Source organism: Urocitellus parryii, chromosome 8, assembly GCF_045843805.1.
Source record: "Urocitellus parryii isolate mUroPar1 chromosome 8, mUroPar1.hap1, whole genome shotgun sequence".
Taxonomy (NCBI): domain Eukaryota; kingdom Metazoa; phylum Chordata; class Mammalia; order Rodentia; family Sciuridae; genus Urocitellus; species Urocitellus parryii.
The window spans coordinates 114,922,525-114,981,934 of NC_135538.1; the positions used below are offsets into that span (position 1 = coordinate 114,922,525).

Below are 59,410 nucleotides of genomic sequence, written 5' to 3' on the forward strand. Positions count from 1 at the left end.
AAGATAAACACAGGATCTGGTCCAATATTGTCCTGGTTGGCCGAATTGATCACTGACAAATTACAAATCGGCCCCTTGAACCCAAAGCTCCTGAGTGGGGGGTACTAGGTTTTTAGGCGGCTGGGGGGGGGTGGGTCTCAGAAAACGAGGGAGCTGGGCCTGTGCGGCCTCTGGGCTCGGTGGCCGGGACCGGGGGAGGGGGCCTGGTGGCCGGAGCCCCTCCCACAGGGCGGCAGCGTGAGGTGGGGTGAAGCTGAGCCGGGATTAGCGGGTGGCAGCGGAGGTGCCGCGGCCGGCGCCCAGAGCAGGTGCGGAGGCAGAGCGCCATGCCGCTGCAGGACGACACCCTCCGAGAGGTGTGGGCCTCGGACAGGTGGGAGCCCGCAGCCCGCGCTGACCCCGGGGCCAGTGGAGGGGCGGGGGTGGGAGGAAAGGGACAGGGACGGTCCGATCCCTTTGCCACCCTCAGCGGGCATGAGGAGGACGGCCCAAGCCCCCAGGTGCAGCGGCGCGCCAAGCAGGTATGTCGCCCCCCTAGGACGGGGACCGAGGGAAGCCCCGTCGAGGTACCCCGAGCAGGCTGGGCGGGGCGGTGGGGGGCGCCCTCCGCAGGATGAGGGGGTCCCGATCTGGAGTTCTGCGGGGGGAGAGCGGAGAGTGCTTCGGGGCAGGCGGCGTCGGGGAGGCGCGGGGCCGTGGCCCTGGAAGTGGCCTTGGGGCCTGGACGGCAGCCCCTCGGCACCCAGGAAGGGGCTGCAGTCCCCTCGGGATAATCCGCGGTTATTTCTGGCGGCTCAAGGGATTAGAGGGTGATGGGCGGCCCCGGAGCCCCCCTTTCCCTCCTCGCCGCCTCTTGACCCCCGTTGCACAGCGACCCGCCCCCGGACCCAAGTTAAGGAAGAAGAAGCCCGAGACCCCCGCGTCCCCCGGCGCCCCGGGCTCCAAGCCGCGGAGGCTGGCAGGTGGGCGGGGCCGAGACGCCCTGGGGACGCGAGGGAGACCCGGGGGGACAGGGGACCCGGAGACCAGGGGCAGCGGGAAGCTGCCGCAGGTGGGAATGGCACCCGGAGCCCGCGCTGGGCACCCAGCGCCTCGACTCTGAGCCCGGTGTTTCGGCCCAGCTGGGCGGAGGCGGAGGCCGCGGGAGGAGGCCGCCCCGGAGCCCACGGTCTACGCCAAGTTCCTCAGGGACCCCGAGGCCAAGAAGCGCGACCCCCGGGAAACCTTCCTGGTAGCCCGGGCCCCAAAGTCCGAGGACGGTGAGAGGACTGGAGGGGAGGGTTGGTGAGGGGAGGGCTGGTGAGGGAAGGGGCTGGGCGGGAGCACCCCAGAAAACAAGTGGAAACAGCCTTCTGTGCTCTGGCTTTGACTTTGAGCCCGGGAGGTGCTAAGCACCGACCTCCTGAGGTTGATTCTCTTATTATTTTCCCCATTTTACAGGTGGGGAAACTGAGACCCGCAGAGGTTAAGAGTTTTGCCTTAATTAACAGCTAGGAGCCAGAAGTAGCCCAAATGGCACTGACTGGGGGTTCAGGAAGAGTGGGGACAAGGACAAACAGAAGAGGAGGACCCAGTGAGAAGGGAGCGGAGAAAGGGAAATGGGAAGAGAGAGGAGTGGAAGGGAGTCAGGAAGGACTTGCAGAGAGAGCGGGTTTCCCAGAAGAGCATCCTACAGCCAAAGCCCACCCTCCCGACCTGTAGACCTGGGGATTTGGAGGCCCCCCTCATTCTTCCAGGAGGATGCCAGCGCACCTCCTGTCCCAGACCTCAAGGTGCCCATTCACCCCTTCCCAGCAATCTAGGCTTCCCAGACAAAGGGGGCCCACCGCAGCCCAGCCCCCATTATGAGGAAATTCTATCTACAGATGAGGAAGAGGAGGATGAAGAGGAAGACCAGGAGGAGGAGGAGGAAGAGGAGGAAGAAGGAAAGAAAGAGAGGACCCCTCTGTCTGCTAAGAAACCCCCAAAGAAGGCTTCTGCAGACAGGAAGGAAAGGAAGTCCAAGGCCCAGGGCCCAAGGGGTGGGTACTGAGTGCTGTGGGCAGAGGCAAGCAAAGGTGGGCTAGCCTGAGGGCTGGGGCTCACCCATATGCAGGCTGAACCTCAAATGTGACTAGAAGCTTCACAGGAGGGTTCTTCCTCAGAGTTTCTTCCCCCACAGTCCTTAAGGATATAGATCATTATGTGCTCCCACACACACACCCCTACCCTGTCCTCTGCCCAGGATACTTGTTTAAAAAAAAAAAAAAATTGTAGTTGTAGATGGACACAATGCCTTTATTTTATTTGCGTATTTTTGTGTGGTGCTGAGGCTCCAACCCAGTGCCTAACACATGTTAAGTGAGCTCTCTACCTCTGAGGCACAGCCCCAGCCCTGTTTGTTTTTTTTTCCTTAACTCAATGTGAATGAGGGTTGTAATGTTTTATAAAAGTATCAAAGTGATAGCAGTAAAAAGAAATCAATGACCCAGGCACCTTAGCACATGCATGTGAATCTAGTGGCTCCGAGGTTGAGGCAGGAGGATCGTGAGTTCAAAGCCAGCCTCAGCAACTTAGCAAGGCCCTAAGCAACTCAGTGAGACCCTGTCTCTAAATAAAATACAAAATAGGGCTGGGGATGTGGCTTAGTGATTAAGTGCCCCTGAGTTCAATCCCCCGATGCTCCCCCACCAAAAAAAATCAATCAATAAATGCTGCCATGGCTTCCTGACCTGGGTGCCTCAGCCTGAAGGTGCCTGGAGTCTGACCCACATGGGATCAGGCAGTTAGAACAGTAAGAACCCTGGGCCTCTGGGGAGAATCAGAGGACTAGGGATTCCGGCCTGAGCTGGTTTCCTGGAGGAGAAGGTGGGACAGCAGGATTCAGGAGCTCAGGTAAAGGGCCTGGTGTGTGTGTGTGTGTGTGTGTGTGTGTGTGTATATGCTTTCATCTATTCATGTGGTAACTTCTAGTTAGGCTCCTAGTTTTTGCTTCTTTGAACTGGGGGGTGGGGGACATGGACTAGCAGAGGCTGCAGGCCCCCGTCAGGCCTCAGGAACTGGAGGAAGGAAGAGGAAAGTTCTTCAGCCCCATGAGGCGCCTTCTTTTCCTAGCCCCCATCTTCCGTTTCCAGGGGACCTTGGAAGCCCTGACGCCCCTCGGAAACCTCTTCGCCTTAAGAAGGAAGCCGGGGAGGGGACCAGGACCAGAAAGACAAAGAAGAAAGGTGAGCCCACCCAAGGAGGTGCAGGGGCTGGTGATGTGGTGGGGGTTGTGACCCTTTAGCCTGCTCACTGTGCAGGGTCTGAAGAGGCTGACAAGGACCCCTCAGAGAGTCCAGCCAGAGTGAGGAAGAAGAACCCAGCCGCCATGTTTCTAGTTGGGGGAGATGGCCCAGCGGAGAAAGCTTTGCAGAAGAAAGGTGGGTAGCAGTGGCCTCTGGTGCCATGACATCTTGAGGCGGTCCCAGAGTTGGGCAGCTGGGAACATTTATGTCATGTGGTACAGCACAGGTGACGCGTGTGGGTCTGAGAGTCAGAAAATTTAGGGCGCTTCTTGATCACCCACTTTGAGAGCTGTGTGGTCCCAGGCAGTGCCTCAGGCTTTCTGAGGCTCTGATCATAACATGGGGTGGACCTTCTCATTGTGGGGAGGGTCCAAGTGAGCCCCGGTCTTGGAAGGCCTCAGAGAACCAGGGTAAGGAGTTCACAGCCATTTTCTCTCATGCCCAGGCCTGCCCAAAGGCCCAGCAGAGGAGGGCAAGGAGGAAGAAGAGGAGGAAGAGGTGGCAACCGCAGTACCCAAGAACAGCAATCAGAAGGGCAAGGCCAAAGGAAGAGGCAAGAAGGTTAGAGCCCAGCAAGGGAGGGCCAAGGACCCTTCAGGGAGGAGTGGCAGGTCCTGGGGGACCTAGAGCGTGGGGCCTTGTGGGTTGGGGTCTTGGGTTCACTCGGAGTTGGAATCCTGTCCCCCACCTTGGGACTGGATACAAGGACAAAGGACATCAAGCTTCTGAGACCAGGGGAGGCATTTGTGGGGTCACCAGGCTAGGACTGACCACCCAAAGGCCTTATGTCGTCTGGTGTCTGAGGCCTCCCCTTTGCCAACACACCGACAGAGACGTCTCCATAGGGCCTTGTGAAGAGACACACATTTTTCAGTACAAAGAAGGTGAGCACACAGGCAGAGGGTCACATTGGTACACACCTTCGGGCACATGGAGCAGCTGACAGTTAACTGGCTGTACCAGTTATTTCCACCCCGTTGCTCTGAGTTCCCTCCCCAGGACCTCCCACCATCTAAACAATCCAGCAACTAAAGAGTTAACGCCTGGTTATCCTGGGCCTCCAAGCTTCTCCCCCAAGCTTACCAGGGACTGGGCATTCTCCACAGGCAGAACAGGTTGTTAAATACTTTGGATATTGCCCCTGCTCACAAACAGAACTCAGGTACCAATATATTTCAGCTGGAGTAAAGAGGGAGGTTTAACAACAGCAAAAAAAAAAAAAAAAGTGATGAAAGATGAAAGTCTTTGAGGAACAGGTTTACACAAGTGGAGAGAGCACGGCCCTGGTCTTAGCTTTGTGGGTTTATTAGTTTGTGCGGGAGTGGTCAGGTCTTGTGGGACTGATTCACATTAACCAAGATGGCCAGATGCTGATGTATAAACTGAAAGGCCAATTTATTATCTCCCAGGGGCAGTATAATTGCAGAATAGCCTTCAATGCAGTAGGCCCTTGAAATTCACAGCTGTGGAAGTATTTGAATAAGTTCTGGCTTTCTCCACATCACATACCAAACATAGTCTTGTGTTTCCCAAGTTTCTTCTGAAGCAGGATGGAGTGGAGAGTCGAAGGTTGTTTGCCCTCTGGCTAAGGGCCCACTGCTCCACCACACTCACCTCACACAGGGCAAATCTGCCCTCAGTAGAAATGGCCAGCCATGGCACACCCGGGCTTCTGAGTGGGTTACACACAGCATTTAATCCTCAAGCGCACACACCATGCTGGTAGTCTGTTTTCCCCCTAGATGTTCCATCAAGTTAGGCTTAGAATCTTGGCTCCTCTCCGATAGAACATGAAGACAAAGGGCACCAGGTCTGTGAGAACAGAAGTGACCATTGTGGGGCCACCAGCCCACCTTAGGGCCTTATGTAACCGAATGTTATTGGGAGTTTTCCCAAGAGCAAAGTGAGCATATTCACGCATCATGTATTAGCTAGGTATTGCCATGTAACAAATTGCCCCAAAACTTTGTGTCTTCAAACAAGAAATATTTATTTTCTTATGCAATCTCTGGGAGTTAGAAATATGGGAGGGGGTTGGCAGGGCAGTTCTGGCACAGGGTCTGGCATAAGGTTGCAGTCAAGGTGTCAGCAGGAGCTGTGGTCCTCTAGAGCTGGCCTGGAAGTGGACAGTGTACTTCCACAATGGTTCACTGTCGTGGTGTTGGGTGGAGGCCTCTGTTCCTCTCCACTTGAGCTCTCCCCGGAGCTGCTATTTTCATGATATGGCAGTCGACTTCTCCCAGAGCCCAACAAAAAAAGGCAGGCAGAGGCCAGAATATCTGATGTGACCCAGCTTGCAGGTGACCCACCTTCACTTCTGCCATGTTTTATTAGTCACAAAGACCAACCCTGACACACTGTGGGAGCAGACTAGAGAAGAATATAAATACTAGGAGGCAGGAATCACCGGGGCCATCTGGGAGGTGGGCTACTAGATCCACTGAGTGTTTGCTCTGTGCTACCAATAATGGCAGCAGCTAACCCATGGACAGTGCATGGGGAGGACACGGCTGTGCTTCCATTCAGCCTCGGTTCACCCCTCTGATGCAGTGTCCTCGAGAGGGAAGATCTGTCTAAAGTCTCTGATAACCAGACTTGACGGTGCACACCTGTCAGCTCTTCAGGAGGCCGAGGGCAGGAGGATTGCAAGTTCAAACCCAGCCTCAGCAATTTAGTGAGGCCCTAAGCAACTTAATGAGCCCCTGTCTCAAACTAAAAGTTTTAAAAAGGGGGTTGGGTATGTGGCTCAGTGGTTAGGCACCCATGGGTCCAATCAATCCCCAGTATAAAAATGATAATAATAATAGTAATAATAAATATATATCCCAGATCCTTTGTGGTTCGTGAGGGCGATGACTGGAATTTCACCCCACCGTGTGAGGTCCCTGAAACCTTGGTACTAGTTCCCTGTTACACAGTTAATGTGAAAAAAGGAAAGGAGACTATCAACAGGACAGGCGGTTGGGGGTGACCCAGGATTCGAACCCACGCTGTCCAGCTCCAGGGGCTGGGCTCTGAGCCACAAGCTAAGCCAGATAACAAGGAAGCACGAAGCCCCGGTGCCGCGGTGCGCGGGGCTCAGGGTCAGGGCGGTGGGTCCTGGCTCCCGTCCCGCTGCTCCATCTGACTCTTCTCCCCGCACAGAAAGCGGTGAGTGGTCCCCCCGCCCTGCCCGCGTCCCAGCGCCCGGGAGCTGCTGAGGGGGCGCCGGCCCGGGGCTGAGCCACCCTCTGCCCACCCAGAAGGAGGAGCGGGCGCCGTCCCCGCCGCTGCAGGTGGACGACCCCCAGACCTTCGTGCTGCGGCCCGCGCCCCAGGGCCGGACGGTGCGCTGCCGGCTGACCCGGGACAAGAGGGGCATGGACAAGGGCATGTACCCTTCCTACTTCCTGCACCTGGACGCCGACAGGAAGGTGGGCAGGAGGGAGAGCGGGCCGAGGGAGGGTCGGGCCGGGATCGGATGGGCCTTCTCGCTGTCCCCAGGCGCCCTGTCCTCCCTTCATCCTCGGCCCTCACCCCTCCCAGGTGTTCCTCTTGGCTGGCAGGAAACGCAAGCGGAGCAAGACCGCCAATTACCTCATCTCCAGCGACCCCACCAACCTGTCCAGAGGAGGGGAGAACTTCATTGGGAAACTGAGGTGGGCTGGCTTCCTGGGGCTGGGGCCGTCAGGTCACTAGGGGGCCGTAGGCAGTCACTGTGGCCAGCAGTGGCCCCATGGTTCAGGGCGTTTGGGGTGAGCCCCAGGCACTCCTTTTCTAGTGAGTCCCCAGGTGACGTCCACACCCCTGCTCCTCTCCAGGAGGGCAGGGACCACCGTGTCCTGTTAGTGGTTGAATGTCCAGCACCTGGCCTGCAGTAGCCACTCACCTAGCATCCCTGGGTGAAGGAAAGCGCACAAAGGCCTTAAGCTGCTCATCCACCCTGACCACAAGTGTGGAGGGGGGCACTGGAAAGTGAGGCCTTGTTGCTTGTTTATGCATTTCACAAAAACTTACATAAGGCCTAGGAACGCAGCAGGTATAACCTGAGCACCTTCCCGATATTAAGTCATTTCATCCTTTTATCAACAAAAGGAGGGGAAATATTCATTTATTTACTTTTTTGTGGTACTGGGGATTGAACTAAGGGGCACTTTACTAGTGAGCCACATTCTCAGCCCTTTTAAAAATGTTGGCACAGGCTCTCGTCCCACCTCAGCCTCCTGAGTGGCTGGGATCGTAGCTGTGGGCCCCTGCACCCAGCCAGGGAAATATGGGCATTATGTCCATTTTCTAGATGGAAAAGTTGATGCTTGGAGAGGTTAAGTTGTCTGCCTAAGGTCACACAGCCAGTGTAAAAGAGGAAGCTGGGATCTGAATACTGCTCAGTCTTCCTATAGATTCAGTTTTTGAAAAGACCACCCCCCAGAGGGGGAGGCCTGGGGTAGGGTCATGAATTTCTCAGTCCTAAAAAAAGCCACCCTTGCTCTCCAAACTTGAAGGCTGTGGGGCAGGATGTGGAATGCCTCCAGCCTGGCCTCCAGGTCCACCTTGCTTGCAGGTCCAACCTCCTAGGGAACCGCTTCACCGTCTTTGACAACGGGCAGAACCCACAGCGGGGAGGAAGCAGCACTGACCTGGGGCGCCTTCGGCAGGAGCTGGCAGCTGTGATCTATGTGAGAACTCCTCCTGTCCCCACGCCAGGCTCCTCCTCTTGCAGGGGGCCGGCCTAACGGGCATCTCCCTCCCAGGAAACCAACGTGTTGGGCTTCCGAGGTCCCCGGCGCATGACGGTCATCATTCCTGGCATGAATACAGAAAACGAGAGGGTCCCCATCAGGCCCCGAAATGTGAGCCCAGCATCCCCTGGACCCTGGCCCTGGAAGGTCTTGTTCCCTATGCGGCCCCCCCTCTGGGGAAACAGGGAGGAGGGGACCCAGCACCCAATCCCCTGATACACACACGAACCTCAGCACAAACTCCTTCTGCAACTGTGAAATGAATCCGGGTTCTTTGTAATTGAATTCACTGACAGGACCACACAGAGTGTTCCAAGGTGTTATCAAATCGTCCACTCATATTCACAGAGTTGACAGATAACAAGTAGCATGGAGCATTCTAGGTACCTGGAAGGCATCCGTGGACAAAACGAAGAAGTGCCCCTGGAAGCTGGCATTGTGGTGGAAGGAAGCAGCCACTAGACAATAACTGAGATACATGAGCATGATAGTGGAAAAAAGGGAGATAGCAAGTGTGGGTGTTAAGTTTTCAATATCAAATATGATCGTTGGAGAGGGCCTCATTAAGATGAGATCTAAGCACTCTGGAAGGTGAGGGAGCAAGTCAGCAGATATCTGGGGGAAGGGCATCTAAAGAGCCAGTGCAAAGGCCCTGAGGCACAGGGTGCCTGCTTTGGGGAGTGGCTAGCTGGCTGGAGTGACCTGAGGTCAGAGGTGAGGATGAGGGCAGAGAGGGCCTACAGGGAGAGAGGTGCCTAACTGGTTTTTTGCTGAGAGAAGTAGGAAGGGTTTTGAGCAAAGGCATGACATGGCATATTTTTAAAAGCAGAGGTTGTTTTGTGTGGGGCTGGGGGGAGAGCTGTCCTGGAGATTGCCAATTCTGGGCTCTACTCCTGAACTCTACAAGTTGGTGAGTCCAGGATTTCAGAGTGATTGGCTTGTACCATACTCACAGGATACTGATGTCACTTTACTCATTTACAATGAAAAGTAATACCCCTGTCAGCTGATCCCTCCACATCCTCTCCTGCTCCAGAGCCAGGCCGTAGCCAGCCCAGGCTGAGCTGTGGGGCACGAGCTGTGAGAGGCTCCATCTTGAGGTTCTCAGCACATGGGTCCCACAGCTGCCCTTCTGTGCCTGGGGTCAACACCCACATCTAGTTTGGCCTTGGTAAAAACCAAAGGTGCAGTTTACTCATCCTGCAATCATTTATTAAATGGGTGCTCTGTGCCGGGTACCAGAGATCCAAACGCAACACAGTGGTTTGACTGCTCAGTAAATAATGTATTTATTTAAAACAACACTCTGTGCTCTAACACTCCAAGTGCTGTTAACCTACTGAATCCTCACAAGAGGCCACTGGGAAAGAGAGTGAGGCACCCTGTTCCAACAACAGGGTGTCCAGGTCTGTCTGTTCCAGTGCCGTAGAGGGAGCATAAGAGCAAGAAGCCACAGGGACTCAGGGATGAGGTGCCTAAATTCCAAGTGGGGTTCAGAAGTCTCCTTGTAACAGGTGATCTTGAACCCCGAATAGGTGACAAGGACACTGGGAAAGGACCATCTCACAAGCACTGTCCTACAGAGGCTGCTCCTTCCTTTCAGAAACTCTCCTCCAAGGACATTCTTTTTTTTTTTTTTAATATTTTACTTTTTTTAGTTTTCGGCGGACACAACATCTTTGTTTGTATGTGGTGCTGAGGATCAAACCCAGGCCGCATGCAGGCCAGGCGAGCTCACTACCATTGAGCCACATCCCCAGCCCCAAGGACATTCTTTTTGGCCACTGTCTACCTGTCCATCTTACCAAGCTCAACTGTGCTTTCCTTGAAGGTTCTAGAACATTCGGTTTATCCCCGTAATGGATGGCAGCCTGTGGCCATCTCCAAGGTCCCTCAGGCACCAATGGCACATAACACCTGGGTGCCAGGGGCCCTTTTCCAGTCTCTAGCCCTCTACTTGGGCACCCCCTTAGACATACCCCATTCTCACGGATGTGCACCCTGGCCACTAGGGCCCTGCTGGTGCCAAGCATGCTCTAAAACACCCTGATTGGACATCAATGGCCAGCCTGCACACCTGTGGCCTGCCAGGGGTCAGCACCAAGCTATCCCGGCCAGCTCTAACCATCCTCTCCTTGTTTGCTCTCCCCTACCTCACTCCTGGCTCTCAGGCCAGCGATGGGCTGCTGATACGCTGGCAGAACAAGACCCTGGAGAGTCTCATCGAGCTGCACAACAAGCCACCTGTCTGGAATGAAGACAGTGGCTCTTACACACTCAACTTTCAAGGCCGGGTCACTCAGGCCTCGGTCAAGAACTTCCAGATCATCCATTCTGATGACCGTAAGTATCTGCAGGCCAGGGCAGGCTGTTCCCCAGCATCCCTAGGACCAGGACCCCCGCCCAGGCCTCTCCCTCCACATATTAGCCTGACTCTCACCCTCAAGCCTGTAGCTGAAATATCCAGCACGGTCTCTCTCCTCCACGAGCAGTCACGTTGCACTCCCAGGAACCTCAGATGTTGCACCAGCTGTCTTGAGGTTTACTGTTCCAGGTTCTTGTTCAAGCATTGACCAGAACTCTGGGGTAGGTTCTGGGACATTCTGGGTAAGACTGTGTTGAAGGGAGCATTGAGCTGCTGGAGTTTGAAAACCACCAAGAGCCCAACCCCTTTGTGGTCAAAGAGAGGGCTGAGGCTCAGAGAGGGCAGCCCTTTTCCCAGTCTCTCAGTTCTTCCAGGCAATTAAACTGGCCCTCAAAATTTATTTCACCAAAATGACACAGTGCTTTCTATGTGCCAGACACTGTTCTTGGGATTTTGCAAATATTGCATCATTATATCCTTTCAACCCCATGAGGAAGGTACTATTATTATCTATATTTGGCAGATGAGAAAACTGTGGCACAGAGAAGTTAAGTAACTTGCCCAAGTTCAAACAGCTAGTAAGAGGTAGACCTGGGATTAGAGCCTTCACAGTCTGTCTCCAGTGCCCATGCCCTTAACCCTCTTCAAAATGGTTGCCTTTTTGGAGCAGGGAATATTAAACCAGCATTTCTTAGTGCCCACTGTATGTCTTAATTGAGGTCAAAAGATAACAATTAAGGATTTAAGGTAAACAATTAAGTGAAAATGGCCCTGTTGCAAGCTTGGGGGAAAAGTCTCCACTAGGGTGAGGAAGTTTAGGGATAGGACAGTGTCTCCCAAAGGACTCCAGGTTCACAGGGTTAGGCCAACACTAAGCAACTCCCCATCCCCCACTGCTTCCTGGGGATGTGCCCAGTGTCACCTGTCCCCTGGCCTTGGGACTGCTTTCCAGATCACATTTCTGGTGAAGCCTGGTCTGCCACCAGACCAGGGTTTGGGAGTATTTTTAGCAACTTCCTGTCCCTATGGATGCTGGGGGAGGTGTTGAGACTGGGGCTGGGAACAGGGATCACAAGGGGAGAGTGGGTGAGAGGGGCCACTGGTTAAGGAAGGGAGCCTGGGGTCGAACATGGGACTTGGGGACCAAGGATATGAAGAAGAAATAGGGTCTAAAGACAACAGAGGAATTGGGAAGGAAGGGTTCTGGGCTTGGTTAAGGTTGACAGGGTCCTGCTCTTGATAAAGTGCCTCCTTCAGCATGGCTCTGGGCCGCAGCAGATAAGGCAGGGCCCCTGTCCCTGGGGGCTTACAGTGACAGAGGGTAAAGTACAAGTGGTGCTGGTTGGATGAGATATGGAGAGATGGGTGGAGGTTGGTTGAGGATTGGCGCTCCAAAGGGAAAGAGACTTCTCCCTATGTTAAGAGCATTGTCTGCCAGGATGGGGGGTCCAAGGAGGTCTGGGTCCGCCCCCACCGTCTTGTATCCACAGCCGACTATATCGTGCTGCAATTCGGACGCGTGGCAGAGGACGCCTTCACCCTAGACTACCGGTACCCGCTGTGCGCCCTACAGGCCTTCGCCATCGCCCTCTCCAGTTTCGATGGGAAGCTGGCCTGCGAATGACCCCAGCAGCCCCTCAGGGCTCGCCTGCGTGGGAGAAAGGATTCAGTGGAAGGTGGCAGGGTCCCTCCACCACAACCCCCACGAAAGGCCCCTCCCCTATCCGGGGTTGACCCCTCACTGTCTTTCGGTGACCTCGGTCCGCTCCCCAGCCTGGCACTGGCCGAAGCGGGCGGAGCTCAGACGGCGGCTGGGATGGAGATGAAGAACATCTGGAGTTGGAGCCGCACATCTGGTCGCGGAGCTCGCCTGCGCTGCTTCACCCCCTCCTCCCCGCGCCCCAGTCACTTCCTGTCCGGGAGCAGTAGTCAGTGTTGTTTTAACCCCCTCTGGGACCAAGCTAGGGCTCGGAGGAGCTGGGGCGGGTTCGGAGGAGGGGGCAGTGGCGGGTAACGAGGGCCAGGTACCCACATCTCCAATAAAGTCGCGTGCCAGGCCAAGCGCAGCGGTGGTTCTTCGGCGCGCACGGAGAGTCGGGGGCGGGAGGGTCCGCAGCGCGGGAGAGGTCCGGAGGGCGGGCTGAAAGCCTCCTCCCCGCCCCGCTCCCGCCTCAGCCCCGGGCGCTCCCGCGTCCCCTCCTCCCCGCCGTCGCGGGTCCTACCGAAACTCGGAGGGCGCGCAGTGTCGAGATGCCCCCCGCGGGGGGCCCCCAGGAGCGGGCCGAGAGGGAGGGCCCCGCGGTCCGGGATGAGGGAGAAAGGGAGAAATTCGAGAAACAAGCCACTCGGGGAGAACCAGACAAACCGGGTCCGGGCAGGGCGGGCGCAGTCGCCAGGGCGGAGCCGGGTCTGGGGCCCCGGGAGTGGGGGGCGGGTTCTCGGGAGGGAGGGGGCGCCCGCCTCGGCGGCTCAGGACTCCGGTGGAGGGGTGGGGAGTCCCGAGGCCCGCGCGCTCCGGCTCCGCCGATCTCCTCGTGACGCGGCACCCCAGGCCCCGGACACCGACGGGAGCCCAGCCTCGGAGGCGGGAGCTCCGCCCTCGGCACCGCCCCAGGCCGGAGCCCCAAATTCCGGCGGGGTACTGGGGAAGGGTGAGGCTGGTGTGCGGTGGGAGGTGGGGGGCGCCGCGCCGCCGGGCGAGGAGCAGGGCGCCCAGGCGCGAGAGGCCAGAGCGGCCCCGGGTCCCGCGGGCGCCGAGTGGACAGCGCGAGCGCAGGCGGCGGCTCCACGCGGGCCCGCCCCTCGCGGCCTGTGCCCGCCCCCTGCGCGCCCCGCCCCCTCCTTCCCGCAGCCCCCACCCCCGCCCGGCTCCTCAACACAAACTTTCCGTCCCGCTCGCTCCCTCCTCCACGCCCGGCGCCTCCCGCTCCGGCCCGGCTCATTCCGTACATTCCGGCTAGCCCCCTCCCCAGACCCCCCTTCCCCGACCCCCCTCGCGGCTCCGCGGGCCCGGTGGAGCTGCCCGGCCGGAGCGCCCCCCCGAGCTCGGACCAGGTAAGCCCGGCGGACGCCGGGAGGAGGCCTTGCTTGGGAGAGGTGGTTGGTTGGTTGGTTCTGAATCGGGGGAAACGCTCAAGAGGGGCAGGGTCCCGAGCTATTGTCCACCCTGAGCTGGAGCCCCGGATCTGGGTGCCGGGAAGTTTAGAGGGAAGGGGGAGAAAATCTCTCCGGGAAGCCCCGCCCACCTACCCCCCCGCGACCGGGACGAGTCGGTCCGCGGAGTAGGGAAGCCGGGAGACTGTCCCCCGTGCCTTCGCCTGTCGGTCGGTTCGCGCTTCGGGTGTCCGCACCGGCACCTGAGACCGCACGGTTTGGAGGGCCTGCCACCGGGGACTTGTACCCGGGGCGCCCAGTCCCGGGCCCCGCCGCCCTTTGGACTCCCGGCCCGCGCTCTCCAGGAGCCCGCCGGGCCCCAGCTCCAGGCAGGCCTTGGGCCGGGCCTCCCGGCGCCCGGGCGGGTTCTTGCGCGCGGTGCCCGCGGCTGCACTGGATTGTGGAGGGTGTCAGGGAGCCAAGCTGTGCGCCCCGCCTGTGTGCCCCTCAAAAGGCAGGGGCTCAAGTTCGCTGCAGTTCTGCTGCCCGCGTCAGGATGGAAGTCGGAGTTCCAGCTCTGAGCTCGGAGGGGTGGGATTTGGGCCTTCGCGGCACTTCTTCAGGGCCCTTCTTTAGACAGTAGAGTATTGGAGGGCGGCTGGTGCACCCTTTCCCACCGGGTCCCCTCATTGTGTCATGCCCTATTCCTGCCTGGGGAAAGGGAGGACTGGCGTGCTGGTCTGGGTCTGTTTTCCAGCCCATCCAGGCTCTGGGGCAGTATCATTGAGACCCCACTCTGTCACCTTTCCCACTCTGTCCTGGTTCAGAGCTGAGATTCAGGGAAGGGGGCATGAGGCCCTGGGTGAGGGCTTCCTCTTTCTGTCTTCCCTCTCACCAGGTAGGGGCAGAACCAGGTCAGGCCTGGACTTGTAGTCCAGCACAGAGGAGGGGGATGGGGGCTGGATACAGCTCAGAGGGTCTAGTGCTGGTGGTGGCTCTGTGTATCAGGGTCTCCTGAGGCCTAATTCTGTGAATACATGTTCCATCCCAGAGTTGGGTGCCAGGACATCTCCTTGACCAGGATGCTGCGTGCAACCTGGGGCCAGGAGGGAAAGCAGAATTCCTAAAAGGTTGGAAGCTTGGGGGGATTTCAGACTCCTATAGCCCCTTCCCAAGACCCTCTCCTCTAGAGGTACCCCTCAGAGTACCTGGTTTTGTGCTCTTCTGGGTTCCTGCTCACCCTGTGGGCAGGGGATAAACCGATGTGTGTATCTTCCCAGATTGGTTATCTATCTGGTGAGGGTCACTTCAGGGTCCCTGTATCCCCACTCCTTCTGGAGTGGCTAGGAACCTATAAGCATCTCAGGCTCTTGCTCCCACCCCCATCTCCCAGGAGGTAACAGTAATTAATGCTAATTAGCACATATGTGCTGGGACATGGCTGAGCAGAATGGTCAATGGTTGGCAGGAGAGAGCTTTGAGTGTGTGTGCCTGTGTGTTGACACATGTGCCCCTGCACATGCATGCCCTAAGGCCCATGCAGGCCCTCACGGGTTTGCACACCCTAATATACACTGTTGGAGACAAACTAAATCAAGACGAGGTAGCTCAACAGAGGAGGTCAAGAAATTAGGGATCTGGTCCCAGGTGAACCTTTCACTAACTGTGTCAAGTTGAAGTCTCTTGGGTCTCAGTTTCCCTGCTTGGAATAAATGACTTTCTTGGGTGTCTTTTCTTGGAGCCCTCCCAGAGTCTCTGTATCCCTCCTTTACCTTCCTTCTCCTCCTATCAGTGAGCTTGAACCAGGTGGATGCAAGACAGTTGGGTGGGTTCTCCCAAATGGTGCAGCAAAGAAGGCAAACATTAGAGGGCGGGAGGCAGTGAGGAGTAGCTACACCAGGTAGGCATGGCTGAAAACTTTGCCTGCAGCAGGTGTCAAGGGACAGGGAGGCCCAGTAGAGTTGGGGAAACTTGTCGTCTGGAGTAGGGTATAGCTGGGCTAGATGAAATGGGGTGTTCAGAGACCACCTGGATGGCTGCCCCTCTGTTCCATTCCCAGAGCCCTCTGGGGGCCCACTAGGTCTCACTGTGGAAGAGGCTGGAACAGGAGCTGCCTGTCCTACCCACCTCCTTGCTCAGGGTACAGGGGAGCAGAAGGGGGTTCATAGTGAGAGGGAAGCTGGTGGTGCCAGCTGGAGAGCTTTGAGGGTCTGAATGCTGCCGTCCTCTGTGGAGGTGCCCAGGAGGTCCCGGCCTCTTTTTCCCACACAGGGCAGCAGAAGCGGTGGGGTGTAAAAGGTGGCCTTCAGGATCCAGGTCTCTGAGGACCTCTGGGCAGCCCTGAGGGCATGGCAAGAGCCACGCAAGAGCCTCTCTAGTTAGAGCTGGGAGGTCAGCAGGTCACACTCAGCATTGTCCCCACGGCCTTTCCCTGGAGGTCTGCTTCAGGAGTGGCTGCTGCCCAATTGGAGAGGGCCCTGCTCCTTCCCTTGGACCCACAGGGGGCTGGAGACTGGGGCCCGAGAATTCCATCCCCCTGCAAAACCTCAGCCCTTGGGGTTTCCTAGAGTGCTGATTGCTTCCTGTACTCCCTGCCAGGCCCGATTGGACAGGAAGTGATACAGGGAAAACAGTGCAACTGTGTGTGACGCTGGGTGTGCGAGAGAGGCCGGGAGTGTGACACTGTGTGGATGAGACCGTGTGTCAGGTGAATGTGTGTGGGAGAGGCCCGTGCTCTATACAGTTCCTGGGAGGCTCGATGTGTATGTGAGAGAAACTTTCTGTGACTTTGTGAAATTCATGCATGTGAGAGCCACTGTGACATTTTCTCTGTGTGACTGGCAATATAAGTCCCTGGGAAAATCTGCGAATCTTCACTGCATGCGTATGTGGGAAGCTGTATGTGTGGCCATCACACTGGAGTCTGTGAGGGAGACTGCTTTGGCTGTCTGTGTGTGTGCCTGAGGAGGGTGTGCACAAATGTGAGGCTACATGTGTCAGAGGCAGAACCGGTGACATCCTGGGTGACAGAGGATGCTGCAGCGTGACCAGTTCTGACGTTGTATGTTGTGAAACAGCATGAGGTGGCCTCAGGTGTGACTGGATAGGACACTAGGTATGAATAAAAGGATAGGACCCACTGTGGCCATGCTACGTGACAAGGGCACAGTGGTCACATCTGAGGGTGTACTGTGGCGAGGATCTGAGTGTGAACACCGGGCACAGGGGAAACAGCGATTGCCACTCTGAGTGCGCATGTCTGTGTGAAAGAAACTGTGGGGTGTGACTGAGACCGGCTCTGTGGGTGGTCAGTATCTGAGCTGGTGTGGGTGATGTCCTCAGGGCTGTGCCAGACAGGGCGTGGGATCCTGTGGGTGATGCTTGTGGGGACCTGAGACCCCAATGTATGTGGCATCTATGTGGAAGACCATGAAAAAGATACTGTTCAAAACCATAAGAAGAAATGTCCTTGGTGCCACTCAGTTGTGCACATAAAAATAGTTTCAATGATAAAACTTATGTTTTATGTATATTTTGTCAGAATACAAATTTTAAAAAGGAAGGGGAGAGGCGCAGGTGACAGGGAATGAGCAGGACAGTGGCAGTAAACAGAGCACTAGTAAGAGAGGAAGAGCACAGAGGAAGTCTGAGTGGCTGGTACAGCTCAGTGGGTGACCCAGGGCACCAGGGGCCCAAGATGCAGCCCACTGTTAATTGAGAACCAAGGGGTCCCCACTGATACCTGGGACTCCCTCCTTGGGTATGGGACCAGATGAGGGAAGGACAGTCTCAAAGAGCCGGAGAAGGTCCAGAACTGGTCCCTTCTCTGCAGGAGACTTGAAGACTCTCTCCAGCCCGCCTCCTACACTGACAACCTATGGATGAGCTTTGGAGAAGGGAGCCTGGGGGGACTATCCACCCCACACTGGTCCCAAGAAAACCCCCACCCCAAGTGGCTGGAGGAGGAGGGGTAGAGGCTTGATTCCCAAATTGGAAGCACATTAATGATCTGGGGGAGAGGGGCGGAGGCCCCCATCTCCTCCTAGTGGGCTCTGCAAATTGCTTCCTCCTGCAAAAATCCCCGGATCCTGCTCCAGGGAAGAGGGTCCTCCCTCCGCAGCCTGGCAGGGTGTGGCCACTTGGCAGAGTCCCTCAAGGGTCCTTGAGCTGGAGGTGGGGGATGCAGACACCATCCTTACCCCCTCCCCCCAGCACAGTCTGGTCCTAACCGGAGCGTGGCCACTGCTAGGGTGGGAGTCTTGGCAGCTGGAGAACAGCTGGCCCACTGTGGGGCGGGTGGGTGGGGGTAGGAGGAAAGGCCAAGGCTGGGGAAGCTCTCCAGGCCCCCTGTTGCCTTCCCATGCTCAACCCTGCTGCTCAGCCAAGCCCAGGGTGAGGACAGGGGGCTCGCGCACTTCACCGATCCTCCCACACTTGAATGGAGGGCCAGGGTCTGGGGAGACAGGCTGCGCTGTGGACTGGTGCAGGGTGGCAGGGAGGCGGGATAGGTATGCTCCTGCCAGTCTGCCTTTCCCACCAGGGTACAGTCCTGAGAGAGCTTGTGCTTTGGCCTGGCCCGCCCTCCCCCTGGTGAAGGAGCTGTATAGGGCCCGGTGGGCTAGGGACAGGGACAGGGCCGGGGCCTCTGCAGCAGCTCAGCTCTGGCCTGCATCCCTGGAGCTGTCCAGCCAGTTCTTCCAGCAGGTCTGGCCTCAGGGTGGGGAGTGGGCAGTAAGGTGCCCCTTATCTGCTCCAGGGCCCCAAAGCCTGCTCACCTAGCCTCCTAGCCCCTGTGCTTGCCACCACCACCCAGAGCCACCTTCTGACCCCGGAAGGCTGAGGTCCTGGGAAAGGCGAAGCAGGTGGGGCTGGTCAGGCAGGGTGAGGCTGAGTAGCCCACCTGAGGGCTGCGGCCTGAGCTGGAGGTGGAGGCCGAGCCCTGGGACAGGGCGGGATGGCCTGGATGTGGCTGATTCCACTGTGGCCTTCCCTGTCACTCCTTCTTTTTTGGTCTGCCCTGACCTCTGGGTATCTCTGTCCTTGTCCCTGTCTTTCTCTGCACCCCCGCCCCACCCATGCCTGTCTTATCTGGGTTTATTGGCCTTTCCCCTCCTGTCCCCTTTACTCCCTCTGCTGCATGCCCCCTCCCTGGGTCTTGGTCTCTGTGTGGTGTGACCACTCTTTCTACTCTCCTCCCCCCACCCCAGCTTTTTCCATCTGTCTGTGGCTCTGGCACCCCGTCTCCTCTGGCTCTCTCTCTGGGACTCTTGTCTGTCTGTCCTACCCTGTCCCCTCTGCTCTCAGGCTCCACTCCCAGCCTTCACTGGGTCTCCTGCCCCTCTTGCTGGCACAGCCCAGCAAAGTGGTTTGCCCCAGGGACTGCGTCCCTCCCAACCCCTGCCTGCCCTCCTGCCCCAGTCAGCCCCCTCTGGATTTCGCACAGGAGCCTGTAGCCACTTCTGTCACCAGGCCAGTCCCAGTGGGGCAGGGGCCAGGGGGTGGGCACCTGTGAGTCGCTGTCCTTGCCACAAACAGGGTAGTAATTCTGGGAGACAGCAGCCAGGCGGCTCCTCACGCTGACCCCTCCTGCATGATGAAGTCGCTGGAGACCTCACCAGCCCCCAGCAGCTGCCCGCTGTGACTGTCCACTTGCGCACCTCCTCCTGGGGTAGGAACACAGCAGCAGATCTGCTCACTGGTGCTGCTGGGCAGAGCTCTGTTTTGGGGGTGCCACCTGCAGGCCCCTGTGTGGGCACCTCTGCCCCCAGGGGCTTTCCTGGAAGGTCAGTCCTGCGGGTGCCTAAGAGCCACCATGAGGGACCAGGGTCCCCATTCTCTCCTTGACTCGTCCTTTGGGCCCCCACTGTGCCCCTCCCCCTCCCCAGCTGCCCTAGTCCTGCCACCAGGGGCCACTGCCCTGCCCCCAGTCTGTCCCAGCTCCAGGCAGGCGGGCGCTGCTCTGTTCGCCATATTTGGCCACAGTGCTCCCGAGGGGGCGGGGCGGGGCTGACATCACCCGGGAGGGGAGGGGGGGCACCTCCTGGACAAGGGAGGCCGCAAGCTGCCGCAGAAGTCTGGGGCTGCCAGGGCCCCCATGCACTGGGTCCCATGCTGCTCTGAGGGAGGCCTGGGGAAGGGGTTGAGGACTTCCCCAGGAGGGTGGAAGCCAAGGAACCCCTCTTTCCCTCCCTCTAAGAGCCAATTTGGGGAGAGGCCCAGCTTCCCAACAGCTTCAACCTGGGAGTCCCTGGCCCCTCAGCACCCCTTTGTTCCCTCATTCATATCTAAGCATTGGCCTTGAGGCTGGGGGGTCTGCATACTGCTTCCTGGCGTGAGGGACAGGCTGGGGATGGGGGAATCTGGCCCTTCTGACTCTTCTACCCACTGGCCATGCAAACAATTTCCTAGTGGTCTTGCAGGCCTCACACGAAGGCATACACAGCAGTGTGTGGCGGCGGAGCCGGGGGTGTCTTGAAGTTGCTCCAGCTGCTTGGACTGAGGGGATCCCCTGGCCTGGACCCACTGAGCAGACTCAAGGCAGCTGCTATGAGAGCTGGGCCTGCTTGGTTAAAAGATTCCAGCCAGATACCCTGGGCTCAGAACCCAGCTCTAGCACTTACTTGCTGTGTTTCCTTGAGCCAGTTGTTGAACCTCTCTGTCCTTGGCTTTCTTATCTGTAAAGTAGGAATAATGATGTCTATTCAGTAGGATTATGATGAGGATTAAATGAGTCAACGTGTGTAAAATACCAGAGCCATGCCTGGCAATGGCAGGTGCTGTTATTAGTAGTAAAATTAAGTCTAAATTCAGTGTCTGCCTGATACTCAGATAACCCCATTCCACTAGTGACCCCCTCAGGCTTCTCAAAGCAATCAGGTGGCTCCACAGGGAGAAAGCCCCCCACACCCCTACCCACACCCACCCCTGCTGCCATTCAGCAGGGCCTGTCATATTCCCCTCCCTGGTTCCTGATGGGGTCCCCACTCTGAGGATACCCTGCTCACTGGGTTTTCTGCTGCCCAGAGCAAAGCTCTAGGGTCACAGGCCCTGTGGCCCCTGGACTCTGATATGCATCGATCATGCAGGTTCTGGGTTGAGGGTTTGAGGAGAGGCTGTGCTTTGCGGGGACTGGCTGATGTGCTCTGAATTAATAACCCAGCTTGGCAACTGCCCGGAACTCAGTTTACAGAGCCCTGGCCCATCTGCTCTGTGGGTCAGGACAGGGGAGGCGTGTGGGTGGTTTATGGGCTGCACTGGGGCCCTGGAGGTGAGGGAACAGGAAGTGGGATGGAGGAGCGGGTGGGGTCTGGCTTGGCCGTTGGCGGGGCACCTTCTCAGCCATTCCTGTGCCACCCGTGCCAGCCAGCAGCCATCGTCGCTGTCTTCTTCCAATTCCTGGGGCATTTCCTGCCCTGCGTCTGGGTTCCTCAGCAAGGTCCTCCTTAGTTATCTATTTAGGGAAGGAGCAGCCACTCCTCTCCCAGGTCTGGGACCCTCTTTACCCCACCCGTGTTCCTCAGCAAGGCTGCATTGGTGGGGGAAGAATGAGGGGTAGGGTCCCTGGTTGGGCATCTTCTCTGCTGGGCGAGAGCCACAGTGTCCCTCTGAGAGCAGCAGAAACCCCTTGCCCTGTCCCTGCACCTCCTAGCTGCTCCTCTTGGTGCCTTGGCAGCCGTCTGACTTGAGAGCCTCAGTTTTCTTGACCGCAGTAACGGGCATTGCTCCTGTTATCCCTTCCCTGCTGTGGCTCTGACTGAATGCATAGGCAAGTGCTTTTCCCCCAGGAAGAGCATGTGTATGTACGGGAAAGCAGGTGTAGGGCATTGTCGCTGTTGCTGTTATTGGTCACACTATCTTGAGTGTTCTGACAGCATTGTGGTTGGTACTTTGTCATGATCTGGTTTAAGTTTTTACCCCTACCACCCCCCTAAGGAGGCCCTTTCCTCATTTTACAGGGTGAAGGCTCAGAGAGGTAAAGTAGCTGGTCCACACGGCTCTAAAGAAGCATGACCTCTGGTGACCTCCATCCCACCTGGGAACACCTGGGAGCCCCTGCCCTGGAGTGGGACTGGGGGTGGGGGCAGGGTCCAGAGGTGACTGGGGGATGGGAGATGGCGGTGGGCAGAAGGACCCTGGCCCTCACCCTCCGCCTCTGCCCCCCAGGCTCAGGCCGTCCCGTGGGCTCAGGCCCAGAGCCCAGAGCAACCAGCACCATAGCGTCCAACAGCTGGAATGCCAGCAGCAGCCCCGGGGAGGCCCGGGAGGATGGGCCCGAGGGCCTGGACAAGGGGCTGGACAACGACGCCGAGGGCGTGTGGAGCCCGGACATCGAGCAGAGCTTCCAGGAGGCCCTGGCCATCTACCCGCCCTGCGGCCGGCGCAAGATCATCCTGTCGGACGAGGGCAAGATGTACGGTGCGTGCGGCAGGCACGGGACACGGACCGGCGCCCGGCCCCGCCCCCTGCTCTCTGCCCCTCACCCAACCAGTCGGGGAAGTCCTGGGGCCTGGGCAGGCGGCCGCGAGTCTGGGCGTGCAGCCTGGTGTCTGGGGCCTCCTCAAACCAGCCGGGCGGCCCGCAGCCCACACCTCACCCCGCCTGCTCCGCCTCTCCTCCGCTGCCGGCCTGGAGGTTTCGGGGTGACTCAGTGGGCCCAGGAAACTGGGTCAGTCCAGTGTCCAGGCCTGGGCGAGGGTCCCTGCCTGGGAGGGAGTGGGAAGGAGGCCTGGGGCGAGGCCCGCCAGACAGCTCGGCCCAGCTCCTGCCAGGGTCGGGTGGAAGGTCACGCTGTGACCAGGGCCTGTGCTGGGAGGAGGACGGAGGACCGGGGCCTTTTCAGTTCTTCAGACGCCCCTCTCCCTGCCCGCTCCGGGTTTTCTGGCCCCTTCTGCCCTCTGGCTGCTCCAGAAGGCAGCGGGGGTCCTGCGCAGCACCACCCGAGGGAGCCCCCGAGCTGCCTTCTCTGGAATACCCGACCCTCTGACGCTTCGCCCTGGTCTCTTGCCAGCTCGCAGCCCTCCAACAGCCTGTGGCTGTGGATTCAAGCCCCCAGCCCGGCTCCCAGTGGCAGGACTCTGGCAGAGTGGGGAATGGCAGGCCTGTGCCTCCTCCCGTTCCACCCCCGGTGCCACGCCTGTCCTTAGCACCGAGCCCCCTTTTCCTGCGTAGGCAGATGTTACAGGGCGCCTTCTATAGGGTGGGGGCTTCCTGCCCCCACTGCCACCTCCCAGATGGCCGGGGCAGCCCCACAGGGTATTTTTAGACAGGGTGGAGGGAGTGGGGTGGAGAGGGGCTGGGTGATGGGCGGAGCACGTGGGGATGGCTCTGTCATGGGAGAGGAATTTGGAGAATGTGGCCATTCTGTGGAGGCCAAGGGGTTGGGGGACAGTAGGCTTAGATTTTGGGGTAGAGGATGCTGGCACACACCCAAGCATGTGTCCAGGGGCCCCCTCACAGGGCCAGTTCCCTAGGGTTCCTGGGGGCTGAGCAGGACCCATACCAGGAGGCTCACAGGCAGCTTGGCACTCTTAGGGGTAGGAGACGCAGCAACCTGAAATATGGGACGGCAGGCACAAGGACACCGTGACACGCATAGTGACACCTTTCTCACAGGTTGTCTGTGTAGGAGAGGTGTTCCATACGTCCACTCCTTTTGTCCTGTTTTCCCGGTCTTTCTTCACGGAGGAAGGGAAGGGACTTGTCTAGGGTGCCCCGTGACCAGGACAGAGTGAGGCTGGACGTCAGTCCAGATCTCTCAGGGTGTGAATGGGCATGTGCTGAGGTGCCCACCCCCTGGGTCACAGCTGGCTCACACGTCGGTGAACCCCTCCATACCCAGATATGAACACTCAGCTTCCAAGCTGGTGACCCAGGAGAGAAGCACTGCTCCAGGCTGCAAGTGACAGGGGTGCCACCCAGGCCAGGCCCTCTGGGCCCCCTGTCTGGCTGTCCTACAACACACCTACCCCAGGCATCTGCAGGACACCTCCTCTAAAGCCCCCATCCCCATCTCTCCCGATGAGCAACCCCCAGGTCCCAGCACCTGGGCTCCCCAGCCACCCTTGCCGGCCCACTTGTGCAGCTTGGGGACAGTGAGGAAGGGTCCCTGTGGGTCTCCAGCTCTGCCCTCTTCCCTCACCTCATTTTCTCTCGTACCTCATCTAGGTCGGAATGAGCTGATCGCGCGCTACATTAAATTGAGAACAGGAAAGACGCGGACAAGGAAACAGGTACCGAGACAGGCCACTCCCCTAGACTGCACCCCCCGGGCCTGCTCCGAGCTGCCCCCTCTTCAGAGCGGCCTGCCCAGCCTGCCCTGCACTGCTGCATTGGTGCTCCCCTGTCCCGGGTGCCCTCACGGGCCCACTCGTAGCTCCTGGGGAGGTGGCCCCACCGTCTTCCCTGATTACCTGCCACCCACCCATGGCCTGTACTTCAGGGCCTACAGAAAAGCCACCACCTGAGTGGCCCAGTCACCGTCAGGGAGACAGATAAGTACAGAGCAGGATGGCCTGGCCGAGACAGGGGTGTGCAGGGCACTGATAGACAGGCAGATGAGCATCTAAACCAGACCAGGCCAGGAGGAGGGCGAGGGAGGGCTTCCTGGAGGAGGTGGCACCTGAGCTGCATTTTTAAGAGTTAGTCAGAGAAGAAAAGGAGGACCCTTTCAGGCTGAGCAAGTTGGCTATACAGATTGCAGTGCAGTCACGCACCACGTAATGATGTGTTAGTCACCAGAGGGCCGTGTGTGTGTACCACAGTCTGTACCATGCAGCCCACGTGTGTGGCAGGCTGTACCCCCAGGCTTGTGTAAGTGCCCTCTGATGTTTGCACAGTGCCAAAACAACTTAATGACACACTTCTCAGAACTCTTCCCATCCTTAAGTGACACCTGAGTATAATCATAAAAATCCTAAGTCCCTGCAAAACTCACTTTATACCAATTTATTTAATCCTCTCAGCAACCTTAGGAGGTGGGCACAGTGATTGTCTCCATTTTTCAGATGAGGAAACTGAGGCACAGGGAGGTTAAGTAACTCCTCCATGTCACTGGGCTGGAGTGGGAGGATCCAGGATTCAGCTCACTGGACAGGGCGAGCCACCCAGGGGCAGTGTAGTGTGGAGTGGGAGAGGCTGTGGTTCAGCTAGAAGTGTGGGCGACAGTGTCCCCCAGGGTGGCAGGATTCAAGGCCGGTTTAGAGAGAGTGGAAGGTGGCAGCTGTGGAGGAAGGAGGCCCTGGGTCAGACAGGGCAGTGGATCAGGGAGGACCCGGTGGAGGCAGGGAGGCTGACCGGGAGGCGGAGAGGGCCCTGGACAAGGGTGGCGGTGACGGTGGTGGTTGGAATGGAGAGAGAAACAGTGATGGCTTCTGGTCCAGAGAAAGCCATGGGTGGTGACAGGAAACCTGGAGGGCCGTGGGTTTTGCAGAGTTGCGTTTGGGGTGTCTTGGAGTGAGGCTGGGCTGGAGGCAGGAACCTGGAGGAAGGGAGGCCGTTCCCACCTTCAGCCTCCCACCCTCCCTGTCTGGGGGAGATTTGGACCATGTACCCGCCTCCTTGGATCCCTGTGTATATAGGTGACCAGCCTGGCCTGCCCAAGCCCAGGCCCAGAGGAAGGCTCAGTCGCCCCCGCCCAGTGTGGGGTGGAAATGGCGCCTCCTGTTCCTAACATTGACTAAGCACCTCCCTGCCCCGCCTCCCTGGTACAGCGTGAATTCATTGAGCTCACTCTGAGGTGCCGCACTGCGTAGGCTCCAGGGGACGGCAGGCAGCTGCCCACCAGGTCCCTGGGCCCATGAGGGAGTCGAGCCTGTTGGTTAAGAACAGGGAGTCGGGGCTCAGACCCCAGGTCCAAACCCCAGCTCTGCTGCCAGGGGCTGGGGCGGGAGTCCCCCATCCTCAGTTATTCAGCCGTTAAGGGAGCCAATGGGTGAGGCCTGGAAACCGTGCCCTGTAAGCCTTTGCCACTGTCACCGCTGTTACGGTCACTGTCCTTACTATAAACAGAGCTGTCCTGGGCCAGGAAGGGGGCGCTCTGAGCCCTGCTTCTTGGTGAGCCTGGTGTTTACAAACTGCCGTCCTCATCCTTCTCCAGCTTTATTCTCAGGACTCTGGGTTTTACGTCTAACGTCCCCTTCAAAAAGGGGACCATCCTGTGGTTGTGTGGATGGGGTTTGTCTGTGTGTGTGACAATGACCAACTAGTTGACTGGGGTTTGGGGCAAAGAAATGCAGTTTTAGTTTTTTTTCAGATTAATTGCATGCAGCAGTTAATAGCAGAGGCCATGCCTCCACATTGACCAAACAGCTGAGTATTAAGTTGGGATTGAGTCTCATGTGACTTTCAGCTGTCACAGAGCTGGCCATTTGGAGGTGGTGCCCTGTGCCTACGGGTCTGAGGAGTCCTGGTAGAATAGCTTAGTAGGGAAGCAAGTGGGCTGGGGCATCCGGCAGCCTGGGTTCAAGTCCCAGCTCTTGCACACAGCTGGGTGTCCTAGGAATAATTGCTTAACCCCTCTGTGCTTAGATTTCATCATCTGTCAGAAGTTGGATTAGTGCTGCTACAAAGATCAAATGAATTTGTGCGTGTAAAGTGCTGAATTCGTGTGTGCTTAGTGAACATGGCATCTCGTGGCCTAAAGTGGTCCTTAATCTCGCTGCCCCTGAGCCTGATTCCTGTGTGCAGTGCTGCCTGGGGGAGGCCCCCCAGTCCTAACCCAGTAGCAGAGCCCCGAGCACCACAGACATAGTGACTTTCAGGCTGTGATTAAAAAGGAAAAGAAACTGTGTCTCTGTGGGAATAAAAGCAACTTGCAGAGAAAGCGAAGAGCCAGTGCAGTGGCTGACAGTGGCCCGTGGGTCTCTGGGACTCCGTGTGTTCCTTGAGGACGTCAGGCACACCAGCCCAGGACGTACACACTGAGAGTGGGATTGGCTCAGGGTGGCCCACAGAGGCTGCAGGAAGGAGGTTGCTGGCAGAGCCCGAGGTGCAATTAAGAGCACTTACTGTGTACTTACCCCAGGCCGGCATGTTAGTCCAAGGAGAGGGAAGGCACGTGTGTTAGGAAAGAAGCTGGGTTTATGGGCTAGCAAGCTGCCGTGGTGGACAGGAGGTGGGCAGCAGTAGACGGGGAGATCTTGGCCTTAGTGTATGACCTAATGACTAGCTGGAGCATCCTGGCCATTGCTATCCTCTGTTCACCAGTGAGAAAAAGAGGGGGAAAGACACCCTTCCTCTGAGCTAGGTGCAGCCCTGTACCAGGGCTAGATTTCAACTCTCACTGGTACCCCTGGCCAGGTATTTTTGTGCAGTGAACAAACTACGTAACTGTACGTGGTGGTCCTGGAAGACATGGTGGGCTCTTAATCAATACAAGACCAAGATGAGAGCAGAATTGGCAGTGCCAGGAGGCAACTGCCCACAGTTCCCCCATTTACATTTGGTCCCCCAGAGATGAGGGCTGGGATCACCCTGCCCATGGCCACCCCGCGGCTGTGCCTCCTCACTGTCTGTGTTTTCCTCTCGGCGGGACGCGGGGCGGCCCCTAGGTGTCCAGCCACATACAGGTTCTAGCTCGGAAGAAGGTGCGGGAGTACCAGGTTGGCATCAAGGTACGTTGGGCGCCTGACTGGGGCCTCAGGCCTCCCTGGGCCCCTCCTCACGGTGCCTCTGCCACTCTGCACAGCCCGGGCCGTGCCTCTTCTCTGGCTAAGCTGTGTTCTTGCTCTCTTTCCGTTCTTTTTCTTTCTTTCTTGCTCTCTCTCTACAGGTCTCTAGCCACTTGCAGGTTCTAGCCAGGCGGAAATCTCGGGAGATTCAGTCCAAATTGAAGGTATGGGGCTCCCTCTCACTCGGCCTGGCCCTGCCCAGGAGAGGGCTGAGGGCTGAGCGCTGAGCGGAGGTCTCAGAAGCACAGGTGTGAGCCGGGAGCCGAAGGCCGTGACAGGCTTCTCAGGGCCACAGCCCCTGGAGACTGAGCAGGAGCCTGGGAGTGGGGGGCGGCAGCCCTACAGCGAGAGAGAGAGGGAGACCGACTTGGGGCCACTAAGAGCCATCTCTCCTCTGATTCCTTTTCTCCTTCATTCTGATTGCTGCTTGCTAATCGCATGGGGACTCCAGGTGGGCAGGTCCTGGTGGATGCTGGCTGGCAGGGCTGAGGAGGTGGGCACGCCATTTCCTCATGGTCCTGGCTGCTCTGTGCCTGAGGACCTGGGTCTGGGGTTGAGGAGCTGGACCACGTCAGGCACACAGGTTGCCCGGATGCTCTTTTCCCTGCCCCTAGCTCCCCATCCTATACACAGTTCCAGGGGACAGATGCAGGGTGTGCCAGCTTGTCCCCCCTTCATCCTACCCCTTCCAGGGCACCCCCAGCTGGCAGGCACTCCCTTCAGGGGGTGGGCAGTGCCCACTGCTGCCTCTAAGCTTCCCTGGGCTCCCCGGGAGCTGATAGCCAGGTGGGCACTGGGTGGGGGTAGGTGAAGACATGTCCCCTTGCCCCATGGAGCTGTCACCATGTCTCTTCTAATCTGTCCTCCTCTCCTTCACAGGCCATGAACCTGGTAAGTTGCACCGCCTCCCGGGGGAGGGTCTAGAGCGCCACAGGTGGAGTTTTCAAATTACAGAGTGCAGGGGACTCGGGTGTGGCTTGGTGGTAGAGGCTTGCCTAGCACGTGCCAGGCCCAGGATTCAGTCCTCAGCACCTCAGACAAACAAACAAACAAAAAACAAATTATGGATTATGAAATCAGTTGAACACATTTGCAAGCAGCATTTGTAAAAATGAAATGCAGTTGTTCACAGGCTTCGGTGGGTGGCAGGTCCCCCGGAGAGCTCCTTCAAACAGACCTCTGGGGCTTCCTTTGGGGTTCCTGATCCCTTAGGTCCATGCTGAGGCCTGAAAGGTTAATTTTCTCACCTGCTCCCTGGTGATGCTGGTGCTGTTGGTCCACATATCATACTTGAAGACACCCTGAAGAAATAGAAATTACGAGTGTGTGCGGTGTCCATCAAGGGGAAATATTTTGGTAGATGCTGCTAGGCTTCTGTTTCCATGGGTTCTGAACCTGTGGATTCAACCAGCCCCAGATTTTAAAATATTTGAAAAAGATTGTCTGTACTGAACACATACAGACCTCTTTTCCTTGACATTATTCCCTAAAAATTCTAGTATAAATTTTTTTTTTTTTCCGGGTGCAATGGCACATGTGATCCCAGTAACTCCAGAGGCTGAGGCAGGAAGATGTTCAAGGCCAGCCTCAGCATCTTGGCAAGACCTCTCTGAAAGTAAACTGTTACCCGCACCCATGCTCCCGGCCTCTTGGGGGAGGACAATTTGCATATAATTTGTATTGCGCTAGATTTTAGAAATAATCTGGAGATGATTGAAAGGACACAGAAGAATGTGTAGGTTCTTTAAAATGCAGTGCCAGTTTACATAAGGGACTCCTGAGCATTTGGATCCTGTTCCCCGTGGATCCTGAGGGACGGCCACAGTGGGCTGTGGCATAAAGCAGTGCTGTTCCTCACTGTGGGTTGTGGTCAGGGAGTTGACGTACCCCTAGGCGACTGGGCTCAGAGAAGACACTCAATAGACCTTGTGGCAGAGCTGGGAGTGGAGTCCACACCTGGCCTCCCAAAGCCCTCTGGGCTGGGGGGCCTGGCACAGGTCTCACTTCCACCCTCCCATTCCCAGGACCAGGTCTCCAAGGACAAAGCCCTCCAGAGCATGGCATCCATGTCCTCTGCCCAGATCGTCTCCGCCAGTGTCCTGCAGAACAAGTTCAGCCCGCCCTCCCCTCTGCCGCAGGCCGTCTTCTCCACGTCCTCAAGGGTACTGGGTCCTGGGAGGTGGGGCTGGGGGGTCTGGGCCTTCCGGGATTCATGGATCCTGAAGGGCCTTGGCTTTGTCCCATCTGCAGTTCTGGAGCAGCCCCCCTCTCCTGGGACAGCAGCCTGGACCCTCTCAGGAGTGAGTACTGCAGGTCCCCTCCTGCCAGCCATGGCCCCCCCATCTGGGCCCCGGCCCAGCTGTGCAGAGCTGGAATGCAAAACTATAGGGCCGGAGGCTGCAGCGGGGCTCCCAGCTCTGTGCTCCTGGGCTCGTCACCCGCAGCCCTGCCATCCGCTTATGTTGGCCCTTGGTTTATTTTTCACTGGGTTCACCTGAGTCAGGCAGGTGGTCAAGCTACTGGCCTTCTTACAACACGTATTGAAGTCACACCCGCAGTTTAATGAACAGCTTTCCAGGGTGGGGGTGGGGCTGAAAGGCAACCTTCAATGTGTCCACCAATGGTGAGCTGCAGAGGATTTCTTGAAAGTTAAAATGTGAAAGAAACAGAAAGGTTGCGAGTTAACTTGTCAGCAGACATTCCTGGATTTCAGCAGAAGGGCTGGGTGACTTCCTGTTGGGGTCCCAGATGAGGGACTGGGGCAGGTGAGAGTGCCAAGGAAAACCTCTAACCACACCGTCTTGCCCGCAGCATCAAGCCCTTTGCGCAGCCAGCCTACCCCATCCAGCCACCCCTGCCACCGACGCTCAGCAGTAAGTGCCCCGGCAAGGCTGCCCACCACAGCCCTCCCTTGGCAGTGCCCCTGCAGTATGCACATAGGTGACAGTGTGCATGTGTGTGTGTGTGTGTGTGTGTGTGTGTGTGTGTGCACGCGTGTGTGTGGAACCCTGGTGTACCACACCTACAGGAGATTGGGACTTACAATCTTGCTGTTGCTTCTGGAACTCTGGCAGAAAACGATATGTGGCCAAGGCACAGCTCATTCACATGTGTCGCTGTGTCTGGAAAGCTCCCGTAAACATCCTCCCAAATTGTCTCTCTAGGCGTTGGGGTTCTGGGTAGTTGTTATTTTCTCTTTTTACTTTTTGGCATTTTCTGTTTAGACACATTTTAATAGTGACACAAAGAAGCATGTGTGTCGTGTGCTGTAAGGGCTACCTTCTGTGGGTGTACAGTGTACAGGACACCTCGCAGGAAGTCAGAATCCAGCCGTTTCCTACTCTGAGGGCACCATGGCACCGGGTGCCTATTTGCGCAGAGCCTGGTGCAGGCCACGGCAGCTCTGTGTGTGATAACGCACCTGTGCCCGTGCAGAGGAGGCTCCATCTCACCTCACAGGTTACGAGCCCCTGGCCCCGTTGCCCCCAGCTGCTGCCTCTGTGCCCGTGTGGCAGGACCGCACCATCGCCTCCTCCCGGCTGCGGCTGCTTGAGTATTCGGCCTTTATGGAGGTGCAGCGAGACCCCGACACGGTAATGTGTGTGGGGCGGGGTGATGCTGCGCGGTTCAGGACCCTGTGTCAGGATCATGAGTGTGGGGGTCTGATCTGCCATAGGGAAGTTCTGTCCCTGAGCAGCCCCCCCGTCCAGGCCTGTGTACCCAGTGCCCCTGACCCTGTCTGGGCCCTCCCCACAGTACAGCAAACACCTGTTTGTGCACATCGGCCAGACGAACCCTGCCTTCTCAGACCCACCCCTGGAGGCAGTAGACGTGCGGCAGATCTATGACAAGTTCCCTGAGAAAAAGGGTGGACTGAAGGAGCTTTATGAGAAGGGGCCCCCTAACGCCTTCTTCCTTGTCAAGTTCTGGGTGAGCCACCCTGGTCCCTCCCTGCTCCCAGCGCCCTTCCCCACCCCAGATGGGCAGCACATCCAGCTTCCTAAACTGACCCTAATCCAGCTCTTCTCCTGTGGCCTGTGGGCCGAGTGCCAGAGACAGGTCCTGGGGTGTGACACCACCCACTGGCCTCTGCCAGGAACTGAGACATCCACCCCCCCACCCCCTGCCCTATCCCCAGGCTGACCTCAACAGTACTATCCAGGAGGGCCCAGGAGCCTTCTATGGGGTCAGCTCCCAGTACAGCTCTGCCGACAGCATGACCATCAGCGTGTCCACTAAGGTGTGCTCTTTTGGCAAGCAGGTGGTGGAGAAGGTGGAGGTGAGTGGGGCCGTGGGACAGGGTGGGTGGGCCGGTGTGGGCAGGCTTGGTGATGTCTTCTGGCCCTCCCAGACGGAGTATGCCCGGCTGGAGAATGGCCGCTTTGTGTACCGCATCCACCGCTCGCCCATGTGTGAGTACATGATCAACTTCATCCACAAGCTGAAGCACCTGCCCGAGAAGTACATGATGAACAGCGTCCTGGAGAACTTCACCATCCTGCAGGTGTGTGGGCAGCAGGGCTCACTGGGCGTCCCAGGAGGGCCGCAGGCCGGGGAGTTAAGTGGGGTAGCAAAATGGTGGCTCAGATGAGACTTGAGACCAATGCAGAAGGGCCCATCCAGCTCCCTGCCCCTGGCTGCCCCCCTGTGAACCGCCCTACCTGCCCCCCAGGTGGTCACAAGCCGAGACTCCCAGGAGACCCTGCTCGTCATTGCTTTTGTCTTCGAAGTCTCCACCAGTGAGCATGGGGCCCAGCACCACGTCTACAAGCTTGTCAAAGACTAGGGTGTTCTCTGTGCCTCCTCAAGGTTGCAAGATGAGCATCTTTTCCACACACCTGCCTGGCACCCCCAGGAGTCCAGGTTGAGAACTCTTCCACCTGCCAGGCCTCAGGCCCTGGACCCAAGAGGCCTCCCCGCCCATCCCTGGCACACACACTCCCTGCCACTGTTCTGCGCTTTAATTGTGGGAGAAGAGAGGAGGGCTCCGTAGTGGGGCAGCTTGCCCAGGGCACTGACCACCATCAGCTGGTTCTGTGGGGATGGAGGACCCCCTCAGGCTCCAGTATGTGGCTCCTGGCCTCCAGGGGAATGCGATGGGCAAGGTAGAATGGAGACCCAGGGAGGCAGCCTGCAGAGGGGGAAAGAGCATCAGGTTGGGGGCCTGGTTGAGAGGGGCCCATGTTTCTTTGCATCTCCTGTGTGCCAGGTCTGAAGCCAGGCTCCTTATGTGGCCTGTGCAATCCTGACTCTGCAGCTCCCAGTGGGGGATGGGTAGAGCTAGAGCCCAGGTTTACTTCCTGGGGGCTGGTCAGTGGTGGGTCTGTATGGGAGTGAGGAGTGGAACTGCCAAGGACTGGTGGGTTGGGGGTCTGGATATAGTACCTCCTCCCAGCATTCCCCACTATGGGGAAGTACCTGTTTGGACAAGGCTCCTAGGTACTCCAGTCTGCAGGCCAGCCAGTGGCACCAGAGCCTCCATATACCCTACAGGGTAAGCCCCCTGCTCAGATCTTGCCCTGGGCAGCAGCTTCCTAGTCCTGTTAATCCTTCCCTGTACCCAAGCCTCTGAGAGCTGGTGGACTGTCCCCCAGCCACCTTCACCTCTGGGTATTTATAAGTTTCATATGAAGTACTGTGCCCCTTCCTTACCACCACCCCACCTTGCCCGAGCTTCCTGAAGGTCCTCACAGTTTGCATATTGCTCAGGCCACCTCCAAATCCCACCTAGGTTTTATAATGTTTATTATATATATATATATTTTTGTGTATTTTTTAAATCCAGCTGTGATGGGTTATATTATAAATGTGGTTCTGGGCTGGGGCAAGGCCCTCAAGGCCTAGTTCCTGCTCAAGAAAAAAAAAAAAATTAAAAGTTATTTGTTTGTGGGTCAGTTGTGTTCCAAATCTTACTAATCCTACTCTAGAACTCTAGCCTTTGAGCTCATCTGGTCCAACCTCAGATTTATAGATGGATTCCCAAACTGAGTCAGGTCTACTGAACTAGAAAGACTGCCTGTCACTTGGATGGGAGTGTCCCTGGAACTTCATTTAGAAGGACCCATATGCCTGGCCTAGGGGTCAAAGTCATCCGTGGATGCAAGATCAAAGCTCTTTAAGAAATGGGCCCTAACCTTTTCCTATTCCTTAACTTGATGGGGGGTGACCATCCAACAATACTAGCTAACAGCCAGAAGAGGAAGGAGGCTCTGCCCAATACCTTGCAACTCAAAGCTTCATGCTCATTCCCTTTACACTGTAGTTAGCTATCTTACCAGAAAGCAGGAGTTACAACTTACTCAAAAAATGCAAGGCCAGGGGCTGAGGGTATGGGGCTCAGCTCTATAGCTGAGCACTCAAACTTGCACGCTGGGTTCAATCCTCAGCACCACATTAAGTTTTTGAAAAAATGCAAGGCCTGTAATCCCAGCAGCTCTGGAGGCTGAGGCTGGACTGTTGAGTTCAAAGCCAGCCTCTGCAAAAGTGAGGCACTAAGCAATTCAGTGAGACCCAGTCTCAAAATAACAAAATTAGTGCTAGGATATGGTTCAGTGGTTAAGTGCCATAAGTTCAATACCTGGTATCCCCTCCAAAAAAGCAGAAAATCTTGGGTGAAAACTTCCATTTTTCAGTTCAATGAGAAAACTTGTCTCAACTATAGCGTTATCCTTTGGATTAACCTTTCAGGTCAAGGGCACTGGTGCATGCCTTTACTCCCAGCTACCCAGGAGGAGCCTGAGTTTAAAGCCAGTGTGGGCAACCTAGGGAGACACTGTCTCCTCAAAACCACACACACCCTGCATAAGGATGCACTGATTTTTCTGTTTACCAAAGTTAAATGAAGCAGATCCAAGACAAAGGTTAAACCAGCATAAGCATTTCTGCATCAGCATTGGATGCTGGAGTCAAGTACTGTTAACAGGGAAGGTCTTAAGGCTAGGGAAGTGGTTGAGCTGCCTGGGACAAAGAGCTTGGAAATTTCCACATTCTGACTCCACCCACTGCTTATTCTACAAAGTTATCAACAGAATCCAGCAACTAAAATTCTGTGTTATACTTATTTTCCCAAGATACTAAGGATTCTATAAAGGGGGCCCTGGATTCAATCCTCAGCACCACATAAAAAGTAAAGGTATTTGTTCACCTACAACTAAAATATATATTAAAAAAAAAGCTTCAATCTTGTCAGCAACCCTACTATCACATACTCTAGGTATGAGGGCTCAAGACTACATGACTTTGGTGGCAGGAAGGAGAGTGCAATCCACAGTATGGTGCCCAACTGCCCATCACCAAGGTGACAAACCAGACACAACTAGCTACGAATAATTCTAACACATGCCAACTATCAGTGCTGAAACAGTCCATTTCTAATCACAGGCAGACTAAGGGATGGTAGCACTAGGATTTATTAGGATGTGCCTTAATACAGGCGCTGGGGCTTGCCCATGGTGCTCTTGATGTATAAAGCCCGGACATTCTGCCAATTCTTCTTCAGCAATGACACCAGGAAGTTGACAGCCAGGTGGATGTTATACACAAGCTCATCATCTGTCATCTTCACATGACCAACAGCAACAGCCAGACATAGCACCTGGATGGAGGGAAGAGGGTTAAGTAAGGTTAGTAAGGGATGGCCGACAGCTCATCCCTCCTCCCACAGTGACCCTAAGAGCAATACTTGGATTCTAGACTCCAATGAGTAGAATGAAGCTTTCTGGATAGCTCTAGTCAAAGCTATTCAGAAAGCTTCATTCTACTCAGTTCCCCTGCTATCAAATATCCTGTGTTCAAAGAAATATGAACCAGAGTTCTGATGGGCTCCATTTGGGCTAGATAAAACCTGAAATTTAAAATTCTGCCAACACCCCTCACCCATGGCAACAGACCAGACTGCATTACCTTCTTCATCTGAAACTTGATTGTGGATTTCACCTCATCAACTTTGGCCACCATGTTTTCATTGTGTGTCAGCAGGGAAGGGAATTTGCCAGCCTTATTTAGGCCTGGACCCAGGATTCGTGGAATCTGCTTTATCAAGGACTCTGAGGCCAAAAAGGCATCATACTTCTTGGCTGGAAAAGAGGAAAACTATTGGCTGCTTAGGTCCGAGACAAAGAGACCGCTAAACATGGGTGTTAGGGTCAGAAAAACACCTGAATCAACCACAGAAACGAACTCCAATCCAAGCAGCCCCTGGGACCAAGGCTTTTCAGCTCCATTCTCAGAACTGGTCCTGAAACCTCGCTTAAGACCAGAATGACCCCAAATCCATGGCATAGTGCATGCAAAGCACTCTCTACTCAAGATTGCCAGGGTTCAAATTCTTCCTCCTCTCTTTCTAGCTGATAGATGACAACTGAGGACATCAGTTTCTTAGCTGTAAAACAGATCTAATACCATTGCCTAAACAAATCCCAAATCACAGCACCTGGGCTAGTTGACTTAACTTCACATGACACTGTCTTCCATAATCAGGCCGAGTATGTTTTCATTACAGTAAAATCTCACCTCTTAAAAGCCAAATGGCCACCTTTATAAAATCCTAACCCTGCAAATATTAAAAAAGAAAGTCCACCAAAACTAACTAACCAAGCACAGCAGTCCTTACTTTTGTGATCCTGACTGTGGTCATTAAAAAACCCAAATGGCAGAAAAACCACTCTACCACCGTCAATCCCTCCTAGAACAAAAAATACAAATCCAGGCCGGCTAGCTCACCTAGCTTCTTGACCAACTTCTTATTCTTGTTGAGCTTCTTCAATGCCTCGATGTCCATGTGGGGGATATCCACAGCCTTGGCCTCGTCACAGTGTTGCTGGTCCCCCAGGACGCACACAGAGAACTTAGGGCGGGGAGTGGACTTAAGCCTGCATTTGGGGGGACAGAACAGGTCACGCCCAGCCCTGGGCCCCAGGGGCAGGTGGAGGGGCTGGGACCGAGCACACGCGAGCTTACCCAGAGTCTCCACATTCACCAACAGCCAGCCTGGTTTCTCAGACTAGCCGGCGGGCTCGGCCAAGGCCTCCCCACGCCTCCCCTCATGTTTTACGACCCAGGGTGGGGGTCCGCCCAGCCGCCTGCCCGGGGCAGGGCGCCTGAACTCCCCTGGCACGTCAGTACGCACGGGGCCGCCCGGGCTCGGCGAGAGCCTCAAAGGGAGCAGACGGGCACCGGGCACTGAGGGCCGGGTGGGGTCAGGACGGTGCCAACCTGACGGTGCCCGAGAAGCGCTTGTCCTTCTGGGGATCATAGTTCTTCAAGCTGATCTGCAGCTCCACCGTTTCCAGAAACCTTAGAGGAAGGGACAACGTCACCAGCGGCCCGCTTCCCACACCACCCGGAACCTGGGCTTCCGGGGAGGCCCGCACTTACTTGCGGCGCTTGCGCTGGTTCCCGTGCAGGACTTCCCGCACCGCCTCGTACAGGGTGTCGCGAGAGACTTTGCTGCTGCGGGAGAGAAGCGAGCGCGCTCAGGGCCGGCCCGCCACCCACTAGCGCCCCGGGCGTGCGGCCCGAGACAGGATTCTCCGGCACCGCATCGGGCGACTGGAGCCCAGAACCTGGCGGGAAAACAGGCCCGCAAGCCGACCCGAAGTAAAGATGCCCCATGGTGAAGTCAGCCCGGCACCAAGAAATGCGGATGAACGCGGATGGCATTCTGATACTACTCACCTCATGGTTCCTCGCGCCGCAGTACCAGAAAGAGGTTAGGGCAATTTACGCACGCGCAGAAATAGCGGCCCTGCTCTCGCGAGAAATGTCGTTCCCGCGGACTACGTCCAGAACGCAGTGGATAGACTCAACCCAAAGGAGCGCCGCTGCGTGTCGCCGCTGGGGGGCGCCCGCGCCATGCAGCGGACCCACCTTAACTGTCCCCATTGGCCAGCTGCTGCCAGGCTCTTAGGGAAGGCGCTGAGTCTGAAATAGCTCAGAGACCACTTCTGCTGACTCCCTGATAAACCTACCTGACCCTTGTCTTCCAAGACAATCAGGTGAACTATATTTTCATTTAAGCCTTTGTTGGTCAGGGAGAAAGCCTCAAGGTAGCTAGCCCCGCTGGCCTGCTGTGTAATGTCAACTACAGTGATGAGAGTAGCCCAAGGAAATAATTATCTCTGCTGTTGAGATTTGCAAAACTGAAAAGCATCTCCTGACTGTGAAATTAGGATCATGCATCCTTTGGTCACAAACCTCCACCTGTGAGAAGGTGCCCACCAGTCTGGGATCACTCATTTCCTATATAAACTGTCCCTAAACTAGCCTCCCCACAAGAGAGAAGCGAGAGCTCTCAGGGCTGTGGATGAGAGTCCTATCTTCTTGATTAGCTGGTTTTTCAGTCAACTTACTTTCCTCCATACCTTGCCTCTCAACTTAGTAACTACAATGCAGGGAGCAGCCAAAGAGGTCCAGGGCCTGGGGTTCAGTAGTCACACATACTGGGTACAGTATTGGTGAAGGCCACTGCCAGCATGCAATTCTGGCATGTTTGTCCCCTAAACCCCTGCCCACTTCCTCCTGCCCTCTGCCTCAACTGTTATTCTCAAAACAGGGCTTTAGGGTTGGGGTTGTGGCTCAGTGGTAGAGTGCTTGCCTAGCACACGAGGCACTGGGTTTTATCCTCAGCACCACATAAAAATATATAAAGGTATTATATCCATCTACAACAAAACAAAACAGGCTTTATCCCTAGCCCTGACCTTCCTCTCTCATCATCTTGCTTGAAGAGTGGTTTGGGGCTTCCTAGGAAGCTGTGGTCAGGGAAGTGACCAGAAAGTTCTGTTCTTGGTCCTTCAATGCCTGAAGCTAGGAAGATACTGTAGTGAATGTTCACTTGACAGCTGACTCAGTAACATTTACACGTTCAAAGTGTTTTCTGTAAACAAAGGGCTTAGCTAGGTGCCTTGGGAATACAAAGATGTAAAACAGGCCCACAGCACTACCTACCTTTAAAGTATGTTCTGTCCTCTTCTCTGCCCACAGCAGTACCCCCAGGACCGCCCGGCCCTTGTCAGATGTTATTGGGCCCAAACTCTTTCCCAACTCTGGCCTGAGATACTCTCACCTTTTAAGTCCTCATTCCCACCACACCCCTGCCCAGTGGTTGCTACATGCCTCACCTACTGTGGGGCTGTGGGTGGTGGTGGTGGTCACATATTACTGGCCCACAGGGAATGTAAATGAATGAATTTCAGAAAAAGCACTCTACACTGTTCCCCTCATTAGGAAGAGGATGCCTCCTGTTACTGAGCAGGAGGTTGCAGGGAGTGGGGGATGGCTCAATTGTACCCAGAGTTACTTGGGAAGGTAGGCAGGCACTGCTTCTAATAAGACATCATTAAACCACCTGCTTTTTATTAAATGCTATTGATAATTTATTCAAATTAGAAAACAAAGACAGAGGGTCATAACATACCTGAGCCTAAGAGAGCTGTGCTGAGCACAGAGGTGGCCCAGGTCCCCTCCAGCACTCTGTGTCTATCATTGACCCCACTGAGCATTGCCACTGACTACTTAGGCCTGTCAGAAAGTTTCCATTTCTGCAGCCTCAGAGGTGATGAGGAGCAAGCCCAGGGCCAGCAGCCCTGGCAAACAGTTCATTCAGCCCCCTCCCTTCACTCCAGAGCTCTCCCTCCTGACTGGGAGGTCAGGATGGCCTCTGCAGCCTGGAACAAGGAGGCAGTTGGTCAGTCTGGATCGGCGGGGATCAGTCTGAGGCAAGGAGTCAGGGAGAGGTGCTCAGGGCAAAATCTCCTTCAGGAAACTGGTGTCGGAGCTCCAGGAGGTGATCCCTTGCTGGATGGTCAGTGGCCCAGATGTTTCAAGGAAGCCTGTAGGGACTTCCTCAGGAAGGTGGTGTTGGACTCTAGGACCATGGCCAGGTCCAGCTTCTGGGCCTCAGTGATCTGGGGAGGAGGAAGAATCATGTCAAGACTCTAGCGACTGGTCCTTCCCCTCGCCTCTCTACCCCAGGGGCCCTGTTTAGGAAGGAGAGAGGAAGCCAGGACAAAGGACCAGAGGAGGAAGAGCAGGAGGCTCCTGAGCGACCACACCTTTTTATTTCACCATGGTTAGCCAGCCTTACTAATAAGTTAAATTAACAGCATTAGGCAAATATTGGGGGCTTACATGTGGCAGACCTGCACACATTCCTCCGTAGTCCTCACAGCCCTCCCTTTTACAGATGAGGAAACAGGTTCAAGACTCCACTGTGCCTGCCACCTTCCTTTGAGACCACGCATTCATTCTCTTTTCTGACCTGCTGGTGCAAGTCCTGACAGCTCCCAGGCCCTGCATCTTCCCTCTCCAATCCCCACTCCTCAAGAAAACCAGGGGCTTCTTTATAATGCAAATGTGACCAAATAACTCTCCCTTAGAAGACTCCTGAAGCCTCACATGGGACATGCCTCTTCCATGAGCTACAGAGGGTCTGGAAACCCCCTGAAATTGTGCAGCAGAGACAGGCTCATATTTTCACTTTTCTGGGAGGATCTATAGCAAATTTCATGAAATTAACAAATAGGTCTGTGATCTCCAAGAAAAAGGTAAAATGCCAACAGCCAAGAACTAAAGCCCAGTCCCTGACTTACTGCGCCCCCTATAAAGTGCTGCCAGTCCTGGCAATGTTACCTTGCGTAAATGACTTTAATCTTTCTGAGTCTTCATTTCCTCATCTATAAAATGGAGCTCAGGCACCATAGCATGTGCCTGTAGCTAGATTTGCCACTTGTGTTGATAAATCATAGTAACCACAATGCAGTCCCTCCCCTTGAGATGACCCTGTCCTCCAATCTCAGGCTAGTGAACAGGAAAGACATGATAGTTAACTGTAATATCTGGCTCAAAGAGGTGTTAGCTGGATGAATAAACCCCTAAGCAGTCCCATTTCTCAGTTCTGGACTTGAACTTGTGTTTCCCTGGCAAGTGTTTTATTCCTTCGAAATCTGTATACCCTCATGGCAGACCCAGAGCAGCCTGGCCAGTAGGACCAGCCCCTGCGGCCCTATCAACACTCACATGAGCCTGGTACTTGGTCATCACTGTCAGCACGAGCTTGGCATAGGCCAGGGAGGTGGTGGCTGTCAGCCCCTCTTTACAGAGCTTCTCCATCAAGACACTGAACTTCTCTGGGGTCATCTCTACCTGCACACATTGAGAGATGGAGCAAATCACAAGAAAGGCCTGCGCTCTTCACTCATCCTCTCCTGGACTCAATTCCTAACTCCACTATTTCCTCACGAGGTGACCCTGGGCAAGTAGCTTAACCAAATGCTATAGTTTGGGTCTGGAATGTCCCTTAAAGGCCCACGTGCTGAAGGCTTGGTCCCCAGGGTGGCACTACTAGAAGGTGGTGGAGCCTTTAGGAGGTGGATCCTAGCAAAAGGAAGCTCTGTCACTTGTGGTGGGCCATAGAAAGGAACACTGGGACCCCTGCCCCTCCTCTCTGTCTCTTTCTGTTTTCTGGTCACCGTGATGTGAGCAACCTCCTCTGCCACATGCTCCTGCAGCCAAGATCTATTGCCTCACTATATACTCAAAAGCAACTGGGCCAACTATGGACTGAAGCTTCAGAAACCATGAGCCAAAATAAACCTTTCCTCCTTGTAAGCTGCTTATCTCAGACATTTTGTCACAGTAATGGAGAACTAAGCTTCAGTTTCCACATCTGTAACATGGGGCTCAAAATATCTAACTCTGAAGATTGTGAGAAAGATAAATGAAATAATGCACACAGGATCTGAGACAGATCTCAGAAAATGGTAGCCATTGTTGCAAAACACCAAGGTGAAACCAAGGATACACAGTCTGCCTTGTTGCTGAAGATATAAAGGAGTGAAAGATCCCAAGGGACAATGCAGCGATTCATAATAATTTAATCAATACTATGCATCAGGAACGGTTCTGAGCACTTTATACCAATTACCCCATTGAAACTTTATTCCAGTCTCATAACTCTCCTTTCTTGGGTCTGGGGTTGTGGCTCACCTAGGGCATGTGAGGCCCTGGGTTCGATCCTCAGCACCAAATAAATAAATAAATAACTCTCCTTTCTTAAAAGAGGAAACTGAAGCATAAAGAAATGTCAGCTTTCCAGGCACAGTGACATATGCCTGTAATACCAGTGACTTAGGAGGTTGAGGCAGGAGGATTGCAAGTTTGAAGCCAACCTCAGCAACTTAGTGAGGCCCTTTGCAACTTAATGAGACCCTGCCTCAAAAATAAAAAAGGCTGGGGATTTGGCTCAGTGGTTAAGTACTCCTAAGTTAAATCCCCAGTACCAGAAATAAGAAAGAAATAAAGAAAATTTATGAACATTAGAATCTATTACCTATTCAAAACTTAAGTTTACACATACATATCAAAAAATCCTGGGGCTGGGGTTGTGGCTCAGATATAGAGTTCTCGCCTGGCACGTGCAAGGTGCTGGGTTCGATCCTCAGCACCACATAAAAATAAATAAATACATTAAAAAAATATTTAAAAAAAATCCTGTCCTAGAGCCCCAAGCTTACTAGAGGTAGAGCTAGATGGACCACATGGTCAGCTCTGCTCCCAACCTTGCGAGCTGCAGGGCTCTCCCCGTCATGGGGCACCATGCTGTTGGGTGATCGTCCTGCTTGCCTCTCATCACTGAAAAGACCCAGAAACCCAGGATCCCTCCATCCCCCACAGCACTGCAGCATTTCTCTGCCCACTTGCCTCCAAGGCAGCCTGCTCACCTGCCGCTCCAAGAGTGACTGCAACACCAGGAAAGTCTCCTCCCTCCAGGACAGCTCTAAGATCTGCCTGCGGAGAAGTGGCCCTGGTGAGAAAGGCCCAACTGCCCATCAAACCTGGGTTTTTACTGCTCTTGTTATTTTGGCAGGGCAAGGTTCTGGGGCCAGCCAAGATCCCTGCCAACAGAGTAGTCAGAGCCCTGTGACATGGGCAACAGCCCCAGTAGCCTCTGCTGCAGAGCCCGTACATGCACAAGGAAGGTCACAACCCAAGACCCCCAGGAGTTGACGGTGAAGGATACGGTAGTGTGATGGTGAGAGGAGTTATGGTTTGCATCTGAGGTGTCCTCCAAAGCTCCGGTTAATGCAGGAGGAAAATGATTGGATTACCAGAGTTGTGACCTAATCAATCCATCCTAATTTGAATGGACGAAGTGGGTAGTAACTCTAGGCAGGTGGGGTGTGCCTTTGGGGTTATTGGTCTGTGGCGCCTCCATCTCTCTCACGCTCTGCTTCCCAGTAGCCATAAGCTGAGCAGCTCTTCTCTCTTTTTTTTTTTTTTTAAAGAGAGAGTGAGAGAGGAGAGAGGGAGAGAGAGAGAGAGAGAGAGAGAGAGAGAGAGAGAGAGAGAGAATTTTTAATATTTATTTATTTTTTAGTTCTCGGCGGACACAACATCTTTGTTGGTATGTGGTGCTGAGGATCGAACCCGGGCCGCACGCATGCCAGGCGAGCACGCTACCGCTTGAGCCACATCCCCAGCCCCTGAGCAGCTCTTCTCCATCATGATGCTCTGCTTCACCTTGGAAACTGAGCAAGGGAGTCGGCTGAGCATGGAGTAAACCTCTGAAACCATGAGCCAAAAAAACTTTTTCCTCCTCCAAGTTGGACTTGTTGAGTATTTTGGCCACAGCAACAAAAATCTGATTAATATAATATAGTTTCCTACTAAAAAATAACCAGGAGTCAAGAGTGCATTTTTTTTTTTTTAAAGAGAGAGGGAGAGAGAGAGAGAGGATTTTTTTTAAAGTCTTTTTTTTTTTTTAAAGAGAGAATGAGAGAGGAGAGAGAGGGGGAGAGAGAGGGAGAGAGAGAGAGAGAGAGACAGAGAGAGAGAGAGAGAATTTTTTAATATTTATTTTTTTTTTAGTTTTCGGTGGACACAACATCTTTGTTTGTATGTGGTGCTGAGGATCGAACCCGGGCCACACACATGCCAGACGAGCGTGCTACCGCTTGAGCCACATCCCCAGCCCCAGGATTTTTTTTTTTTTTTAATATTTATTTTTTAGTATTTGGCGGACACAACATCTTTGTCTGTATGTGGTGCTGAGGATCGAACCTGGGCCACACACATGCCAGGCGACCGCGCTACCGCTTGAACCACATCCCCAGCTCTCAAGAGTGCATTTTGAGAACCAAAGGTGAAGGAAACTCAAAGAGGAGGAAGGTGACGCTGTGGGATGACACAATAGGCCTCCTGGAGCAGGTGGCCTTCCCTGCAAAGCTCCACCCACGCCATGGCCACTCCAGCTGCGCTTCCTGTTCCACTGTGTGGCCCTCCCCTCATTTCAAAATGTAGCACGTCACAGTGGAGACTTGTGGCTTCCTGAGCGGGCAGGCTTGGTTCATCCCACTTGTTGGCTGGGCGACCTTTTAGCCAAATGCCTTAACCTCTCTAAGCATTTTTTCCAGCTCTCAGGTGGCAGCACTCCTGCCTCACAGGACTGAATGAAGTATATGAGACTCTAAAGCACAGAGAAAATGCCCAGTGAGTGGCAGCTGCTATTATTTTTGAGGCAGTCCTCTCCTAATTAGCATTTTATATTTCACATCCGTGTCCAATGAGGTCCGTCTTATTCATTATTTCATGTCTGTATCAATTTTAATACCTCAATTTAACACTATTTTAATATCAATTTTGAGCACTTATTAGATGCCAAATACTGTGCTGAATTCATTACATGCATCATCACATTTGATATCTAGAAAAGTCCTATGAAATGAATATCACCCTCATTTTTCATATGTGAGGAAATGAAAGATCCTAGAGATGGAGTAACGAGTTTGAGTTCATGTATCTAAATAAAAATGATATTGACTGCAGAGCCATGCTCTTAACCACCGCACCATGTTCCAGCTAGGCCATGAAGCACTCCAGAGCAGGGACCTGCCTCTTATCTGCATTCTCAGGGCACTTGGCATGGAGCTAGCCCCACACCCCACAGAGGCCACTGTGGGGAGAAGAACAGCAACCCTGGGCTCGGGAAGTGCATGGGAAAGTGAATGGAATGGCAATGTGCACGGGCCCATTGGTGGAAGGCATGAGGCAGGTTCAAGCTGGAGTGACAGGGGCACCAGCTACACCACATCCTGTCTTTGAGGACCAGGGTCTGGTGCCCAGCAGGCTGCCACCTGGAACAGGCCTGGCCTGGGGGAAAGATGGGAGTGGAGGCAACATGGAGTCCTGCACACTTACCCCAGCATTAGGCCCTGTGTGTCCGGCTCCAGGGACTCGTCCTTCATTAGGCCACACAGTAACTCTGTTTGAGCTGGACCTGGGCCAGGGAGAGCAAAGGGGAGGAGGTGGGCCTGGGGGGAACAGGATGCCTGTCACCGCCAGGGAAGCAACAGGTGTTTTGACCCACTGAACACTAAACTCCTACCAGCAAAGGGTGCTGGGCACAGAGGGCAGAGGTACCAGGTCTGGGGCTGGTTCTAGAATTACCTATGCCTGGGGCCTGGAGAAGGGGAACAAGGAGGGCGCTGCAGACGGGGTAGGTGTACTTGGCACAGAATGAAGTCAGGGCCGTCCTGAGCAGCCGGGAAGCAGAGGAAGTCAGGGAGAGGATCTGCAGCCAACAGGGAGGAAACAGTAACTCATTTCTCTTCCTTCAGTAAATGTTTATCTGAGATATATTTCAGATAGTGATACATGTTGTACAGGGAAAAATTACAAGATCTTTTATCTAGGGCTCAGGGGACCTATTCAGTGGAAAGACACATAGCTTCCCTCCCCAACCCCCAAATCCCCTCAATCAGCTTCTGAAAGAATTCTGAGGCCCTAGAAGGAAGTTAGATGTCAGGAGACCCACACCCAGCCTATTGAGCAGGGCCCCAAGCTGCCCAGCAAGACCAGGCGCCTGCATGGCCAGGAACACCCTCTCCCGTGCAATCCTCTTCCAAGGGCTCAGACATTCTCCCCATTGTCCTGGGGGCTACCAGTGAACCTACCCGTTCAAGAAAGAGGCTCCTGGTCAGCACAGTGGCACTGCTGAAGCTGAGATCTGGGGACAGGGCCAGCAGCCAGGTGCAGAGCTGCAGGAGGCCTGCTGCTGAGAGCTGGGGGAGCTGCAGCTGGTCACACAGCAGCTCCATCTGCCCAAGGACAAGGGACACACGGGAATGCTCAGTCTAACTCTGCTAGGCTGACACAAGCCAAGTGGGCAATCAAAGAGGCAGAGCAAGGAAGCTCCAGGACAAATTAAGGGTGGGCGAACTGGCCTATGGGAAGGAATCGAGGGCTCAGAAAAGCACTCAGGGTGACTCTACCCAAGAGACAGAAGAGGGCAAGATTCCCGTAGGAGGTAAGGAAACAAAAGTTAAAGAGGAAAAAGGTAGGGGGAGTGGCCATAAACTCAGGGACAAACAGTCTTTCTGGCCTCACCTGGCTGGAACTACACTCATGGAAAAGTTGCAGCTCACTTGGTGGGGCAGCCTCCAACCGCTCCATTCCCTGGGGAGGTAAATCCCGTCAGGGCTGGCAGAGCCCTTGATGACAATTCACTGAGGCCACCCCTTCAATTGGTGATGGCCTGTCTATTCTCGGGCCAAGACGAGCCTCAGCAGTGACCGTCCTCAGACCTTCCCTCCAACCCTACCCCCCACCAGCCTGATCCTCAATGGGCTGGGGCTTCCCAGGGCATGGCTGAGGTCTGGGCAGAGGTGGAAGAAGGGCTACGGTGAGTAGGGTAGGGTCAATCACCTCCCTGAAGGTCTTCAGCAGCTGCTGCAGCCTGGGCACCTGGTCCTGCAGAGGAGAGTTCAGTCACTACCCAGCTCAGCTCCCTGCCCCTGGTCAGCGGGGCACTGTAGTGTATGCCCATAATCCCAGCAACTCAAGAGGCTGAGGCAGGATTGCAAGTCTGAGGTCAGCCTGAGCAATTCAGTGAGACCATCAGTAACTTAGCAAGACTCTGTTCTCAAAACAAAAAATAAAAAAGGACTGGGAATGTAACTCAGTGGTAAAGCAGCACTGGGGTCAATCACTGGTACTGGCGTCGGCGGGGGGGCGGGGGGGGGAGCCTGTTAAGTGGGAGCTAGTGGACAAAGATGAGTCAAGAGAGCTAAGAACATGAAGCCTCTATCTTGCAAAGTTCTAAGAATCCAAACCAGATAAGGTCCATGTAAAATCCAGTTGTCCAGACTTATTTTCTCTCCATCCAACACTAATGAAGTAAACCCGGTCCTGGCTGGTAGGGCAGGTATGATTCCCCTTAACCCCTAGGACGGGTGACAGGGTGGCCCCAGAGTCTCTTGCCTTGCCTGGCACCCTTTAACAACTCCATGTTACAGATGGTTAGAAGTGTTTCCCACCTCTATAACTCCCTCCTTAACCCTCTCCATAAGGCTGGGCAGGGGGGACTCCTTCCTCGCAGGCCTCCATCCCCCTGCTCCATGGATCCCAGTTGTGAAACAGCGTCCCAACCAGCATGGATAAACCCTGCCTCCCCACCACAGTACCTGGACAGCTTTGGGCAACTTCATGCTTGTAGCAAGACCCTTGGCTTCCTCCAGACTTAGGCCAGCCTCACTGGTCTCAGCTCCCACATCCAGCTGGTTCTTAGTAGTTGATGTGGCTCCTCCATCACCCAGGGATTCCAATGACTCGTGTTCAAGACTCTCATCCTTGTGATCTTCTTCCCCCTCCCAATCCCGGGATCTTTTGGGGGCCCTCTCCCCCTCAGGACTGGCAGGCTCTTCCTCTGGCTCCTTTCTGCGTTTCCCACGATGCTGTGAGTTCCTATCCTCCTCCTCCTCCTGTTCCCCTTCAGGGTCTGCAGCCTGGGGCAATTTCAACCTCCTGCCCCCCTGGCCCAGCTGCCTACACAGGCCTTGGAGCCGTCTCTGGCACCCTTCGGACAATGGAGAGGCTCCCTCAAGAGACACTCCAATCCCCAGATCCCTTTGTAGCAGTGTTCCCAGGGATCGGAGCCAGGCATCGGGAGCAGAGACTGAGTCCTGTTGGGCAATATGCAGCAGAGAGTGGAGCCTGCTTTCAGGCAGTGACGGCCGAACAGCCATCAGCAGGGACATCAGGTTCCTCCGGCATAATGTGGGCAATCGCAGCAACAGTGGTTTCCTGGGTAGCAGAGGGAGAGCAAGCAGTCAGAGTGTCTTGCTGGAGGCAGATTAGGGCAGGCTGGGGGCACAATAGCAGAGGACAGATGGGAGACAGACAGCAGCACCTGCAAGAGTTGGTGTGGATGGAGAGAGGACAGCATGAGTCATTGGCAAGTGTTCACTGAGCATCTACTATACACCAGGCCCTGCTCTTAACCTCTTGGATATCTCCTATTTCAACTAAGAAATTAATGTTGGAACTTATTCTGTAAGATTTATGCTTCTGGGCTGGGGTTGTAGCTCAGTAGTAGAGTGCTTGCCTAGCATGTGTGAGGTACTGGGTTTGATTCTCAGCACCGAATATAAATAAGTAAAATAAAGGTCCATTGACAACTAAAACAATAACAACAAAAAAAGATTCATGCTGCTTCTTGTTGCTGCTGTTGTTCTGTGGTGCTGGGGATGGAACCCAGGGCCTCATGCATGCCAGGCAAGTGCTCTATCACTGAGCCACATACCCAGCCCCAGGTTTGTTTTGTATAACAAAGAAAAAAGTCTATTTCCATATTTTAGGTCAAAACAATACTCCAAAACAACACTCCAGGATGCTGTGTAAGCTGTCCTGAAGCCCCACCTGGCAATCCCCTGGAACGGTCAGGGTTACTCATCCCACTATCTCCCTTGTTCCTGCCACAAAACTGTGAATTACTGAAAACCAAAGGCAGAGTCTCCTTCCTCTGGGAACCAGTATTGCCTAGGTGAACATTGATTGAATGAATTAACTCTCTGAGAATCAGGGTGCAGAGATAGGCAAGGGCTGCTTCCAACAGAGAAGGCTTCACAGAGGAAGTGAGACTTCAAACAGAAGGAACCATCAGATAATAAACTTCATTACAACTTTAGTTTCCAAACAGTATTCACAGAGGCAATGGGGGAGAGCAGGGTGGGAGCCTTTTCTTTTGGAACCCTGGTGTAAGGGCAGAAGGAAAACTTCCTGCAAGCATCAGCATTCTCTGATTTAAACACTATCCTCCCATGCCCTAAAGGCCCATAATGCAATGCGGCGGTCTGTAATTTTGCAGAGGCACAAATCCAGACCCTGTGTGACTTGAGGCTTGATGTGGCAAACAAGTCATGGCTGCATCTAGCCTACCCCCTATCATGCCTGAGCTGCTCCCTCTGTGAGACTTTGCAGGGCTTTATGTCATATCATACAGAGGTTCTTGGCATGAGAGGAAGGAGGGAAAAAAAGTAAACTTTCACTTCTTTGTGGAAGATTCAATGTGGCAAGGCATAATGGCACATGCCTGTAATCCCAGCAGCTTGAGAGGCTGAGGCAGGAAGATCACAAGTTCAAGGCCACCTTCAGCAACTTAGCAAAACCTTGCATCAAAAAATAAAAAGGGCTGGAGATATGGGTCAGTGGTGAAGAGCCCCCGGATTGAATCCCTGGTGCCAAAAAAAGGGAAAGAGAGAACTACAGAAAAAACGAAAGAGAGTGAGCGAGAGAGAGAGAGAGAGAGAGAGAGAGAGAGAGAGAGAGAAAAGATGATTAACTTATGCCAGGATTATTCTTGGGAGTAGAGAGATATGGAAGACCCTACTCCAAGGGTCTGTGGTGCCAAGGGATCCATGGCATCTTGTTTAGTGCCATGAGCCCCTTCTCTGAATGAGGGTTAAATACTTTAAACAAAATACCTAGGATTACAAAGGAAATTAAGTGTATTGAAATACAGTTCTATCCATGGGCCCTAGGTTAAGCCTCTTGCCCTCCCTTACTGTATCCATTAAAAAGGCAGAGAACTGGACAAACATTAGTATACTTTTCAATTTAGGGATTCAGACAAGTTATCCTAACCCATCTCTTCCATGAAATTCAGCACATCTGTAATCCCAACAACTGCAGAGGCTGAGGCAGGAGGATTCCAAGTCCTAGGCCAGACTCAGCAACTAAATGAGACCTTGTTTCAAATTAAAAAAAATAAAAACCAAGAAGGGTTAGGGATATAGCTCAGAGGTAGAGCACCACTGGGTCCAATCTCTAGTATTACAAAAGAAAAAAAAAGTTCAAAAAGTATGGGAAGGCTATATAGAACTTCTACCTACTTATCTAAAACACAAAAAATTACACAGTACAAAAATTTAACATATAGTTTGCTCTCCGTATACCAGTTTCCAGGCCAACTTTGGGGAACCTGGCCCAAGAAGGGAGGAAGACCTGTACCACTGGAGCTGAAGATGGGTTGGCACCTCACTCTGCATTTTCCATGTGTTTGAGTTAACTATGCTAGGGGCTGGGGATGTGGCTCAAGCGGTAGCGCACTCGCCTAGCGTGCGTGCGGCCCGGGTTCGATCCTCACCACCACATACAAAAAAAAAAAAAAAAACGAAGATGTTGTGTCCGCCGAGAACTAAGAAAAATAAATAAATGTTAAAATTCTCTCTCTCTCTCTGCCCCCCCCCTCTCTTTTTTTTAAAAAAAAGTTAACTATGCTACTTAAGTGCAGTTAAGATCTGTATTATCTTTTTTTAACATGAATCTTCACACAATGGACAGGTGGCTTAAAAGGATAGGATGCCTGCAAAGAAACTAAAGACCAAGAATGAGGCCAGTAAAGGAAGCACAATCAAATAAGAAAACGGCCATGCAACACTAGAAACTCCTAGTAGGAATTCCTTGTCAGCCATGAAAAGAGGGTATGAAAAAGTCCAAAATCATTCAAAAAACTGGAAATTATCAAGAACACCAAAATATAGATTTGTAGTTACTATTCTCAAAGAAAATGTTCTTTCTTGCCTGAAAGTGTATATCACTTTGAAAAAAACGAGTAGAAAGCCACCAAAATTAGCAGATGTTTATTCCATCACTTATCACATCTGTTTTAAATAACTATTTCTGCCTGTAATCCCAGCTACTCGGAGGCTGAGGCAGTAGGATCACAAGTTCGAGGCCTGCCCTGGCAACTTAATGAGACCCTGTCTCAAACAACATAAACAAATAAAAAAAGAAAGAAAGAAGAACTGAGAATGTAGCTCAGGGGCTAAACGCTGGTGAATTCAATCCCCAGTAGATACATTTTTTAAAAAAAAACTCTATTTCGGTTTATTTTATAAGATACATATAGTGAAGGTGTACATTCTATTCTTCTTAGAAATGAAAGTATACAATCAAAATCTATTTAACTCTACTTATACTCATTTATATACGCCCAACAGAAGGGGTGTCTTAGTATCCACAGTGTCCAGCACTGCCCGGCACACAGTAGGTGCCCAGTGAGGAGTGCCACTCCTCCCAGGCTGCGCGGTAGCGCGCCCCTCGCGGTGGGCAGTGATTTAACCTCTGAGCTCAGTCCCCTCCTCAGTAACAGAGAGGAAGCGACTGTCGGACCTCTGGTGACTGCGGCGGGGCAGTAAGCCGAGGACTTACAGCTCCAGGCGGGCGTCGGGTCCCCAAAGGACTGGCTCCTCTTGGCACAGAGCCTCCAGGAAGCGGCCCCAGTCGAAGGGCTCCCCACCGCGGCGACCCAGCGTCCGCAGCACCCCGAGGCCGCGCCGCGCCCCCTCCGGCCCGGCCTGCAGTGCCTGCAGCAGGAGGCGGGCGGGTGCTTCCAAGGACGCCCAAGGTGCGGATCCTTCATCCCCAGTCCCCAGGGTCGCCATCCCGGGCGCAGGTGCCGCGCCACTCTACTCCCCCGCCCTAATTAAGGCCTCAGTTTCGAGGCTGGCCCAGACGTGACAGCGCCTCCTCCAGCGCGGGACGCTACACAGACGGCGTCTCAAACCCGAGCTGTTCCCGCGCTGAGTAGCGGGAGACGAGGCGGGGCCAGGGTGGGAGGCGGGGCGCGAGTGCAGACAGGAAGAGGCGGGTCCAAATTGCCAGGCCGGAGAGTAGGTGTGGCGCCAATGACGGGGCGTGTCCGCGGGCGGAGCGCGATCTCAATGGGGCGGGGCTTAGTGGAGGGGCGGATCCTCCGGGGCTGACCCTAAGCATCTTCCACAGTCACCCGCAGAAGCGGTGGGGCAGAATAAAGGCCCGAGGGCTGGGGCTGTAGTTCAGGGTTAGACTCCCCAGTACCGCAAAAAGGAAAAGGGAAATTTATGGTATTTACCCTGCCATTTAATTTCAACCAAGTCAAATGCTGCCCCGTTTGGTGTTTCAGTCATCTACAATTATTTTGTGAATCTTTCAAAGACCAAGTAGCAGTCTTGCCCTGATTGTCTATAGGTGCCAGGAGTGGTGCCACCTTCCACTTAGAGGATACAAGAGATCACTGAACTCTAGGAGTAGGAAGAGCCAGCCCTCAGTGGCCCATAAATCTCCACTTTGGGAGCCAACTTGTACTATCCCTCCCCCCAGCTCTGGTGCCACACAGATCCATTCATTCAGTAAGTGTTTACTAGGGGCTGGGGTTGTGGCTCAACAGAGCGCTCGCCTAGCACATGCCAGGCGCTGGGTTCCATCCTCAGCACCACATAAAAATAAAGGTAGTGTTTCCCAACTAAAACAAAATACTTAAAAAAAAAAAAGTGTTTACTGAGCACCTAGGAACTGGGAATACAGGGGACTAAACACAGGTCATTGCCTTCATCACTGACATACAAGTGAAGAGAAAAAGCTAAATAAGCAAGCAATAGAATGTTTGTGATATAGAACTTTCAAGAAGCCAGATGCAGTGGTGTGCACCTATAATCCCCGTGACTCTGGGAGGCTGAGACAGGAGGAGATGGGCAAGTTCAAAGCCAGCCACAATAATTTAGAAAGACCATCTCAAAATAAAAAATAAAAGAACTGGAGGTGTAGCTCACTGGTAGAACACCACAGGTTCAATCCCCAGTACTAGAGGGGTGGGGGACAGCACAGAAGGGAATCAGGGTGAGGTACTTTTAAGTAGGGTAATCAAGATGTGAGTCATGAAGAACCAGGAACGCCTGCCAGCCTCAACTATAATCTCACTCCCTACTCTACAGCTCCCGCACCAAGATCTGCATCTAGCCAACTGGAAGGAAAATGGGGGGAAATTCTAAACACAGTTCAAGGGCCCTGGGAGGTCATAACAGTTTCATGATGTTATTTGCCTTTCTCATTTGCTTCCTCTTATGTGTGTACAGCAGAGATTTCCAGAAGCTAAGTGACAGGTGAAAGTATAACAAATTGAATGAAAGAGTAACCCTACTCCCCTTGGGGGTGGGGCTGGGCTATAAGCAAATCATTCTTCAGATGCACAGTGACAGCTTAGGTACATTTTATTAGTTTTCTTCTAAAATCCTACAAAAAAGCAAAGTTAAAAGCCAAGACACTGACAAGCAGGTGAGAATCCTTTCTCACCCCAGAAGCCATCCTCCATTCCTGTGTCCCCCAGTTGTGTCACTGCTGTAGTTCACAGGGGTAAAGGGTTGGCTACTTTTGCCTACCACTAAACCCCACAGGGGAAAGAACCACCAGCCCTTCCCCTCGTCCCATCTCCTCCAGCCGATCCTGGTGCAGCAGGCCATAGAGAACAGTTGAGACCTAGCAGGAGTTCTGAACCTCAGAGAGCCAGAGCCAGGGCACAGTCTGTGAAGAACATATCCTCTTCTTGCTTGGTGGCCCCCTAAGAACAGTGCTGGGCCCAGTACCTGGAACTAGAGAGAAAAATTATTGAAAACCCATCAGCTTCAACCCGATTGTCCTGGAAACAGGGAGCTCAAGGCTCACGTGTGAGCTGGGCAGGTTGGACACAGCACAGTGGTGTAAGCACAGGCACCATCCACACCACAGACATCACACAGAGGTTTACAGTTGCCATGGACATTAATTATACACCATGACCAGGAGCCTCCCTGATCCCATGTCCCTACTGTTATCACCTTACTCCCAGAGACCAGTTGAACACTGTCAGGCCAAGGAGGACCAGAGACCGGGGTCTTAGCTGGAAGCTGGTGCAGGTAGATGCAGTCAGATTTGAAGGGGCAGCGGCCTCTCCCCCGCATGAAGAACCGGCAGGGGATCTGGCTGTGACAAGGTAGAGGTAGATAAAGACCATCACCTCCAAGCTTTGTTGTTTTAGGAACAAGGAGCTCTCTAGACTGACACAAGGTTGGGCAGGTTTTACCCAGCACAAAAGCATCCCATCTAAGCAGGTACCGAGTACCAGTGTAGATTTTACACTTCTTCCACTCTCTTCCAGCAGGTGGCAGTGAAGTATCTTAAAGGGTACCTAATTTTCATTTTCAAGGGCTGCCCTTCACCCTTGTCAGCGACCCCATATTTTCAAAGATCATCAAAGCAAACAACATACATTCATATCAATGTATTTTCCTGTCTTAAAAAAAAAACACATTGAAAATAGCTAGGCATCGTGGCACACATCTGTAATCCCAGCTACTCAGGAAGCTTGAGACAGGAGGATCACAAGTTCAAGACCTGCAACTTAGCAAGATGCTGACCAAAAAAAAAAAAAAAGACTGGGGATGTAGCTTAGTGGTAGAATACCCTTGGGTTCAATCCCCAGTACTTCAAAATAAATAAATAGACGGATAGATAAATAGAAAGAGATAGAAAATTAACCCTGCCCACTCCTGCTGCCATCTCAGACCCTGTTATTGAACAGACTTGCTAAAATTATAAAAACTGGTCACAGCCTGATCTTCCAGTGTTTGAGGATCCCAGGCTGGGAGCCACCTCCTTCCTCCCCACCCCGCCTGCCTCACCTGGTCCAAGCCTTGAAATTCCTGATGAGCTGCTCCTTCTCGGGCCCTTCGCCCACCCAGAACTTGTGGGGAATCATGTAGCTGGAATGAACTCGGCACTGGGGACAGGCCCTGCATGGGATAGGTGGGGGTTGAATGCGGGGGGCGGGCGCAAGCCCACAGACTGGCCTCCTGGTCCATGTCTCTGTGGGCATTTCCCTCCCTCCCTGCCGGCACCTGAATGATACTGACTTGATGACATTCAGCGGAAGGTTCCGACGGTTCTTCCGCCAGGTACGGAGGCAGCCCAGGCAGTGAGCGTGGGTACAGTTGGGCAGGATGCCAAACACACGCTCAGCTTCCGGCTTGTCCCACACTTTCTCCATACAGATGCCACACACCACATCCCGACTGTCCTGCTTTCCCTGCAACCACAAATGGGGTGAAACACTTGCCCACTCCTACCCCCCAAACAGCCCCAGAGCCTTCTCCAGTCCCCTCCCCCAGAAGGTCGGGGCATCCCCAGAGGTGCAGCAGCAGCCAGCCTCTGCCACCCCTTCCCTGCTACCTGCCACTCCTCAAGGTCCAGGCTCTGAAGTGGGGCTGTCAGCTCCAGGAAAGGGTGGGACTCTGGCGGAGACTCCTGGGAGTGGCCGAGATGCCCGCCAGCAGCTGTCGGGAAAAGCGCATCATTCACCCACTGATGTAGCACGCAGGGTTCAGAGCTGGCCCCAAACCCTGCCCCGTGTAGTTCAGAGTCCAGTCCTAATCTTATTTTAAGATACTGGGGATCAAACCCAGGCACACTCTACCACGGAGCTACATCCCCAGCTCTTTTTATTGTGATCAGAGTCTTGCTAAGCTGCCTAGGCTGGCCTGGGACTTCAGATCCTCCTGCTCAGCTTCACTAGTAGCTGAAAATACAGGTGTGCACCACCGCACCCAGCACTAACAATGCTTAACATTCATTGCATAATGAATAATATTGATAGCACTGGATATATGCTTTGAGAATGTTTTAATTAGCTTTTTCATCGTTGCTACCAAAAGACCTGATGAGACCAATACAGAGAAGGAAAAGCTTTTTTTGGTTCATCAGCCAACTCCATAGATCTGGGCTCAAGGTGAGGCAGAACATCATGGTAGAAGGGTGTGGGGAGGAAAGTATCTCAGAACATTAGAGCCAGGAAGCAGAGAAAAAGCTCTATTCACCAGGGACAAAATATAAACCCAAAGGCATATACCCCCCAGTGACCTACCTCCCCTAGTCACACCCTCTCTGTCTAGAGTTAATGCTCAGTTAATCCATATCAGTGGATTAATCCACTGATTAGGTTAAAGTTCTCATAATCTTCTCATCTCTGAAAATTCTCTCATTTTCTCACACATGAGCTTTTGAGGGACACCTCAAATCTACAGGTTAAACATTAAAAGATATATTAGCTTAAAATTTGAAATTTTAAAAAGTTGCATCCCTTGATGACTCACGTGATGGAGACAGAGGTTTCCAGGAACTGCCACCAACCTCCCACAGATCAGGCCCCATGTTCCAGTGGGGATGAGGCCAGGCCCAGCCTATGGCCATAGCATTGGAGGGCAGGTAGGTGGGCTCCAAACCCCTGTGGGTCAGTCCCAGCTGGGGCTCCAGAAGAGTGACATGTGACTCTGGATGGTGGTGGCCCCATTCTGGGGGCACGGGGGTCCTCAGGTGCTGATAGCTGTATGGGGAAGAGAGTGAAGAGACAGGGATAGCCCTCTAGGGCTCAGAGCTAGCTCAGCCTGGAGGCTGAGTAGAGGAGACTCAGGGAGGACACAGTCCACAAAAGGTAGTTCTTCCAGCATCCCTGCCCCCAGCCCCTCACACTTACCTGCATCGATCTTGGTGGAAGCAGAAGCCCCGATGGAAGTACCTGCAGACTTGGGGCACCTTTCCGTCATAAGCACGGCAGCTGGACCCCCAGTGATCAGCCCTGAGGACAAAATTTCTAAGAAATTGCCTGAGCCGTGCCCAGCTCCATTTTAGTTCCTGCCTTTGTGATCCTTAGAGAGGCTGCCATGGCACAGGGAGAAGAACCCTGGCTCTGGAATTGGTCCCGTGTTCAGAACTACACCTGGGGGAGCTTGGAGAGTAACCTAACTTCTCTAAAGCTTAGGTTCTTCAAAAATGAGGTAATAATACCCACCCCCCACAGGGCTGCTGAAAGGGCTTAAGGTTTTCACAGTGCCTAGAGCAGGTGCTCAGTGAATCACCATGGTTATGATTATTTCCTCCAAGTGTAGAGTATGTGGGGTCTGGAGTTAGAATCTGGGTTCAAATTCGGGTTCCAGGGCTGGTTTCATGGGCGTGAACCCATATAGTCACAGGGGGCCCTACATTTAATGCTCTGATGTTGCTATCTTGAAATTAATAGTCGTTTTTGAATAAGGGACCCCCTCATTTTTATTTTGCACTGGGTCCCACAAATGATATACCAAGTTCTGCCTGGTACCACTATGTTTTGGCTGGATAAGTTTGGACAAGCTGCCTCCGTCTCCTTGTTAGTAAAATGAGGGCAATACTAGTACTGACGTCAGAAACTAATGTCAGGTTTGATTGAGACCATCTATACAGCAGCTGGCACACAGCCAGTCCTCAGGACATATTTTCTGGGATCACTCCTACAGTCAGCATCAGCATTATCCAGGGGCTCTTGAGGTTCAGGGTGGGAGGAGGGGAGGAGGAGGAGGAGGAGGAGGAGGAGGAGCGCAAACTTAGAACCTTCCTAAGCATCCAGGCATAGGCATGGGTCAAGGGAAGGTTGGGGATACAGGGGACCTCTGCTCCTGTCACACCCTGCCTTTCTCAGAGGGGAAGAGCACCCATCAAGTGGCCAGGGGAGCAGGCATGGGGACAGAGGCTGGCTGGGCAGGAACGTCTCACACCTCTGACCAGAGTGCACCCAAGGGCGAGGGGCTGGCAGAGAAGTTGGCAGAGGGCAGGAAAGGCAGAGATGAGTACCAAGGGGCCGGATGGTTAGTCCATCTATAATAAGGTGATGACCCTTTCTGTATGCCTTGGATCCTGCCCGAGGGGCTCATGGGAGATGAGAGAGAGAACCAAGAACCCAGGGCCAGGACTTGAGGCAGGGGAGGGAGGTACTCGCCTGGGCCACAAAACTTCAGGGGATACCAAAAACACTAAGTCCCTAGAAGAAATAACACTTAAGGGCAATATTGTAGAAGAATCCACAAGGAACAAAATATCAAACTTTTGGATAAAGATCGGCTCCAACTTGGCATGACCCACCCCTTCCCTGCCCAGTCCAGGCCCAGCCACAAGACAAGTAACCCCGGATGGATGCATTTGGGGGCAAGGGTTCCCAGGAAATAAACTAGCAAGACAGGGAGTGGCTGGCGGGAAGGGGCGGGGCAGGGGCTGTACTGTGGACAGGGTGGGCAGGGAGGCCATTAAGGAGGTGCTAGCAATGGTGATCTGGTTACAACTGCTGTGTTGTTACATGATAACATACTTATAACAAGTGTCATTTTTACAGAACTGTTAAAGGCCAGGGGTATAAATGTAAAATCATGAAACAGTTACTCTTGTGCACAGATCACTATGTAGGTTTCACCATTCTCAGAGGAAAGTCAAAGAATTGCCTGCCCCCACTGGACAAAGCCCCCTTTAATCCCACCCACTTATTGGCATGAACAACATTGTCAAATGCTTGTAATGTATAAAGATTAAAAACAGAAATTGGGGGCTGGTTCTATGGCTCAGTGATAGAGTGCCTGCCTAGCATGTGTGAGGCACTGGGTTTGATTCTCAGCAACACATATAAATAAATGAATAAAATAAAAGGACCATCAACATCCAAAAATAATGTGTGTGTGTGTGTGTGTGTGTGTGTGTGTATAAATTGAATTAAGAGTGAGCCCTCTCCTTCTAGCAATCAGTGATATTTATCCATAAATATATGTGGTTTTTGCGGGGAGGAAAGGGAGGAAAAGGAGGAAAAAAAGCAAGCCTAGTGAAATACAAGCCCATGCCAGTAATTCCAGTGGTTTGTGAGGCTGAGGCAGGAGGATTACAAATCAAGGTCAGCCTCAGCAATTTACAAAGGCCCCTAGCAACTTAGCAAGACCCTGTCTCAAAATAAAAAATTAAACAGGCTGGGGATGTGGCTCAGTGATTAGGCACTCCTGGATTCAATCTCTAGTAGGAACAAAAAAAAAAAAAAAGGAAAGAAAAACAAAGTACAATAATCCCATCTATCTCAGGAGAAAAATAAATAAATAAATTTTCTTGGATTATTTCCCTATAGTCTCCATCATACTGGAGATTAAACCCAGAGATACTCTGCTACCGAGTTCACCGCTTGCCTTTTTTTTATTTTTATCTTTTGAGACAGGTCTAAGTTTCCCAGGCTGGCCTCAAACATGTGATCCTCCTGCCTCAGCCTCCTGAGTCACTGGGATTCCAGGTGTGGGTCACCGCACCACACAAAAATTTGTTGCTTTATTGACTGTTACTGTATTGTATTTAAGTTGCTTTCACCAATTAAGTGCTACTCATAGCCAAGTCTAGAAAAATTTATATTTCACAAATATTTTTGTTGCAGAAACATACTATTGTGATCATGATGAGCTCCTCTGGGCACGGTGTGCATGCCAGTAATCCCAGGTGATTGGGAGTCCTGAGGCTGGAGGATCGAGGATAGCAAGTTCAAGGCCAGCCTTGGCAATTTAGCAAGGTCCCATCTCAAATAACAAAGGACTGGGGATGCAGCTCGGTGGTAGAGCACCGCTGGACTTGATCCCTAGTGCCCCAAAGGGAGACAGACAACTGTGGGGAGTAGAAGAGAATGCAGGCATCCAGGAAGAAAGGGGGGTCATGTCTGTTCACACACACAGAGTTTGTTTTTGTTTTCAAACAGGGTCTCCCTATTTTTCCCAGGTTGGTCTTTTGCTGCTGTTTTCTTGGTGCTGGGGTTTAAATCCAGGGGCACTTTACCAGGAGGATATTCTTGGTCCTTTTTATTTTTTAATCACTAAAATGTCAAGACTGACCTCAAACTTGCAATCCTGCCTCATCCTCCCAAAGTGCTGGGATTACAGCTGTGTGCCACCTGCCCAGTTATTTTTTTCAAATGGACATTATTTGTTAAATTTCCATGATATTTAGGTGCCATCGTAAAACATTTTAAAGAGCAATGTCCCAGTTGGGAGTGTACTCAGTGGCAGAGTGCTTGCCTGGTATGCACAAGGCCCTGGGTTCAATCCCCATCATGGCAAAAAAAAAAAAAAAAGTAACACTTTTACACAAACCTGCCCTTCTCTCCCTTTTCTGGTCAGCTGACCACACAGCAAGTAACTGAGAGGACACAAAGCACAGCCTGAAATGCCCATGACAGATTCTGCAAGGCAGATACCCCACCTTCATGGAACCATCTTCACTGCCTGGTTTGGAAACAGTGAGAAACCCTGTGCAGGAAAGGCTGAGGCCCAATACTTGGGGGCCAAGAGCTTTGAAAACATGCCTCACAGTCCTGGCTTAACCATCAGCCTTAGAAAACAAAAGATCCAGAATTGG

The 59,410-nt window shown here is 53.8% G+C and overlaps 4 protein-coding genes and 2 long non-coding RNA genes across 12 annotated transcripts; 3 read left to right on the forward strand and 3 right to left on the reverse strand.

Annotated features, from left to right (window-relative positions):
* The first annotated feature begins 326 nt into the window (after positions 1-326).
* Tulp1 (TUB like protein 1) lies at positions 327-12,388 on the forward strand. Of its 2 annotated transcripts, XM_026383425.2 has the most exons (15): positions 327-373; positions 470-521; positions 872-962; positions 1,122-1,259; positions 1,875-2,021; positions 3,114-3,206; positions 3,282-3,401; positions 3,712-3,827; positions 6,411-6,416; positions 6,509-6,679; positions 6,792-6,904; positions 7,807-7,921; positions 7,997-8,095; positions 10,156-10,327; positions 11,840-12,388. In XM_026383425.2, exons 1-15 carry the CDS (start codon positions 327-329, stop codon positions 11,971-11,973), a joined length of 1,614 nt encoding a protein of 537 aa, XP_026239210.2. In that variant the 3' UTR covers positions 11,974-12,388. The 2 variants fall into 2 exon arrangements, with proteins under 2 accessions (XP_026239210.2, XP_026239212.1); XM_026383427.2 differs by lacking the exon at positions 1,122-1,259.
* LOC113179051 (uncharacterized) lies at positions 5,272-12,471 on the reverse strand. Of its 2 annotated transcripts, XR_003300317.2 has the most exons (5): positions 12,382-12,471; positions 10,425-10,597; positions 8,214-8,371; positions 7,883-8,048; positions 5,272-5,636 (listed from the first exon to the last, which is right to left on the reverse strand). It is a non-coding gene; the product is annotated as an uncharacterized LOC113179051 (long non-coding RNA). The 2 variants fall into 2 exon arrangements; XR_013344126.1 differs by lacking the exon at positions 8,214-8,371.
* An 845-nt stretch (positions 12,472-13,316) lies between these two features.
* Positions 13,317-21,411, forward strand: LOC144256531 (uncharacterized). The gene is made up of 3 exons (XR_013344127.1): positions 13,317-13,403; positions 18,978-19,110; positions 21,398-21,411. It is a non-coding gene; the product is annotated as an uncharacterized LOC144256531 (long non-coding RNA).
* Positions 21,412-21,416: 5 nt separating this feature from the next.
* On the forward strand, positions 21,417-32,074 carry Tead3 (TEA domain transcription factor 3). Its single transcript, XM_026383419.2, has 13 exons — positions 21,417-21,458; positions 21,606-21,857; positions 23,607-23,671; positions 27,211-27,273; positions 27,989-28,000; positions 29,134-29,271; positions 29,360-29,409; positions 29,921-29,982; positions 30,569-30,702; positions 30,866-31,039; positions 31,248-31,388; positions 31,461-31,613; positions 31,782-32,074. Exons 1-13 carry the CDS (start codon positions 21,449-21,451, stop codon positions 31,893-31,895), a joined length of 1,368 nt encoding a protein of 455 aa, XP_026239204.1. The 5' UTR covers positions 21,417-21,448; the 3' UTR covers positions 31,896-32,074.
* Positions 32,075-34,502: 2,428 nt separating this feature from the next.
* Rpl10a (ribosomal protein L10a) lies at positions 34,503-35,973 on the reverse strand. Its single transcript, XM_026383546.2, has 3 exons — positions 35,831-35,973; positions 35,012-35,184; positions 34,503-34,703 (listed from the first exon to the last, which is right to left on the reverse strand). The coding sequence occupies exons 1-3, from the start codon at positions 35,886-35,888 to the stop codon at positions 34,533-34,535; spliced, it is 402 nt and encodes a 133-aa protein (XP_026239331.2). The 5' UTR covers positions 35,889-35,973; the 3' UTR covers positions 34,503-34,532.
* A 2,594-nt stretch (positions 35,974-38,567) lies between these two features.
* On the reverse strand, positions 38,568-50,966 carry Fance (FA complementation group E). Of its 5 annotated transcripts, none has more exons than XM_026383632.2 (10): positions 50,597-50,966; positions 46,570-47,188; positions 45,812-45,856; positions 45,494-45,562; positions 45,061-45,204; positions 44,555-44,678; positions 44,306-44,384; positions 41,830-41,896; positions 40,127-40,252; positions 38,568-39,015 (listed from the first exon to the last, which is right to left on the reverse strand). In XM_026383632.2, the coding sequence occupies exons 1-10, from the start codon at positions 50,827-50,829 to the stop codon at positions 38,914-38,916; spliced, it is 1,608 nt and encodes a 535-aa protein (XP_026239417.2). In that variant the 5' UTR covers positions 50,830-50,966; the 3' UTR covers positions 38,568-38,913. The 5 variants fall into 5 exon arrangements, with proteins under 5 accessions (XP_026239417.2, XP_026239420.2, XP_026239418.2 ...); XM_026383635.2 differs by having other exon boundaries at positions 46,570-47,294; positions 50,597-50,683; XM_026383633.2 differs by lacking the exon at positions 45,494-45,562.
* Between the last annotated feature and the right edge of the window lie 8,444 nt (positions 50,967-59,410).

Excerpts from the sequence above, each read along its gene's own strand:
- Tulp1 (XM_026383425.2), top strand. The coding sequence starts at position 327 with ATGCCGCTGCAGGACGACACCCTCCGAGAGGTGTGGGCCTCGGACAG. Across the intron at positions 1,260-1,874 it reads GGCCCCAAAGTCCGAGGACG|AGGAGGATGAAGAGGAAGAC; the intron begins GTGAGAGGACTG and ends CAGATGAGGAAG. Across the intron at positions 6,680-6,791 it reads ACCTGGACGCCGACAGGAAG|GTGTTCCTCTTGGCTGGCAG; the intron begins GTGGGCAGGAGG and ends CACCCCTCCCAG.
- Tead3 (XM_026383419.2), top strand. Across the intron at positions 29,983-30,568 it reads CCTGCCACCGACGCTCAGCA|GTTACGAGCCCCTGGCCCCG; the intron begins GTAAGTGCCCCG and ends CTCACCTCACAG. Across the intron at positions 31,040-31,247 it reads TCTTCCTTGTCAAGTTCTGG|GCTGACCTCAACAGTACTAT; the intron begins GTGAGCCACCCT and ends CCCTATCCCCAG.
- Rpl10a (XM_026383546.2), bottom strand. The coding sequence starts at position 35,888 with ATGGACATCGAGGCATTGAAGAAGCTCAACAAGAATAAGAAGTTGGTC. Across the intron at positions 35,185-35,830 it reads GAAGTTGGTCAAGAAGCTAG|CCAAGAAGTATGATGCCTTT; the intron begins GTGAGCTAGCCG and ends CCTCTTTTCCAG. Across the intron at positions 34,704-35,011 it reads TCAAGTTTCAGATGAAGAAG|GTGCTATGTCTGGCTGTTGC; the intron begins GTAATGCAGTCT and ends CCCTCCATCCAG.
- Fance (XM_026383632.2), bottom strand. The coding sequence starts at position 50,829 with ATGGCGACCCTGGGGACTGGGGATGAAGGATCCGCACCTTGGGCGTCC. Across the intron at positions 45,205-45,493 it reads ATGAGTGTAGTTCCAGCCAG|ATGGAGCTGCTGTGTGACCA; the intron begins GTGAGGCCAGAA and ends GTCCTTGGGCAG. Across the intron at positions 39,016-40,126 it reads TGACCAAGTACCAGGCTCAT|ATCACTGAGGCCCAGAAGCT; the intron begins GTGAGTGTTGAT and ends CCTCCTCCCCAG.